The 72,089-nt window shown below is 47.6% G+C and overlaps 2 protein-coding genes across 2 annotated transcripts; both read left to right on the forward strand.

Moving 5' to 3' along the window:
* Positions 1-4,691: 4,691 nt before the first annotated feature.
* Positions 4,692-10,595, forward strand: fastkd5 (FAST kinase domains 5). The gene is made up of 2 exons (XM_072497606.1): positions 4,692-4,849; positions 7,936-10,595. The coding sequence occupies exon 2, from the start codon at positions 7,967-7,969 to the stop codon at positions 10,481-10,483; it is 2,517 nt and encodes an 838-aa protein (XP_072353707.1). The 5' UTR covers positions 4,692-4,849; positions 7,936-7,966; the 3' UTR covers positions 10,484-10,595.
* On the forward strand, positions 4,692-54,186 carry ubox5 (U-box domain containing 5). The gene is made up of 5 exons (XM_072497607.1): positions 4,692-4,849; positions 28,389-28,482; positions 41,708-42,860; positions 50,386-50,526; positions 53,119-54,186. Exons 2-5 carry the CDS (start codon positions 28,429-28,431, stop codon positions 53,325-53,327), a joined length of 1,557 nt encoding a protein of 518 aa, XP_072353708.1. The 5' UTR covers positions 4,692-4,849; positions 28,389-28,428; the 3' UTR covers positions 53,328-54,186.
* The last annotated feature ends 17,903 nt before the right edge of the window (positions 54,187-72,089 follow it).

The raw sequence follows: 72,089 nt of genomic DNA on the forward strand, positions 1-72,089 counted from the left end.
GGTGAGTACGTGCCTGGCGAAGAGCGTGTTCGCCTTCTGCGCGTAGTGTTCCTTAAGGAGTTCCATTGCTTTTGTATAGTTTGTGGCGTCTTGGATCAACGGGAACACGCTGGAGCTTAGTCTGGAACACAGGACGTTTATCTTCTGAGCCTCCGTTGGCGCGGGGTCCGCAGCGTTGATGTAGGCCTCAAAACATGCTAGCCAGCGAGCAAAGTCTTTCCTGGCGTCGGGCGAGTGCGGATCCAGCTGCAGGCGATCGGGCTTAATTCTGATATCCATTCTGTGGAAAACCTGACTGTAATAAATTGATGCACGATCAATTGCACAAAGACTAAAGTTGGGTACAACTGTGGCTTTATTACAGTCAGATGCGTGGCCTCCTGCTGCAGCTGGCGAAATGGCAGGGCACTGGAGGTCATGCATATTTATACAGTTCTCTGTGGGCGGAGCCAGCCGGCAGGAGCTACCGGTGAACCTGTAGTGCGGGTCCTACCTTACATCTCCTAATACAGTGGTTCACCACAAACGATGTGGTGGCATTGAAGGCAGTTCAGAGGAGGTTCACCAGATTGATTCCGCGGATGAACGGTTTGACGTATGAGGAGAGATTAAACAGTTTGGCCTTATATTCACTGGAGTTTAGAATGATGAGAGGGGATCTGATCGAGGTATGTAAAATACTAAAAGGGATTGATAAAGTAAACGTAGACCAAATGTTTCCCTTGTGGGGTAATCTAGAACAGGAGGTCACAAATATAGGTTGAGAGGCGGTAGATTTAGAACTGAGATGAGGAGGAACTACTTCTCGCAGGTGGTGGTAAATTTGTGGAACTCGCTGCCCTATAGTGCGTGGAGTCTGAATCATTAAATAGTTATCAGATATATTTCTGATGAAAAGCAGGTTAAAGGGATATGGGCAGCTGGGGGGGGGGGGGTGGTGGGTGGATTTGAGACCAGAAAGAGATCAGCTCGAAGAGCTTTTATACTTAACTACTTTACAAAAGCTGGTGCCATAAAAAAGGGGATTGGCTCCTTGTCCCGTGGTGCTGCTTCACTTGACTCAAGGTCCCTGGAACCCGCTGCACTATTCTCAGTCAGGTTGTGATTACCACTGTTCGGAGGTTCTGGCCCATTCCAATGTAGTTATCTGTGCCTGCAGCTCACCTGCCTTATTTACCGTGCTTTGTGAGTTCACACACTTGCAATATTAAGCTAATTTAGGCCTTATTGTATTCCCTTTCTCTGACTCCCACTTAATACTTCAACATTTCTCACTCTAGTGCTCTTTGCCTCTCCCAATAATTTGTGCACTTTTGTTTCTGCTTTCAAATGTTAAACTCTGTTTCCCATCTGAATTTGATCTGTTGACTAAGATAAATATTGTGCAGGACACTCTGGGGAGGAAACTCCCTTACTGTTCTTCAATGTAGAGTAATGTGACTTTTTTACGTCCACTCAAGCAGTGCCCTCTGAGGTGTTGGGTGCTCTGAGGTACAGACGAACCAACACGGTTGCGATTGGTACAACGCAGTTTTATTCCACCTACCTATTTACACATCTGACTTGGTACTCAGCACGTTGTGACTGTGTGAGTGTCTTGCTAATGAGGTCCTGGCCCTGTGCTGTCTCCAGATCGACTGGCCAGGAAGTATCGTGTTTCTTGTCTTATACTGTGTCTGCTCTTGTCTGTGATTGGCTGTCGTGTTATGTGTGCTAATTGGTCTGTCTATCATTATGTATGTGTTATGATGTATGTTTGAATATCATGACATCCCCCCTTTTTTTACAAGATTATGTGCCTACGTGGTTATAAATATAAATGTGTCCTGAGTGCAGCTAAAGGTGTGTGTGCGTAATATTTACATCATGTACATGGGGCTTAACTATATACAAGGGGCGATGTCAGGTGTGACATGCTAACGAGGTTGTACCATAACAAAAGAAGAACGTTGAAATTTGGACCGATCAAACGAGGCCTGGAACGATAAAACAGTGACATGTTACAAAACAGTAGTTGCTAAAGTTTGACGTGTGAACAGTTTTATAAGTCCAGTCTAGTAGGTGGGCGACGAATTCGGGTTGACCGTTAGGGTGGCACTCCATTCATCGCCCGGATTGATGGTGTTGACCCAGTTCGCATCAATGACCGCAACCCGGAGGGCGTCTTGGTCATCTGTGTCGTCGGTTTGGATGTTGTGATGTGGCGGCTGAATGGTCCGCACGTTCCTGTGAGGTTGTCGGAGATGTGGAAGATCAACAGATTGAGCCGCTCGACAGTAGGCAGCGTAGTGGCCCATCTTGCCACAGCGTAGGCATTGTCGGGTTTTTGCAGGACATTGCCCTTTTAACTGTGCAGCTCCACAGTTGCCGCACGTCATGATGTCATGGCGTTCGTTACGCCACTGCGCATGCGCAGTTCGGTCTTGCGTCGGGTGCGCCTGCGCAGCACGTCCCTCAGTGTTGCCGTAGGATTTGGCGCGCACAAATGCGGGAGGCCTCAAAAAGCGCGCGAAACGGCCACCCTCGTCCGGGCCGCGGGCTGGGAGAAACTCGATTGCCTGGATGCGTTCGGCCTCGTGGGTGGCCTGGCTTGCCGATTCGATCGCGTGGGACCCCCTCCGTGCCGATTCGGTCGCCTGAAATTGGGCATAGCGGCTGGTCGCATTTTCATGCAGGACACAGGCTTCAACTGCAGATGCTAAGGTCAGGCCTTTGATTTTTAGAAGCTACTGGCGTAGGCCACTGGAGGCAACGCCAAAAACGATCTGGTCCCGGATCATGGACTCTTGAGGTGGTGTCGTAACCGCAGGACTGCGCGAGTATGCGGAGGTGCGTCAGGAAGGACTGAAAGAGCTCATCCTTACCTTGCAGGTGCTGCTGAAAGACATACCTCTCAAAGCTTTCATTGACCTCAACGTTGAAGTGCTTGTCGAGCTTGAGGAGGACCGTGTCATACTTAGATTTGTTCTCGCCTTCCGCGAACACCAAGGAGTTGTATACATCGATGGTGTGCTGACCTGCGGTAGTGAGGAGCATGGCAATCTTTGTTTCGTCCGAGGTGCCCTGTTTTTCATTGGCTTGCATGAACAGTTCGAATCGCTGCTTGAAGAGCTTCCAATTTGTGCCCAGGTTCCCAGCGACTTGCAACGGCTGCGGTTTGTTGCGGGTGTCCATGGCTCAGGATGGCAGATTTGCCGGTAGGTATCGATTCACTCACTGGTACCATGTGGTGTTGGGTGCTCTGAGGTACAGACGAACCAACACGGTTGAGATTGGTACAACGCAGTTTTATTCCAACTAACTATTTACACATCTGACTTGGTACTCAGCATGTTGTGACTTTGTGAGTGTCTTGCCAATGAGGTCCTGGCCCTGTGCTGTCTCCAGATGGACTGGCCAGGAAGTGTTGTGTTTCTTGTCTTATACTGTGTCTGCTCTTGTCTGTGATTGGCTGTCGTGTTATGTGTGCTAATTGGTCTGTTGGTCTGTCTATCATTATGTATGTGTTATGATGTATGTTTGAATATCATGACACCCTCATTTGTCATCGCAGCATCTTGGACAGTGTCGCACTCCATCCATACTGGATTGTCAGCCCTGATTTCTGAAGTGGGGCAAAACAGTGACTCAACCTCAAAAGATATTTCTCGACAATTTTGAAAAAAAATTCATTTACAGGACATGGGCATCGCTGGTTGCCCTAGCTGCCCTTCACTTCAACCACTTGGTGTAAAGCAGGAGTCACATTCAGGCCAGCCAGGGTAAGGATGGCAGATTTCCAGATGGGTTTTTACGACAATGAACAATGGTCATCATTAGACTTTTAATTCCAGATTTTTATTGAATTCTGCTGTGGTGGGATTTGAACCCAGGACCCCAGATCTTGCCCCAGGTCTCTGGATTACTAGCCCACTTACAATACACACTGTCTCAGAGTGAAACGTGTATTATATTCACACGTCCATGTCCTCTCCTCCCTCAATTGACTGTTTTGAATTCCCATTGCGCTTTTATATTAGCGCTGTTTTGTCCTTCCGGCAGTTCCGTACTGTTCGCTCCCTTCTTCTTTGCCCTGGGGGGTATGGCGGCGGCGGCTGCCGAGGGTAAGTGAAGCTGGAGAGGAGGAGACGAGAGAACAGCGTCGAGAAAGCCGCAGCCTGCGGATGGGCCGAGGACCATTCCGGTCTCCCCAGTAACCGCAGCTGGATGAACGGGTGTGCGCATGTGCGGGATGGCTGGGGTCGTGGGGTAGATGGGTAACTGCGCAGGTGCGGGCTGGCTGGGCAGCTGTGCGCATGTGCGGGATGGCTGGGCAGCGTGATAGCTGGGCAACTGCGCATATGCGGGCTGGTTTGGTCGCTGTGCGCATGTGCGGGATAGCGGCAGCGTGATAGCTAGGCAGCTGTGCGCATGTGCGGGATAGCTGAGTCGTTGTACGCATGTGCGAGTGGCGCTTACTGGGGTCAGACCAAATGTCCACAGAATGTGAGGAGTGACAAGGAGGATCATTCTAACTGTACTGACTTTGTACAGCTTTCCAATTCAGCCAACACCCCATCGCCAAGCAAAATTTTGTCCTTTAAATATTTATCCAATTCACTTTTGAAAGTGAACTATATTTTCTTTTCCCCTGCTCCTGCATCAGGCCTTCTATTCTCTCGATTACAGCAAAAACATTCTCATCTCGCCTCTTTTTTTGTTTGCTAATTAACTTGGTTCATCATTGAAACTTCCTAGTCTGGGACATTTGTCGTGCTGCCTCCTGAAATCAACAGGCTTTGGAATGCCACGAGAAAGGTGGAGCCAGAACTCCTGCTCCTGATCACCAAACTGGATATTAAGGGAAAAGGTAAGGGAGGCATGTATGATGCACATCATAGTTGAATAGCGTGCTGGTTTGGGTTTTACTGGAGGGTTACTCGTTTATTTTCTGAGTATGCATGTCCTTGTCTTTGAGTGATGTTGAGAAGGCCAGAATTTATTAACCATTCCCTGTTTCCTTTAAGAAGACAATAATAAACTTTCTTGAATAGTTACAGTCCTTGTGATGATGCTGCAGAGTGCTGATCAGCATGCGTTTCCAAGATATTAACCCAAAATTATGAAGAAATAGTGAATAATGTCCCGAATAGAATGCTGACGAGGTTTCCTTGATCTTGATGCCCTTCTCATTCTCAGCGGTATATGTCGCAGGAATGGGAGATGCTGTTGATGTAGTGGTTTGCTGCAGTACATCTTGTAGATTGGAATTATTTTTTGCCACTGTGTGCCGGTATTGGGTTCAGTGAGAGCTGTGCAAACGAAGTGCATGGCTCCTTGTACCACACTTCTTGTCACCGTACTCATCTAGGCAAGTATTCCATCATACTTTTAGACAGGCTTTGCAGGTCAGCGGATGTAGCAGAGTACCGAACTCAGCTGACATGATTCGGCTGCTCCCATGAAGCTTCCGGTCAGTAATGGCCTAAGTCAGTTTGATGAACAGGTCATCAATTTAAAATGGTTACTGAATGGAGATGGTAAGATAGATTAATTATTCAGATAATTGTTGAAGCATACGGTGCTTTGTCAAGCTAGTAGAAATAGTGAATTAAAATGTAGAGCAGGGGCAGCACGGTGGCGCAGTGGGTTAGCCCTGCTGCCTCACAGCGCCGAGGTCTCAGGTTCGATCCCAGCTCTGGGTCACTGTCCATGTGGGGTTTGCACATTCTCCCCGTGTTTGCGTGGGTTTCGCCCCCACAACCCAAAGATGTGCAGGGTAGGTGGATTGGCCACACTAAATTGCCCCATAATTGGAAAAAAATGAATTGGGTACTCTACATTTAGTGAGACAAAATTGATTAATTCAGAGACAAATTAAATAGATTTTTAAAAAAAATTAGAGTAACCAATTCATTTTTTCCCATTAAGGGGCAGTTTAGCATGTTCAATCCACCTACCTTGCACATCTTTGTGTTGTAGGGTGAAATCCATGCAAACACAGGGCGAATGTGCAAACTCCACATGGATGTGACCCAGAGCCTGGATCGAACCTCGGCGCCGTGAGACTGCAGTGCTACACATTGCGCCACAGTGCTGCCCCAAATTAAATAGATTTCTTTTCAAAAATCATATTTTGCAATACAGTACATGAGCAATTTTAGTCAACACGCAATAAGTGTAGCATTTTGAGAGGAACAGATGACTTTGGATCTATGGTTCCCAAAGCTATCCACCACTGGGAATGTTTTCATCTCGTGCCTGGGTCAGTTGCGGATTCATTGATGGTACGGATTGCTATAATTAGCCAATATCCTCATCGTATCCCCCAGCTCCCAGGATGGGAGTGTCATATTTAGTCTGTAGCAAATGTCTGCAGCACCATACGATTACTCCATTACGTTTGTAATTTTCCTGGTTATATTTTTGGAACGGATTTTGGGACATAGGAGGAGTTAGCCATTCAGCCCATCGAGCCTGCTCTGCCATTCAGCTGGATCATGGCCAATCATCTACCCCAATGCCGTGCTCCCCATATCCCTTGATGTCATTAGTATCTTTATATTATATTTTTAGGGATTTGCGTAAAAGACTAAAGGATCTCATGCAGCATTTAAAGTCATGTCTTATCTAGTTGTTGGCCTCTGTAGAATTTTATAATTTTAAAAAATAAATTGAGTGCCCAGTTATATTTTTCCATGGCCAATCCACCTACCCTGCACATCTTTGGATTGTGGGGGTGAGACTCACGCCAACACGGGGGCCAGGATCGAACCTGGCTCCTCAGCTCCGTGAGGCAGCAGTGCTTAAAATTTTATAATAAACTGGATTAGTTTGTAACCAGTGTAATATAATGTATTTTTCTGTGATTCTGAACTCGGGAATGGATGATGACATCCTGTGCTACTTTGTTACAGAAAATACTTATAAATATCTTGAAAAAGTAGTCCAAAGTATAACTTGTTCTTCCTCTAGTGTGGGGAAGTTTGAAATGTTAAGTGTAAGCGTCAATCCCAGTGTATAACGTTTGCATGCTAACCTCTACTTGAGACTGGAATATTGATATTTTATCAAAGCTGATTCTTTGATAATATTGAGTGGCATAACAGTGGCACATCACAGGACTATTAATCCAGAGACCCAGGCTGAGGCCCTGGCATGAGTTCAAATCCTCACATGGCAGCCGGTAAAATGGAGATGACAGCAGCTAAATGCTCTGCATCAGCAACTCAGCAGCAGTGTTTCTGTTCCCTCAGAATGGCAACAGGGAATGAGGCAGCCCAGCTACATGGGGTTTTTGTTTTTTGTACAATTTAACGTGTAGTGTTGTGTGAATGGTTTGTTATAGTGGCCCTGTAGGCTAGCTTCTTGAAGATTCTATGTCTTTCGTAGCGAATTACCACAGCATACCATTACTACTGCTCCTGTGGCTGGTGTTTTACTGTAAGTACAAATTGTCTGGTCGAGTTCAGTGAGTTTGTGGTGCTCTGCTTGGATTGATTGTATGTCAGTTTAAATCAATGCTCTTGGACATTGCTTGATAGAGCTGCAGTTAATTTGTTTATTGTGATGCTTCCAGAGTGCCACAGTAATAGACTGCTGCATATTAGGGTAGGCCAAATGGAGAAGGATTAAACTTCTGTAACATTATCTTGGCAATGGACATTTTTGTGCACTGTCAACCGTTCAGTTGTTCTCATCTTACTTAAGATAAACAGGCCATTCGACCTAACCAGTCCCTGCTGCTGTTTATGCTCCACTCCAGCCTCCTCCCATCTTTTAGACTTGGTGAGTGGGTTTTGTCTGATTCTTTTTTCCCCTACGGAAACAACTTCTTTGTGTGTGTTAGTAATACGGGGTTGGATGCTAAAAGGAGGTTGCCAATTAAATTATAAATTGAGGTGATCTTGGAAATTCTCAAAGCATCAAAGTCATTTGCCTTCTACCTTTTTTCAGTACTGGAGACAAGCTGGGTACCGCACTCTTTATGAACATGGCTGCTGTCATCTGGCGGAAGCTTCCCAGAAGAATCTGCAACCAGCGAGCATATTCGAAAACAAGGCCGTGTACTGAAGCAACAAAACCAGAACGAAAGGCACAGGACGTTAATGACAAGCAAGGTAAAAGATATGGCCGGACCATCCTCTGCTTGCGAAAGGAAGCCTCGGTATTGCAGGACTATAAGATTAATTCCAAACCGGCAGCGTACAGCAGCACTAACAGAAGGCCAGGCCCAAATATTTCCAATGAGACAGATGATTACAATGACAGTTTCTCGCTATTATTGGAAAACGTTCCATCCACTTTGGGAATCAAGCAAGTGCATAACACCTACACAGTGACCTGCTCTCGCCGATTGTCCAGTGTCAGAAACACTCTGCTGGATCTGGTCTATAATAAATCCGGTGAGGAGCAATGTAGTGCTGCCCGGTGGCCTGCAGCCACAAAGCAAAAGCTAGACTCAGATACTGTAGAGATCTACGATACTAAAGAGGACCCGCGGGGCTTTCAGAAACTTGACGATGCCTACAGGGTTCTTTGTTTCAACAGCTCAGAACAGAGAGACCCAGTGTCAGCAGAAGAGGGGCAGAGGATTTTGTCCAACGTCTCCTTCTTGAAAGGGAGCATGACCCCGGAAAATATCTCCGACTATTTTTGCCGGCTCAGCTGGTTGCCAGCCGAGCAGCATGCAGTGGTGATGGCGGATTCCCATTTCGCAATGCTCTGTCGGTACAGCGCCGACAGTCGGGGCACGTTCACTTTGCCGCAGCTCCTCCAGCTTTTTGAGGCCATCGTCCGCCTTCGGGTTTCCTCACATGCGTTCCTAAAGCTCTACGAGGCAGAGTTCTGCCGGCGTGTCTGGGACATGGAGTTGAGCCAGCTCTTGTTCGTTGCTGACTTGTGGCGTTGCCTTGGCCGCAGCGTGCCACAGTACATGGAGATCGTTCTGAGCTACGTTGCCCTGCGCTGGAAAGGGCTGACCATGCCCCAGCTGGTTCAACTCCTCTACGTGATCGGGGAAAACCGCCGGGCGTCTCCAGAGCTGATGCAGAAACTGGAATTGCTGCTGTCTACGCACTTGGAGCAGATGAACATGGAGGAAGTCGGAGCTGCCTGCCTGGGTTTCTTTAAGTCAAAAAATGGGTTTTCTGCACATCTGATGAAGAGAATTGGCGACAAGGTTGCTGCCAGAATAGAAGACATCAGCAATTATAGCTTGGTGAACGTGATGAAAATGTTCCGTTATACCCATGTGGATCACTTGCCTTTCCTAAAGCGACTGGGGGAGGTGGCGCCTGAAAGGATTCCTAATATGGGCACTCAGGGGGTCATGCATGTTGTGTTGGCATACGCTTCGTTGCGCTACCGTGATAAGAGTCTGTTGGATGCCGTCGCATCCAAGGTCCCTTCAAAGGTGCACTACTGTCGGAGCAAAGATGTTGCCAAATACCTTTGGTCTTTTTCAACTTTGAACTACGAGCCTGAGAACGCTGAGGAATTTTTCTGCAGCTTGACAGAGCAGCTGCACCATAAAATGCACGAGTTTGAGCGCTTCCCGGAGCACTTGCTCACCGCCCTGCTGGCGCTGGCATTTATGGGGCGTTTCCCCCACGACCTCATCGACGTCGCTTTAAGCCCACAGTTTGTGAAGCTAGCAACCGAAGGAAGTCCATTCGAACTGAAGAAAGATCTCTTCACACTTGACGGAACAGTGGCAATCGAATGTCCCGATTACCAAGGCCATCGCCTCCCAGTGCACTTGCAGCAGGAAGTCACAGAAATGCTCTGGAATTTTGCCAAACAGGACATTTGTGTGAAGCCGGAGGTGGTCGAAGCCACCATACTGCTCCAGGTCATGCTTGGCAGCCCTCAGTTTGTCAAGAACCACATGATTTTGCCTCACACCAGGTCAGCTGACCTTGAGGTGCATTTTGACCCCACTGGCAAGCCACTGCCACTAAACATGGAAGCGTCGAATGAAAAGGTGCAAAAACTCGAGTTCAAGTTCAGCGGGATCCCGGTCACAGACCAATTAATTTCCCAACTCGCGAAACGCAGAGCTGGCGGGCCCGTTTTCAAAAGTGAGTCTGACAATGTGGCTGGAAGCGACAGTGTCGATAGTGTTAAAAAGATGCTCCGAACAGAGGTTGAAGATAGAGGTCATACAGGGTTGAATCTGAAAGTATTTCGAAATGGAGTACCCCTAACAGACAGCCTTTTAAGCACGATAACGAATTCAAAAACCCCAGTAACAATGGCTGCTATCCAGCCCGAGGGCCCATCCGAGATCCGAAAACTCGCCATTCAGGTATCCAACCGCAATCACTACTGCTACAATTCCCGCACCCTCCTTGGATTGCACAGTATGAAGAGGAGGCAGCTAGTTCAAGCTGGCTACGTGGTCGTAGAGCTGCCCCACTGGGAGTGGTTCCCTTTGCTCAAACGGACTCGCTCCGAGAAACTGTCCTATTTGCACCAGAAACTCTACAGCTCACTGGATTGAACTGAGAGGGCACCTCCCGCAAAGTGGGAAACGTGTTTTTTTTAGACTTTACATTCTGGAGCTGAGTATGGCTGCCAGGTTTAATGCAATAAAAAATAACGCTTGCACCACTTGTTCTATGTCAAACTCATTTTACTGTTTCAGAATGAAATGATCCGTTTTGTGGGAATTGCTGCCAGGAGCTGTGTATTAATTGGACGATTGGATTTAGCTGGTCTGCTAATTGTGTTACGGAAGCAAATATTTAGTTGTTTGGTTTTCAATGGACAACAAGGTTTTGAGACTTTTTTTTTTGAAAGTTTTCTTTCCCTCCTTTACAATTTTTTGTTTATTTTCTCCCTTCCTATTCCCAAAGGTCTGGCACTTGCTGGGATATCCTACATGAAGAGTGTCGAGTGTTCATTCTTGTAGGAAACATGAATTTGCAGTGTTACTCTATGGGCAAGATTTGTTAAAAATGAAAGCAATAGTAGCTCCAGTAGATCTTACAGCCCCTTGAGCCTGCTTTGGCTTCATTTTCCTGCCAGCTTCCTTGATTCCCTGAGAGACCAAAAATCTGTCTATCTCAACCATAAATATATACAACGATGGGGTAACTAAAGCACTCTAGGGCAGAGAATTCCAAAGATTCTCAACCCTTTGCGGATACTTATTCATCTCCGTTCTTGTGTAATGTCCCACACTCACATGCATATACACATGATCCCGTGAGACATCGGACAGAAATCAGGGGCTGGTTTAACACAGGGCTAAATCGCTGGCTTTTAAAGCAGACCAAGGCAGGCCAGCAGTGCGGGTTCAATTCCCGTACCAGCCTCCCCGAACAGGTGCCGAAATGTGGCGACTAGGGACTTTTCACAGTGACTTCAGTTGACAATAAGCGATTTTCTTTTCATTTCAAATCCAGAGCTTCTTTTGTTTCTCCCCTTACCCCCAGCTAAGGAGCGGAGCGATGAGGTGAATCACACACTCCTGTTGTCTCCTGACTGCACATTAAGCCACCATTTTAAAACCAATTTCAGCAAAAGTCGTTTGCTCCTGAATCAAGTCAGAAGATGATGGCATTGTGCACAGATGACAATCGATAGATTGATTTTGATACCATCGATCTTTGACCAATAAAATCCAAACATAGGTATCGTAAATGCCCTTTAGAATTAGACGCCTGAATTGATGTGTTTTTTCTAAGGCTGTGTAGCGAGCATCGAAAAAAAAAAAAGCAATGTATGTGGCTCAGCCCATGGTAACCTCTTAACTTGACCAATGAACCAATATTTATCTCTCAAACAAGATCATTGAAACAATATCAGGTCATCTGGGATGAAGCCTGCAGCAGGCATTGAAGATGATTGTTTTGGTCTTCCCGTTGTTTAATTGGAAAGTTCTGCTGATTCATTTTTTTTCTGTTTCAAGATGGCGCCAGAACGTGGCGACTCTGCGAGCTCTATAGGCAGAACAATACTTTTTTATTGTACCACAGTACACTCACCTGATGCAGGAGCCACTCCGAAAGCCATGACTCCAAACAAACCTTTTGCACTTTAACCTGCTGTTGTAAGACTTCTTGCTGTGCCCACCCCAGTCCAATGCCGACATCTCCACATAATGGAAAAGTCGAGAGAGATAGCAGTGGGATAAGTGCCGAATGTCATCACTGTACATGTGGGATGCTATGTGTCGCCATGGACACCATGTAGATAAGAAAGAGGGCAAGGGTTAAGGATTGAACTTTGGGGGACTTGAGCAGTATCATTGTGACAGTGGAAAGAGAAGCCATTGCAGGTCATTCTGTGGCTACAGCTGGATACCTAAGATTGAAACTGGGTAAAGACAGCTTCAACCTACTGGACAATGGATGGAGGAGAGGCAATGGAGGTGGGTGATGTGGTCAGCACTGTCCAAAAGTGCTGGCAGGTTGAGATGGATGTGGTGGGATAGTATGTGCTGGTCACAAACACCCCACATGTCATTTGTGATTGATAAAAGCTGATTGGACAGATACAACCATGAAGTGGAAAAGAATGCATGGATTTGAGAGGGCTAGTAGAGGCACATTAACCTCTGTCTTGTGGATGAGGCTGTCACCTATGCGTGCGAGGTTGTTCACAGCTGCCTGTGTCTTCTCCCGCTTGCTACAGTCACTGGAACGTGCAGGCCTCGTGTATCTTTCTTTAACAAGGCCTGATCTTGTTGGTCTGATCTACGGGCAGCATGTTGACATAGTGTTTAGCACTGCTGCCTCACATTGCCAGGGTCCCAGGTTCAATTTCGGCCTTGGGTGACTGTGTTGAGTTTGCACTTTCTCCCCGTGACTGCCTGGGTTTCCTCCGGGTGCTCCGGTTTCCTCCCACTGTACAAAGATGTGCAGGTTAGGTGGATTGACCATGCTAAATTGCCCCCTAGTGTCCAGAGGTTACGTGGGGTTACAGGTGAGTGGGGCTGGGTGGGGTGCTCTTTCAGAGGGTCAGTGCAGACTTGATGGGCCAAATGGCCTCCTTCTGCACTGTAGGGATTCTATGATCTTCCTCCACATCCCAACCAACTGCTGCAGAAACAACTTCTGCTGGAACCCTTTTCTTTATGATCCTGCCTTGAGTAATTCTGATTTTACCATTTTTGTGCTGTTTTAAATGTTCATGCTTCAGCTTATTTCTATAAGCAAGAGCTAGTTATAGTATTGAGCTTCGTAAAGTTTATGTTTAAAAATACCTGATGGAAACAGCAGTTTTATACAGTGTAAAAGGGGCTGGTTTAGCACATTGGGCTAAGGAGCTGGCTTTAATGCAGAACAAGGCAGCAACCCGGGTTCAATTCCCGTACCGGCCTCCCCGAACAGGCGCCGGAATGTGGCGACTAGGGGCTTTTCACAGTAACTTCACTGAAGCCTACATGTGACAAGCTATTTTTTTTTTTTAAAGTCACTGGAAGAGCTCCATCTTATTACTGTGCTTTCCTCTCTATGGCTGAATGTTGTTGAGATCAGCCACCCACTGCATTTCCCCATGTCTGACACCTCAAAGAATCATGCATTTTTTTCCAATATTTCATTAGAGTTTTATAATTTTTACAAATAATGCAACAAACTTTCGAAAACAAACCGTCCAGAACAGTTACTTCTGCATCCATGAAAACAGGGCAGAGGCGCTGGCGATAATTTTCAATTCCTCCCTGGCCAGAGGACCGGAGGATAGTTAATGTGCCATTATTCAAGAAGGGATAAACCAGGAAACTACAGGCCAGTCAGTCTAACCTCAGTGGTGGGGAAACCATTGGAAGAAATTCTGAGACAGAATTAATCTGCATTTGGTGAGCTAGGGATTAATCAGCATAGTTTTTTTGAATTTTTCGAAGAGGTGACTAGGTGTGTTTCATAGAATTTACAGTGCAGAAGGAGGCTATTCGGCCCATCGAGTCTGCACCGGCTCTTTGAAAGAGCACCCTACCCAAGCCCACACCTCCACCCTATCCCCATAACCCAGTAACCCCACCCGACACTGAGGGAGGAAACCGGAGCACCCGGAGGAAACCCACGCACACACTGGGAGAACGTGCAGACTCCGCACAGACAGTGACTCAAGCCGGGAATCGAACCTGGGACCCTGGAGCTGTGAAGCAATTGTGCTATCCACAATGCTACCATGCTGCCCTAATAGTAGCTTATTGTCACAAGTGGGCTTCAAATAAATTACTGTGAAAAGCCACTAGTCACCACATTCCGGCGCCTGTTCATGGAGGCCGGTCCAGGAATTGAACCTGCGCTACTGGCATTATTCTGCATTGCAAGCCAGCTATTTAGCCCTCTGTGCTAAACCAGCCCAATAGTTTAATGTCATTGTTAGACTCTTATTTTTATTGAATTCAAATTTCACAATCTGCCATGGTAGGATTCGAACCTGGGTCCTCTGCGGATTATCCTGGGCCTCTGGATTACTAGTCCAGTGACAATACCACTGCGCCACTGTCTCCCTGTTATTTATAATAATCGCTTATTGTCACGAGTAGGCTTCAATGAAGTTACTGTGAAAAGCCCCTAGTCGCCACATTCCGTCGCCTGTTCGGGGAGGCCGGTACGGGAATTGAACCCGCGCTGCTGTCATTTTTCTGCATTACAAGCCAGCTGTTTAGCCCACTGGGCTAAACCAGCCGCTCGATGGTGGATGTGTAGATGTGGGCAATGCATTTGACATTGTCCACTTGGACTTCAGCAAGGCATTGGAGTTTGATAGCGAAGGTAAGAGCCCATGGGATCCCAGGAAATTTGGTAAATTGGATCCAGAATTGGCCACAGGAAGCAGAGGGTGATGGTCGAGGGATGTTTTTCTGATTGAGCAGGGATCAGTGTTGAGGTCCTTGCTGTTTTTGGTTTATATAAATGATTTCGACTTGAATATAGGGGGGTTGATCAGTAAATTTGAGGATGATACGAAAATTGGTAGAGTAGTAAATAGTGAAGAGGATCGCCTTAGATTACAGGAAGATATAGACGGTCTGGTCAGATGGGTTGAGCAGTGGAAAATGGAATTCAATCCACTTAAGTGTGAGGTGATGCACTTGGGCAGGGCAAACAAGGCAAGGGAATGCATGATAAACGGCAGGACCCTGGGAAACACCGAGGATCTGAGAGACATTGGTGCGCATATACACTGGTCCTTCAATGTAACGGGGCAGACAGGTATAGTGGTTAAGAAAGTACATGGCCTACTTGCCTTTATTAGCTGCAGCATAGAGTTTAAGAACATGGTGATTATGCTGGAACTGAAAACGTTGGTTCGGCCACAGCTAGAGTGCCATTCTGGAATCCAATTTAGAGGAGGGATGTGATAGCACTGGAAAGGTTGCAGAGGAGATTTATCAGGATGTTGCCTGGGCTGAAGAGTTTAGCAATGAAGAGAGATTGGATAGATTGGGGTAGTTTCCCTTGGAAAAGAGAAGACTGAGGGGGGACATGATTGAGATGTATAAAATTATGAGGGGCACAAATATGAGTAGACCGGAAGAAACTTTTTCCCTTGCTGGAGGGATCAATGACCATGATTTAAGGTAAGGGGCAGGAGGTTTAGAGGGGATTTGAGGAGGGTGACAGGAATTTGAAATTCACTGCCTGAAAGGATGGTGGCCCACCCGGCTTGCTCACTCTTCCAACTTCTTCCATCGCACAGGAGATACAGAGGTCTGAGAACACGCACAAACAGACTCTAAAACAGCTTCTTCCCCACTGTTACCAGTCTCCTAAATGACCCTCTTATGGACTGACCTCATTAACACTACACCCTGTATGCTTCATCTGATGCCGGTGCTTATGTAGTTACATTGTATATGTTGTGTTGCCCTATTATGTATTTTCTTTTATTCGCTTTTCTTCCCATGTACTTAACGATCTGTTGAGCTGCTGGAAGAAAAGGATTTTTCACTGTACCTCGGTACACGTGACAATAAACAAATCCAATCCAAACATTTAAGAAGTATTTAGATGTGCACTTGCGATGCCCAGGCATTCAAGGCAATGGGCCAAGTGCTGGGAAATGGGATCAGAATAGTTGAGTTTTTGACCAGCGCAGGTGCAATGGTCCGAAGGGCCTTTTCTCCTTTTCTGACCGCTTTGACTTCACTACCATGAAAACATTATAACAATGATTCTTAAAATTTACTGCCTCTTACTTTACAACGGATCAACGGGTAGTTATTATGGGAGACTTTAACTTTCCAAATATTGACTGGAAAAGATATAGTTCGAGTACAATAGATGGGTCGTTTTTTGTACAGTGTGTGCAGGAGGGTTTCCTGAAACAATATGTTGACAGGCCAACAAGAGGCGAGGCCACGTTGGATTTGGTTTTGGGTAATGAACCAGGCCAGGTGTTGGATTTGGAGGTAGGAGAGCACTTTGGGGACAGTGACCACAATTCGGTGACGTTTGCGTTAATGATGGAAAGGGATAAGTATACACCGCAGGGCAAGAGTTATAGCTGGGGGAAGGGCAATTATGATGCCATTAGACGTGACTTGGGGGGGATAAGGTGGAGAAGTAGGCTGCAAGTGTTGGGCACACTGGATAAGTGGGGCTTGTTCAAGGATCAGCTACTGTGTGTTCTTGATAAGTATGTACCGGTCAGGCAGGGAGGAAGGCGTCGAGTGAGGGAACCGTGGTTTACCAAGGAAGTGGAATCTCTTGTTAAGAGGAAGAAGGAGGCCTATGTGAAGATGAGGTGTGAAGTTTCGGTTGGGGCGATGGAGAGTTACAAGGTAGCGAGGAAGGATCTAAAGAGAGAGCTAAGACGAGCAAGGAGGGGACATGAGAAGTATTTGGCAGGAAGGATCAAGGAAAACCCAAAAGCTTTCTATAGGTATGTCAGGAATAAGCGAATGACTAGGGAAAGAGTAGGACCAGTCAAGGACAGGGATGGGAAATTGTGTGTGGAGTCTGAAGAGATAGGCGAGATACTAAATGAATATTTTTCGTCAGTATTCACTCAGGAAAAAGATAATGTTGTGGAGGAGAATGCTGAGCCCCAGGCTAATAGAATAGATGGCATTGAGGTACGTAGGGAAGAGGTGTTGGCAATTCTGGACAGGCTGAAAATAGATAAGTCCCCGGGACCTGATGGGATTTATCCTAGGAGTCTCTGGGAGGCCAGGGAAGAGATTGCTGGACCTTTGGCTTTGATTTTTATGTCATCATTGGCTACAGGAATAGTGCCAGAGGACTGGAGGACAGCAAATGTGGTCCCTTTGTTCAAAAAGGGGAGCAGAGACAACCCCGGCAACTATAGACCGGTGAGCCTCACGTCTGTAGTGGGTAAAGTCTTGGAGGGGATTATAAGAGACAAGATTTATAATCATCTAGATAGGAATAATATGATCAGGGATAGTCAGCATGGCTTTGTGAAGGGTAGGTCATGCCTCAAAAACCTTATTGAGTTCTTTGAGAAGGTGACTGAACAGGTAGATGAGGGTAGAGCAGTTGATGTGGTGTATATGGATTTCAGCAAAGCGTTTGATAAGGTTCCCCACGGTAGGCTACTGCAGAAAATACGGAGGATGGGGATTGAGGGTGATTTAGAGATGTGGATCAGAAATTGGCTAGCTGAAAGAAGACAGAGGGTGGTGGTTGATGGGAAATGTTCAGAATGGAGTACAGTCACAAGTGGAGTACCACAAGGATCTGTTCTGGGGCCGTTGCTGTTTGTCATTTTTATCAATGACCTAGAGGAAGGCGCAGAAGGGTGGGTGAGTAAATTTGCAGACGATACTAAAGTCGGTGGTGTTGTGGAAGGATGTAGCAGGTTACAGAGGGATATAGATAAGCTGCAGAGCTGGGCTGAGAGGTGGCAAATGGAGTTTAATGTAGAGAAGTGTGAGGTGATTCACTTTGGAAGGAATAACAGGAATGCGGAATATTTGGCTAATGGTAAAGTTCTTGAAAGTGTGGATGAGCAGAGGGATCTAGTTGACAATGTACATAGATCCCTGAAAGTTGCCACCCAGGTTGATAGGGTTGTGAAGAAGGCCTATGGAGTGTTGGCCTTTATTGGTAGAGGGATTGAGTTCCGGAGTCGGGAGGTCATGTTGCAGCTGTACAGAACTCTGGTACGGCCGCATTTGGAGTATTGCGTACAGTTCTGGTCACCGCATTATAGGAAGGACGTGGAGGCTTTGGAGCGGGTGCAGAGGAGATTTACCAGGATGTTGCCTGGTATGGAGGGAAAATCTTATGAGGAAAGGCTGATGGACTTGAGGTTGTTTTCGTTGGAGAGAAGAAGGTTAAGAGGAGACTTAATAGAGGCATACAAAATGATCAGGGGGTTGGATAGGGTGGACAGTGAGAGCCTTCTCCCGCGGATGGAAATGGCTGGCACGAGGGGACATAACTTTAAACTGAGGGGTAATAGATATAGGACAGAGGTCAGAGGTAGGTTCTTTACGCAAAGAGTAGTGAGGCCGTGGAATGCCCTACCTGCTACAGTAGTGAACTCGCCAACATTGAGGGCATTTAAAAGTTTATTGGATAAACATATGGATGATAATGGCATAGTGTAGGTTAGATGGCTTTTGTTTCGGTGCAACATCGTGGGCCGAAGGGCCTGTACTGCGCTGTATTGTTCTATGTTCTATGTAATTAGAAAATCGGCTGGGTTGGGGGTTTAGGTTTTGGGGAGGGGACGGCAGGATGTGGATAAAGCTATATAAACATGGGAAAATTACATAAGATGCAAACCTTTATGTATAGTGAATTCAAAATGGTGCTGCATAGCTTATGGAAAACGTAGGAGCAGGTCAGACACAGCGGAGCCAATAAAGCTGAGGTAGGGGTCCCACACCTTTTGGAATATATTTGATTTAGAACAGAGTGCAGAAGTCGGAAATTCCATAGGGATACATTCCGTAAGTATTTTAGGCCAATTTTGAATCAAACGATACTTGTCGCTAATCCAGAGTAGAGGATATTTTTCCGTGCTGCAAAAGTTAGGATGTTACACAGCCCTTTCTCAAAAACGTCAATAATTCCCCTGTCTGGGAACCTCAGATTTGGGAATAAAGGATCCAATTCTATAGCTGTGCTACTCTTTAACCACGTCAGACCAATAGGATTGAATTTTGCTCACACACGGTGTATGTAGTCACCCTTGAACCTGGCACTTTAATCACATCTAGGATTTAGCAGGATCAAACCTTTTTCTCAAACCCGGTGTGAAAATAGTGCAATATTTTGAACTGAATCTCCATTCTATTACATACTTGGATTGGATTTGTTTATTGTCACGTGTACCGAGGTACAGTGAAAAGTATTTTTCTGCGAGCAGCTCAACAGATCATTAAGTCCATGAGAAGAAAAGGGAATAAAAGAAAATACATAATAGGGCAACACAACATATACAATGTAACTACATAAGCACTGGCACGGATGAAATGTTAATGAGATCAGTCCATAAGAGGGTCACTTAGGAGTCTGGTGACAGTGGGGAAGAAGCTGTTTTTGAGTCTGTTCGTGCGTGTTCTCAGACTTCTGTATCTCCTGCCCGATGGAAGAAGTTGGAAGAGTGAGTAAGCCGGGTGGGAGGGATCTTTGATTATGCTGCCCGCTTTCCCCAGGCAGCGGGAAGTGTAGATGGAGTCAATGGATGGGAGGCAGGTTTGTGTGATGGACTGGGCGGTATTCACGACTCTCTGAAGTTTCTTGCGGTCCTGGGCCGAGCAGTTGCCATACCAGGCTGTGATGCAGCCCGATAGGATGCTTTCTATGGTGCATCTGTAAAAGTTGGTAAGGGTTAATGTGGACGTGCCGAATTTCCTTAGTTTCCTGAGGAAGTAGAGGCGCTGTTGTGCTTTCTTGGTGGTAGCGTCGTCGTGGATGGACCAGGACAGATTTTTGGAGATGTGCACCCCTAGGAATTTGAAACTGCTAATCATCTCCACCTCGGCCCCGTTGATGCTGACAGGGGTGTGTACAGTACTTTGCTTCCTGAAGTCAATTACTTGAAATTTTATTGACATATTCCCATATACTAGCCCAGGTCTCATTAATGTTGACCACCAAGTCATTTTCCCAAGACCACAGGGTTCCCAATATACTCACCCAGGATCTAGAACAAAGTGTTAAGAAACTTGCTGATTAACTGTTTAGAAGTCAGGATTTGTTCCACTGAGGAGATTGAAGTGTCAAGTTGCATAGTTGCCTTATTAAGGATAAAGTTTCTTAAGTTACAGACGTAGTGTCTCGGGATGTTAAATTGCTGACATTGCAGCTCAAAAGGATGACCAAGAGGCACCACTGAACATATCTCCCACCCTACAGACATATCTCCCACCCTACATGTGCCTCTGTCTCTCCAAAAGTAGAATCCATGGTCTGCGGCCAAGGTAACATACGCAGTATGGCTGCAACTTAGTCAACTTCAAGCCAAGTTAATTTTTGTTCCAGATAAACAAACAAATCATCCCATCAATTTCCTTCAGGACTCCAGTAGACAACCAGATTGGCAGCATCTGCAAGGGATACAGTAACCTCGGTAACATATTTATCTCAATCATTGTGACCCTACCCAACCACGATATTGGCAGAAAGGAACAGTGATCAGGTCGCACCTAACAGATGCAATCAATCGGGGGAAATTAGCCCCATAAGTTGAATAAAGAAGGGGTAGTTACAACACCCAGGTATGTAAACCCAAAAGGGGACCACGTAAATGGGACGTCAGCAAAGATGCAGGAGGTCTTCCTCTCAGCCCACCCTGTGGCATAGCCTCAGACTTTATAAAATTGATTTTGTAACAGGAGAAGACACTAAATGGAGTTTAATGCAGAAAAGTGTGAGGTGATACATTTTGGAAGGAATAACAGGAAGACAGAGTACTGGGCTAATGGTAAGATTCTTGGCAGTGTGGATGAGCAGAGAGATCTCGGTGTCCATGTACATAGATCCCTGAAAGTTGCCACTCAGGTTGAGAGGGTTGTTAAGAAGGCGTACGGTGTGTTAGCTTTTATTGGTAGAGGGATAGAGTTTCGGAGCCCTGAGGTCATGTTGCAGCTGTACAAAACTCTGGTGCGGCAGCATTTGGAGTATTGCGTGCAATTCTGGTCGCCGCATTATCGGAAGGATGTGGAAGCATTGGAAAGGGTGCAGAGGAGATTTACCAGAATGTTGCCTGGTATGGAGGGAAGATCTTCTGAGGAAAGGCTGAGGGACTTGAGGCTGTTTTCGTTAGAGAGAAGAAGGTTAAGAGGTGACTTAATTGAGGCATACAAGATGATCAGAGGATTGGATAGGGTGGACAGTGAGAGCCTTTTTCCTCGGATGGTGATGTCTAGCACGAGGGGACATAGCTTTAAATTGAGGGGAGATAGATATAGGACAGATGTCAGAGGTAGGTTCTTTACTCCGAGAGTAGTAAGGGTGTGGAATGCCCTGCCTACAACAGTAGTGGACTCGCCAACACTAAGGGCATTCAAATGGTCATTGGATAGACATATGGACGATAAGGAAATAGTGTAGATGGGCTTTAGAGTGGTTTCACAGGTCGGCACAACATCGAGGGCCGAAGGGCCTGTACTGCGCTGTAATGTTCTATGTTCTAGTATCTGGTCAATGGTAACACAGTGGTTAGCACAGTTGCTTCACAGCTCCAGGGTCCCAGGTTCGATTCCCGACTTGGGGCACTGTCTGTGCAGAGTCTGCACGTTTTCCCCTTGTCTGTATGGGTTTCCTCCGGGTGCTCCGGTTTCCTCCCACAGCCCAAAGATGTGCAGGTTAGTGGATCGGCCAGGCTAAATTACCCTTAGTGTGCAAAACGTTTGGGTGGGGTTACTGGGTTAGGGTGGAGGTGTGGGCTTGGGTACGGTGCTCTTTCCAAGGGCGGTGCAGACTTGATGGGCCGAATGGCCTCCTTCTGCACTGTAAATTCTATGATTCTATGTAACACCATTCACCCCAACCTAGTGGGAGATTCAGCGATTGTAATGCCATCGAATGTCAAAGAGCAATTGTTAGATCTTCTCTTATTGGAGATGGTCATTGCCTGGCACTTGTGTGGTGTGAATATTACTTGCTATTTATCAGCCCAAGCCTGAATTTTTTCCAGATCATGATGCATATGGAGGAGTGAATGGTCCAGTATCTGAGGAGTTGCAAATAGAATTGAATGCGCTGCAGTTATCAGTGAACATCCCCATTTCTACACTTACGATAGAGGGAAAGTCATTGATGACACAGCTGAAGATGAAGAACTAAACACCATACTCTAGTTGGGGCCTAACCAGAGCTTTATAAAGTTTCAGCATAATTTAGCTACTTTTGTACTGAATGCCTCTATGAAGCCTTTGGTTTGCTAACCACTCTCTCAGTATGTCCTCCCGCCATGACGGATCAATGCACACCTACCCAGATGCTTCTGCATACTGAATAGAACTGTACCATAAAGTCTGTGTTGCCTCTCCCTCTCTTTTCTGCCAAAATCCAACATTCACTGCTTTCCTTTCATCAGCCCTCTTCTGGATAACTGGGGCTCTTTCTGGGGAAGGTGGGACCTCTACAGACAGGATGGTCTACATCTGAACTTGAGGGGCACAAATATCCTGGGGGGGAGATTTGTTAGTGCTCTTTGGGGGGGTTTAAACTAATGCAGCAGGGACATGGGAACCTGGATTGTAGTTTTAGGGTAAGGGAGAATGAGAGTATAGAGGTCAGGAGCACAGATTTGACGTCGCAGGAGGGGGCCAGTGTTCAGGTAGGTGGTTTGAAGTGTGTCTACTTCAATGCCAGGAGTATACGAAATAAGGTAGGGGAACTGGCAGCATGGGTTGGTACCTGGGACTTCGATGTTGTGGCCATTTCGGAGACATGGATAGAGCAGGGACAGGAATGGATGTTGCAGGTTCCGGGGTTTAGGTGTTTTAGTAAGCTCAGAGAAGGAGGCAAAAGAGGTGGACGTGTGGCGCTGCTAGTCAAGAGCAGTATTACGGTGGCGGAGAGGATGCTAGATGGGGACTCAGCTTCCGAGGTAGTATGGGCTGAGGTTAGAAACATGAAAGGAGAGGTCACACTGTTGGGAGTCTTCTATAGGCCTCCAAATAGTTCGAGGGATGTAGAGGAAAGGATGGCGAGGATGATCCTGGATAGGAGCGAAAGTAACAGGGTAGTTATTATGGGAGACTTTAACTTTCCAAATATTGGCTGGAAAAGATATAGTTCGAGTACATTAGATGGGTCGTTTTTTGTACAGTGTGTGCAGGAGGGTTTCCTGACACAATATGTTGACAGGCCAACAAGAGGCGAGGCCACGTTGGATTTGGTTTTGGGTAATGAACCAGGCCAGGTGTTGGATTTGGAGGTAGGAGAGCACTTTGGGGACAGTGACCACAATTCGGTGACGTTTACGTTAATGATGGAAAGGGATAAGTATACACCGCAGGGCAAGAGTTATAGCTGGGGGAAGGGCAATTATGATGCCATTAGACGTGACTTGGGGGGGATAAGGTGGAGAAGTAGGCTGCACGTGTTGGGCACATTGGATAAGTGGAGCTTGTTCAAGGATCAGCTACTGCGTGTTCTTGATAAGTATGTACCGGTCAGGCAGGGAGGAAGGCGTTGAGCGAGGGAACCGTGGTTTACCAAAGAAGTGGAATCTCTTGTTAAGAGGAAGAAGGAGGCCTATGTGAAGATGAGGTGTGAAGTTTCAGTTGGGGCGATGGATAGTTACAAGGTAGCGAGGAAGGATCTAAAGAGAGAGCTAAGACGAGCGAGGAGGGGACATGAGAAGTATTTGGCAGGTAGGATCAAGGAAAACCCAAAAGCTTTCTATAGGTATGTCAGGAATAAGCGAATGACTAGGGAAAGAGTAGGACCAATCAAGGACAGGGATGGGAAGTTGTGTGTGGAGTCTGAAGAGATAGGCGAGATACTAAATGAATATTTTTCGTCAGTATTCATTCAGGAAAAAGATAATGTTGTGGAGGAGAATGCTGAGCCGCAGGCTAATAGAATAGATGGCATTGAGGTATGTAGGGAAGAGGTGTTGGCAATTCTGGACAGGCTGAAAATAGATAAGTCCCTGGGTCCTGATGGGATTTATCCTAGGATTCTCTGGGAGGCCAGGGAAGAGATTGCTGGACCTTTGGCTTTGATTTTTATGTCATCATTGGCTACAGGAATAGTGCCAGAGGACTGGAGGTTAGCAAATGTGGTCCCTTTGTTCAAAAAGGGGAGCAGAGACAACCCCGGCAACTATCGACCGGTGAGCCTCACGTCTGTAGTGGGTAAAGTCTTGGAGGGGATTATAAGAGACAAGATTTATAATCATCTAGATAGGAATAATATGATCAGGGATAGTCAGCATGGCTTTGTGAAGGGTAGGTCATGCCTCACAGACCTTATCGAGTTCTTTGAGAAGGTGACTGAACAGGTAGACGAGGGTAGAGCAGTTGATGTGGTGTATATGGATTTCAGCAAAGCGTTTGATAAGGTTCCCCACGGTAGGCTATTGCAGAAAATACGGAGGATGGGGATTGAGGGTGATTTAGAGATGTGGATCAGAAATTGGCTAGCTGAAAGAAGAAAGAGGGTGGTGGTTGATGGGAAATGTTCAGAATGGAGTTCAGTCACAAGTGGAGTACCACAAGGATCTGTTCTGGGGCCGTTGCTGTTTGTCATTTTTATCAATGACCTAGAGGAAGGCGCAGGAGGGTGGGTGAGTAAATTTGCAGACGATACTAAAGTCGGTGGTGTTGTCGATAGTGTGGAAGGATGTAGCAGGTTACAGAGGGATATAGATAAGCTGCAGAGCTGGGCTGAGAGGTGGCAATGGAGTTTAATGTAGAGAAGTGTGAGGTGATTCACTTTGGAAGGAATAACAGGAATGCGGAATATTTGGCTAATGGTCAAGTTCTTGGAAGTGTGGATGAGCAGAGGGATCTAGGTGTCCATGTACATAGATCCCTGAAAGTTGCCACCCAGGTTGATAGGGTTGTGAAGAAGGCCTATGGAGTGTTGGCCTTTATTGGTAGAGGGATTGAGTTCCGGAGTCAGGAGGTCATGTTGCAGCTGTACAGAACTCTGGTACGGCCGCATTTGGAGTATTGCGTGCAGTTCTGGTCACCGCATTATAGGAAGGACGTGGAGGCTTTGGAGCGGGTGCAGAGGAGATTTACCAGGATGTTGCCCGGTATGGAGGGAAAATCTTATGAGGAAAGGCTGATGGACTTGAGGTTGTTTTCGTTGGAGAGAAGAAGGTTAAGAGGAGACTTAATAGAGGCATACAAAATGATCAGGGGGTTGGATAGGGTGGACAGTGAGAGCCTTCTCCCGCTGATGGAAATGGCTGGCACGAGGGGACATAGCTTTAAACTGAGGGGTAATAGATATAGGACAGAGGTCAGAGGTAGGTTCTTTACGCAAAGAGTAGTGAGGCCGTGGAATGCCCTACCTGCTACAGTAGTGAACTCGCCAACATTGAGGGCATTTAAAAGTTTATTGGATAAACATATGGATGATAATGGCATAGTGTAGGTTAGATGGCTTTTGTTTCGGTGCAACATCGTGGGCCGAAGGGCCTGTACTGCGCTGTATCGTTCTATGTTCTATGTTACTTTATCAGAAATTTCAATTAGATTCGTCTGACATGATCTGCCTTTTATAAATGTGCTGTCTCTCCTTAATTAACTCAAACCTTGCCAAGTACCTCATCACTTTTTTCTCTGATTGTTATTTCAAAAACCTTACCCACACCGCTGGTGTTAAACTGTCCTTGTACCCTTTCTGGCATAAAGATGTAAATTTGCTGCTCTCCAATCATTTGGAACCTCACTCATATCTCGGGAAGATTGGAAGATTATGGCAATCCTTTCTGCTATCTCCTCCTCACTTTCCTTTAGCAAGTCATCCGACCAGGTGACTTATCTACTCTAGGCAAAGCCAACCTTTCCAGTGCTACCTCCTCCTCAATCTTCACCCTATCCCTTGCCTCTGCTGTCTCCATTCATACTCATATTTTGTCAGATTCCTCTTCTTTAGTAAACACCGATACAAATAACTCCATATTCTAGCCATACCCTGCAACTTTAAGAACATGTCACCCCCTTTGCCCCAGCCTACCTCATACACCTGGTTACTGTACATTCTGGTTGCCTTTTATGGTGACTGCTATTCTGTTCTTTTTTTGCCAGCCTTACTTTCCTTCTCACCTCCCCTCACAACCTATTATGTTTGAGTTGGTTCCCACTTGAAGAAGCCGCCTGACATGGATCATACACTCATGTTTTTTTTCATCATGTTCTTTCCCTCATCTATCTCCCTTATCATGAAATGAAAAAAAAAATGAAAATCGCTTGTTGTCACAAGTCGGCTTCAAATGAAGTTACTGTGAAAAGCCCCTAGTCGCCACATTCCGGCGCTTGTTCGGGGAGGCTGGTACGGGAATTGAACCGTGCTGCTGGCCTGCCTTGGTCTGCTTTCAAAGCCAGCTCTTTAGCCCTGTGCTAAACCAGCCCCTTAACTGTGTCATCCACAGAGTCCTGCTTTTGGTTCCCCTCCTGTTGGCCCTTGTTGAAATCTACCTAGCTTGTTCCTGAAACATCTATTCCCTAAAGATCACCCATTGTCCCGTTACAGTTTCCCCTCAGTCTTTAGTTTTATTTTACGCTGCTGAGACCCCTTCTTGTCACTTTGAAATTAGCCCTCTTCCAATTTAGATGTCGCACTTTAGATTGTCTCTTGGTGTTCTGTACTGCTAGTCTAAACCTTAAGTTATAATCAATCCCGCTTGCCCAAGTGTTCCCCTAGAGACACTTGGACCAAGACATACAGTTCAGGAATTTCTCCCCCTCTTACCCCGTTACTCTCACATTCCAATCATGTGGGTAAATAGACTTGCCCAATATCACCACTTTGTAGTTCTTGCACATCTCTGTGATTTTCCCTGTAGATTTTCTTCTCTCTCTCTCAGCATCCATTTTAGCCAAGTTTCAGTGATATAAAGTCATCTATGACACAGGAGGAAGCCATTGGCCCATTGAGTCTTTGCCAGCCCCCACGGAGAAATCCAGCCAGTGCCAGTCCCTCTCTCCAGCTCTGTAAACCTGCAGGCTATTCCTTCAAGTGCCCATTCAGTTTCCTTTTGAAATTATTGATGGTTTATGCCTGTAGCACCCTTGTAGACAGCGGGTTCCAGATCATTAGATATAGGTTATTACAGGTCGCTGCAAAAACTCTCTTCCTCACATTCCCTCTGCATCACTTGCCCAGAACCTTAAATCTGTGCCCTAGTCCTTGTATGAACAACTAATGGGAACAGTTTTTCCTTGCCTATCTTATCGAAGCCTTTCATAATCTAGTACACCTCTACCAAATCTCTCCTCGATCTCCTCTGCTCCAAGTAGAATAGCCCCAGGTTCTCTGACCTAACCTTGTGGATCCTCAATCCCTGGAGTCATCTGTTAAATCGCTCTCTGTTCCCTCTCAAGGAGCTTCATGTCTTTCCTGAAGTGACCAGAACTGGACACAATACTCTAATTGTGTTCTTACAAGAGCTTCATATAGGTTCAGCATAACTTCCCTTGTTTTTGTACTCCGTGCCTGCATTTATGAAACCCAAGATACCATATGCTTTGCTAACAAGTCTCTTAATATGTCCGTTCACCTTCAAAGTTCAAAGTCATGTTGCAACTAAGTCCTCAGTGGTTTCACTAATTACTCCAAAGAAACATGACCGCTTTAGCCTGTCTTTTGTTGGGGCAAGTGACCAGGAACCACACCAATACCCCATGCAAACTTCTCAAATGTCTATACTTAAAAGTGCTGCAACGCTGTGTAATATGTCAAGGAAGCATCAAAATATGAATTTTTGAAAATCTGAGCAATGGTAGCAGATCTCTTGCCTTGTACAGATACCTGCTTTAAGTTTAACAGTGTGGAGAGGATAAGATGGCGACTTGATCGAAATCTTTAAGATACTGAGGGATATTGACAGAGTGAATGTGGAGAGGATGTTCTCTCTTGTCAGAGAATCTAGAACTGGGGGTCACTGTAAAAATAAGATGTCGCCCATTTAATATGGAGGTGACGAGAAATCTCTTCTCAGAGGATCGTGAGTCTCTGCAACTTTCTGCTCTGGGAGCAGAGTCTTTAAATATTTTTAAGGCAGAGATAGATAGATTCCTGATTACGAAAAATGTTTTCGAGGGAAGGCGGGAATGTGGGGTTGAAGTTACAAATCAGATCAGCCATGATATTGAATGGGGGAGCAGCCTCGTGGGGCCGCATGGCCAACTCCTGCTCCTGGTTCGTATGTTCAAACAATGGAAGTTTGCATGTGAAGAGTGAAATTGTGTTCTTTCCAACCTCTCAGCCCGTTCAATGCAGTTGTGCACAGGTTATATGATTGCAGTTAACTTATTGACTTAATTTCCCCTGTTACAGAAGAAACTTCTGCAAGAATTTGCTCTTGATTCAACACAGAATGGCGTTAAACTTCTGCCTCCCACACTTCAGCCCAAGGATTCAGTGCAATAAGGTAAAAGGCCATTTTGTTCTGTAATTTTACTAATTTTGCAAAGAAATCCAAAGTTCACATAACACCTCTGCTTATAGAAGGGTTTTTAAAGTTAATAGGATGGGGGAAATGGGTGTTGTTGAGGAACAGCCAGTTTCCCTGACTGCTTCCAGCTGTAGTTTGCAAAATAATTCTTCCTTCTCAGGGGCAACAAATTAAGAGACAGGTTGATAAAATTTAGCCGAAAAAGCAACTCGGTCGGTTTTTCAAACTCAATGGAACATACACCATGACATTACTCAAAATTGAGAGCACAATTATAAAGTTACCAGAGGAAGTTGGTAAGGCGAATAACATCAAGGTGAAGCTAGATAAGCCCTCCAGGGCGGAAATATGTCAAATAGTTGAGATTTGCACTTACTGACCTTATCACTCCGTTTCCACCAGCCCCAATCCATTGCAATCCCAGGTGGTAGCCTGCTCTTGAAAGACCCTTAAAAAGTACTTTGGCAGGTTTTCTTTGGCCAGCCCCCGTCGTCTTCCATCTGGTGGTGTCCATTCTGCTGTCAATCTTGCAGTGTATCCAGGAGACGAGTTTGTGTCCTGCCAGCCTCCGCCGTCTCTCTGTCACGGTGCCCCTTAAAGCTGCTATGAATTCTGCTTCGCCGTTTCTGGAAGGGCATCACATTGCGTTCCATTGCATATTAACAGCACGCTGCATTTTAAAATAATCAACTTCCCTTTTTATTTCTAATTTTTTTTTACTTAAATTTTTTTTCCAATTAAGTGCAATTTAGCATGGCAATCCACCTAAACTGCACATCTTTGGGTTGTGGGGGTTGTGGTAGTCTGTGTTAGGAGGTTTACGGTACCTGGTAATGCCAGAATACCATTGGTGGAGAATGTACTTGTTCCCATTGGTTAAACGTGTATGTTAGCTCCGCCCTGCAAGGTGGGGTATAAGAGCCCGTGCCGCCCCAGCAGCTTTCCTCTGTACCTGCGCTGCTGGGGAAACATCTAGCATATTAAAGCCTCAATTGTCTCCAATTTTACTTCTGGGAATATTGATCGTGCATCAATTTAATACGCTAGTTTTTAAAGAATGGAGCTCCGAATCAAGCCGGAGTGTCTGCAACTCAACCCCCATGCGGCAAACTCAGCGGCAACCTTCAAGCACTGGCTGGCGTGCTTCAACGGATATCTCTGAACGGCCGAAAACACATCCACGGGAGAACAGAAACTACAAGTTCTGCACTCGAGGGTGAGCCCAGAACATAGAACATAGAACAATACAGCGCAGTACAGGCCCTTCGGCCCACGATGTTGCACCGAAACAAAAGCCATCTAACCTACACTATACCATTATCATCCATATGTTTATCCAATAAACTTTTAAATGCCCTTAATGTTGGCGAGATCTACACCCTCATCGAGGAAGCGGACGATTTCGATGCAGCAATGGAGCTGCTGAAAGGACATTATATTCGCCAATAAACTTTTAAATGCCCTTAATGTTGGCGAAATCTACACCCTCATCGAGGAAGCGGACGATTTCGATGCAGCAATGGAGCTGCTGAAAGGACATTATATTCGCCCTGTAAACTAGGTCTATGCCCGACATCTACTAGCCACGAGGCGACAAATCCCTGGGGAATCACTGGAAGAATTCTACCGTGCGCTCCTGGTGTTGGGGAAAAACTGCAGCTACCCGCAAGTTTCGGCGAGCGACCACATAGAACGTTTGATCCGGGACGCTTTCGTTGTAGGTATGCTGTCCTCCCAAATCCGCCAGCGATTGCTGGAGAAAGAGAAAGAGACACTAGGCCTCAAGGAGGCTCCCTGGATGTGGCTTCCCGAAACGCCCACGCTTAGGTCCCCGACGCGCGGCAGCTCCCTGGGCAGCGTGGACGCCCCCCGTGGCCGACCCCGAGGCATCTCCCATCCCCCCTCAAGCTTGTGCTGCGAGACGGCCCTGCAACCCCGGGGGGCCCCGCTGCTATTTTTGCGGGCACGCCAAGCACCCCCGACAGCGCTGTCCGGCCCGTTCATCCCTCTGCAAGGGATGCGGCAAAAAGGGTTACTTCGTGGCGGTATGCCAGGCCCGGGCGGTCGCCGCGGTCTCCGGAGGCGAATATGGACCGCCACCACAACCCTCTCCACGGTCCCCGTGCAGCCAGCTGGCGCCGCCATCTTCCTCCAGGGCCACGTGCGGCCTCCGGGCGTCGCCATCTTGGCCCGCGGACGCCACATGCGAGGGATGGGTGCTGCCATTTTGTGCACCCCTAGCCATGTGTGACCAATGGGCGCCGCCATCTTGGATGGACTCCCAGGACCCCAGTTCGGCTGACCATACACCGCCCGAAGAGAACATTCAACTGCTGCCACGAGTAGCCTCGGTGACCCTAGACCAGTCTCAGCCCCGAACACTCTCGACTGCTACGACGACAGTGCTTATCAATGGGCATGAAACGTCCTGCCTAATCGACTTTGGGAGCACGGAGAGCTTCATACACCCTGACACGGTAAGACGCTGTTCTCTCCCCGTCCACCCCGTTAATCAAAAAATCTCCCTGGCCTCCGGATCTCACTCGGTAGAGATCAAGGAGTTTTGTGTAGCTAACCTCACGGTCCAGGGAAGGGAGATCAAAAACTACCGACTCTACGTCCTTCCCCACTTCTGCGCGGCCACACTCCTAGGGTTGGATTTTCTGTGCAACCTCCAAAGTCTAACTTTCAAATTTGGCGGCCCTATACCCCCCTTCACTGTCTGCAGCCTCGCAACCCTCAAGGTCGATCCGCCTTCCCTGTTGCGAACCTCACCCCGGATTGCAAACCAGTCGCCACCAGGAGCAGGCGGTATAGTGCCCAGGACCTGATCTTTATTAGGTCAGAGGTCCAACGGTTACTGAGGGAAGGTGTCATTGAGGCTAGCAACAGCCCCTTAAGAGCTCAAGTAGTGGTTGTAAAGACCGGGGAGAAGCATAGGATGGTCATCGACTACAGTCAGACCATCAACAGGTTTACGCAGCTTGACGCGTACCCTCTCCCCCGCATATCCGACCTGGTCAACAGGATCACGCAATACAAGGTCTTCTCCACGGTGGATCTTAAGTCCGCCTACCACCAGCTCCCCATCCGCACTAGTGACCACAAATACACTGCCTTCGAAGCAGATGGGCGGCTCTACCACTTCTTTTTTTTAATAAATATTTTATTGAAAATTTTTTGGTCAACCAACACAGTACGTTGTGCACCCTTTACACAATATTAGAACAACACAAATAACAATGACCTATTTTATAAACAAAAAATGAATAAATAATAAATAACAAAAATGAAAACTAACCCGAATTGGCAACTGCCTTATCACAAGTAACACTCTCCAAAAATATAATTTAACAGTCCAATATATAATTATCTGTCGCAACGACCTATACATATTATACAGTATATATTAACAACCCTGAGAGTCCTTCTGGTTCCTCCTCCCCCCCCCCCCCCCCTCCCCCCACACCGATCCTGGGCTGCTGCTGCTGCCTTCTTTTTTCCATTCCATCTATCTTTCTGCGAGGTATTCGACGAACGGTTGCCACCGCCTGGTGAACCCTTGAGCCGACCCCCTTAGAACGAACTTAATCCGCTCTAGCTTTATAAACCCTGCCATGTCATTTATCCAGGTCTCCACCCCCGGGGGCTTGGCTTCTTTCCACATTAACAATATCCTGCGCCGGGCTACTAGGGATGCAAAGGCCAAAACATCGGCCTCTCTCGCCTCCTGCACTCCCGGCTCTTGTGCAACCCCAAATATAGCCAACCCCCAGCTTGGTTCGACCCGGACCCCCACTACTTTTGAAAGCACCTTTGTCACCCCCATCCAAAACCCCTGTAGTGCCGGGCATGACCAAAACATATGGGTATGATTCGCTGGGCTTCTCGAGCACCTCGCACACCTATCCTCCACCCCCAAAAATTTACTGAGCCGTGCTCCAGTCATATGCGCCCTGTGTAATACCTTAAACTGAATCAGGCTTAGCCTGTCACACGAGGACGACGAGTTTACCCTGCTTAGGGCATCTGCCCACAGCCCCTCCTCGATCTCCTCCCCCAGCTCTTCTTCCCATTTCCCTTTTAGTTCATCTACCATAGTCTCCCCTTCGTCCCTCATTTCCCTATATATATCTGACACCTTATCATCCCCCACCCATGTCTTTGAGATCACTCTGTCCTGCACCTCTTGTGTCAGGAGCTGCGGGAATTCCCTCACCTGTTGCCTCGCAAAAGCCCTCAGTTGCATATACCTGAATGCATTCCCTTGGGGCAACCCATATTTCTCGGTCAGCGCTCCCAGACTCACGAACTTCCCATCCACAAACAGATCTTTCAGTTGCGTTATTCCTGCTCTTTGCCACATTCCATATCCCCCATCCATTCCCCCCGGGGCAAACCTATGGTTGTTTCTCATCGGGGACCCCCCCCACGGCTCCAGTCTTTCCCCTATGCCGTCTCCACTGTCCCCAAATCTTCAGTGTAGCCACCACCACCGGGCTTGTGGTGTAGTTCCTCGGTGAGAATGGCAATGGGGCTGTCACCATAGCCTGTAGGCTAGTCCCCCTACAGGACGCCCTCTCTAATCTCTTCCACGCCGCTCCCTCCTCCTCTCCCATCCACTTACTCACCATTGAAATATTAGCGGCCCAATAATACTCACTTAGGCTCGGTCGTGCCAGCACCCCCCTATCCCTGCTGCGCTGTAAGAATCCCTTCCTCACTTTCGGGGTCTTCCCGGCCCACACAAAACCCATGATGCTCTTTTCAATCCTTTTAAAAAAAGCCTTCGTGATCACCACCGGGAGGCACTGAAACACAAAGAGGAATCTCGGGAGGACCACCATCTTAACCGCCTGCACCCTCCCTGCCAGTGACAGGGATACCATATCCCATCTCTTGAAATCCTCCTCCATTTGTTCCACCAACCGCGTTAAATTTAACCTATGCAATGTGCCCCAATTCTTGGCTAACTGGATCCCCAGGTAACGAAAGTCCCTTGTTACCTTCCTCAACGGTAGGTCCTCTATTTCTCTACTCTGCTCCCCTGGATGCACCACAAACAACTCACTTTTCCCCATGTTCAATTTATACCCTGAAAAATCCCCAAACTCCCCAAGTATCCGCATTATTTCTGGCATCCCCTCCGCCGGGTCTGCCACGTATAGTAGCAAATCGTCCGCATACAAAGATACCCGGTGTTCTTCTCCTCCTCTAAGTACTCCCCTCCACTTCTTGGAACCCCTCAACGCTATCGCCAGGGGCTCAATCGCCAGTGCAAACAATAATGGGGACAGAGGGCATCCCTGCCTTGTCCCTCCATGGAGCCGAAAATATGCAGATCCCCGTCCGTTCGTGACCACGCTCGCCATCGGGGCCCTATACAACAGCTGCACCCATCTAACATACCCCTCTCCAAAACCAAATCTCCTCAACACCTCCCACAAATAATCCCACTCCACTCTATCAAATGCTTTCTCGGCATCCATCGCCACTACTATCTCCGTTTCCCCCTCTGGTGGGGCCATCATCATTAACCCTAACAGCCTCCGTATATTCGTGTTCAGCTGTCTCCCCTTCACAAACCCAGTTTGGTCCTCGTGGACCACCCCCGGGACACATTGCTCTATTCTCATTGCCATTACCTTGGCCAGGATCTTGGCATCTACATTTAGGAGGGAAATAGGTCTATAGGACCCGCATTGTAGCGGGTCCTTTTCCTTCTTTAAGAGAAGCGATATCGTTGCTTCAGACATAGTTGGGGGCAGTTGTCCCCTTTCCTTTGCCTCATTAAAGGTCCTCGTCAATACCGGGGCGAGCAAGTCCACATATTTTCTATAGAATTCGACTGGGAATCCATCCGGTCCCGGGGCCTTTCCCGCCTGCATGCTCCTAATTCCTTTCACCACTTCTTCTACCTCGATCTGTGCTCCCAGTCCCACCCTTTCCTGCTCTTCCACCTTGGGAAATTCCAGCCGATCCAAGAAGCCCATCATTCTCTCCCTCCCATCCGGGGGTTGAGCTTCATATAATTTTTTATAAAATGTCTTGAACACTCCATTCACTCTCTCCGCTCCCCGCTCCATCTCTCCTTCCTCATCCCTCACTCCCCCTATTTCCCTCGCTGCTCCCCTTTTCCTCAATTGGTGTGCCAGCAACCTGCTCGCCTTCTCCCCATATTCGTACTGTACACCCTGTGCCTTCCTCCATTGTGCCTCTGCAGTGCCCGTAGTCAGCAAGTCAAATTCTACATGTAGCCTTTGCCTTTCCCTGTACAGTCCCTCCTCCGGTGCCTCCGCATATTGTCTGTCCACCCTCAAAAGTTCTTGCAGCAACCGCTCCCGTTCCTTACTCTCCTGCTTCCCTTTATGTGCCCTTATTGATATCAGCTCCCCTCTAACCACCGCCTTCAACGCCTCCCAGACCACTCCCACCTGGACCTCCCCATTATCATTGAGTTCCAAGTACTTTTCAATGCACCCCCTCACCCTTAGACACACACCCTCATCTGCCATTAGTCCCATGTCCATTCTCCAGGGTGGGCGCCCTCCTGTTTCCTCCCCTATCTCCAAGTCTACCCAGTGTGGAGCGTGATCCGAAATGGCTATAGCCGTATACTCCGTTCCCCTCACCTTCGGGATCAACGCCCTTCCCAGCACAAAAAAGTCTATTCACGAGTAGACTTTATGGACATAGGAGAAAAACGAGAACTCCTTACTCCTAGGTCTGCTAAATCTCCACGGGTCTACACCTCCCATCTGCTCCATAAAATCTTTAAGTACCTTGGCTGCTGCCGGCCTCCTTCCAGTCCTGGACTTCGACCTATCCAGCCCTGGTTCCAACACCGTATTAAAATCTCCCCCCATTATCAGCTTTCCCATCTCTAGGTCCGGAATGCGTCCTAGCATCCGCCTCATAAAATTGGCATCATCCCAGTTCGGGGCATATACGTTTACCAAAACCACCGTCTCCCCCTGTAGTTTGCCACTCACCATCCCGTATCTGCCCCCGTTATCCGCCACTATAGTCTTTGCCTCGAACATTACCCGCTTCCCCACTAATATAGCCACCCCCCTGTTTTTCGCATCTAGCCCCGAATGGAACACCTGCCCCACCCATCCTTTGCGTAGCCTAACCTGGTCTATCAGTTTCAGGTGCGTTTCCTGTAACATAACCACATCTGCCTTAAGTTTCTTAAGGTGTGCGAGTACCCGTGCCCTCTTTATCGGCCCGTTCAGCCCTCTCACGTTCCACGTGATCAGCCGAGTTGGGGGGCTTCCTACCCCCCCCCCCCCCTTGTTGATTAGCCATCCCCTTTTTCCAGCTCCTCACCCGGTTCCCACGCAGCTGTATCTCCCCCAGGCGGTGCCCCCCCCGCCCATCCCCTCCCATACCATCTCCCCCCTCTCCCCAGCAGCAGCAACCCAGTAATTCCCCCCTCCCCCCCCCCCCCCCCGCTAGATCCCCCGCTAGCGTAATTACTCCCCCCATGTTGCTCCCAGAAGTCAGCAAACTCTGGCTGACCTCGGCTTCCCCCCGTGACCTCGGCTCGCACCGTGCGACGCCCCCTCCTTCCTGCTTCTCTATTCCCGCCATGAGTATCATAGCGCGGGAACCAAGCCCGCGCTTCTCCCTTGGCCCCGCCCCCAATGGCCAATGCCCCATCTCCTCCACCTCCCCTCCTCCCCCCATCACCACCTGTGGAAGAGAGAAAAGTTACCACATCGCAGGATTAGTACATAAACTCCTCTTTCCCCCCTTTTTAACCCCCCTCTTCGCCCCCCACATTCGCCCCACCACTTTGTTCAAACGTTCTTTTTAATAACCCGCTCATTCCAGTTTTTCTTCCACAATAAAAGTCCACGTTTCATCCGCCGTCTCAAAGTAGTGGTGCCTCCCTCGATATGTGACCCACAGTCTTGCCGGTTGCAGCATTCCAAATTTTATCTTTTTATGAAGCACCGCCTTGGCCCGATTAAAGCTCGCCCTCCTTCTCGCCACCTCCGCACTCCAGTCTTGATAAACGCGGATCACCGTGTTCTCCCATTTTCTGCTCCGAGTTTTCTTTGCCCATCTAAGGACCATTTCTCTATCCTTAAAACGGAGGAATCTCACCACTATGGCTCTGGGAATTTCTCCTGCCCTCGGTCCTCGCGCCATCACTCGGTATGTTCCTTCCACCTCCAACGGACCCGCCGGGGCCTCCGCTCCCATTAACGAGTGCAGCATCGTGCTCACATATGCCCCGACGTCCGCTCCCTCCGCACCTTCAGGAAGACCAAGAATCCTCAGGTTGTTCCTCCTTGCGTTGTTCTCCAGTGCCTCCAACCTTTCCACACATCGTTTCTGATGTGCCTCATGCGTCTCCGTCTTCACCACCAGGCCCTGTATGTCGTCCTCATTCTCGGCTGCCTTTGCCTTCACGACCCGAAGCTCCCGCTCCGGGTCTTTTGTTCCTCCTTTAGCCCTTCGATCGCCTGTAGTATCGGGGCCAACAGCTCTTTCTTCATTTCCTTTTTGAGCTCTTCCACACAGCATTTCAAGAACTCTTGTTGTTCAGTGCCCCATGTTAAACTGCCACCTTCCGACGCCATCTTGGTTTTTGCTTGCCTTCCTTGCCGCTGTTCTAAAGGATCCACTGCAATCCGGCCACTTTCTCCTCCTTTTTTCATCCGTATCCAGGGGGGATTCCCTTCTGGTTTACCGCACAGTGTTTTTAGCCGTCAAAATTGCCGTTGGGGCTCCTATCAAGAGCCCAAAAGTCCGTTTCACCGGGAGCTGCCGAAACGTGCGATTCAGCTGGTCATCGCCGCACCCGGAAGTCTCTACCACTTCTTAAGGGTTCCCTTCGATGTCACTAATGGGGTCTCGGTCTTCCAACGAGAGATGGACTGAATGGTTGACCGGTACGGTTTACGGGCCACATTCCCGTACCTTGATAATGTCACCATCTGCGGCCACGACCAGCCGGACCACGACACCAACCTCCGAAAATTCCTCCAGACCGCAAAAATCCTTAACCTCACGTATAACAAGGATAAATGCGTGTTCAGCACCAACCGCCTAGCCATCCTCGGCTACGTAGTGCGTAACGGAGTTATAGGCCTCAACCCTGAACGCATGCGCCCCTTTATGGAGTTCCCCCTCACGCACTGCTCCAAGGCCCTGGAGCGCTGCCTCGGTTTTGTTTCCTACTATGCCCAGTGGGTCCCCAACTATGCGGACAAGGCCCGTCCACTGATCCAATCCACAGTTTTTCCCCTGTCAATAGAGGCCCGCCAGGCCTTCAGCCGCATCAAAGCAGACATTGCAAAGGCCAAGATGCGCGCCATCGATGAGTCCCTCCCCTTTCAGGTCGAGAGCGATGCGCCCGACGTAGCTCTGGCGGCCGCCCTCAACCAAGCGGGCAGACCCGTGGCCTTCTTCTCACGCACTCTCCACGCCTCCTAAATCCGCCATTCCTCAGTCGAAAAGGAGGCCCAGGCCATAGTAGAAGCTGTGCGACATTGGAGGCATTACCTGGCCGGCAGGAGATTCACTCTCCTCACTGACCAACGGTCGGTTGCTTTCATGTTTGATAATGCACAGCGGGGCAAGATTAAAAAATGACAAGATCTTGCGCTGGAGGATCGAACTCTCCACCTATAACTACGAGACCTTGTATCGTCCCGGGAAGCTAAACGTGCCTCCTGATGCCAACGCACAAGTGGACCGCCTCCGAATCCTCCACGAGGACCTCTGCCACCCGGGGGTCACTTGATTTTTCCATTTCATCAAGACCCGCAACCTGCCCTACTCCATCGAGGAGGTCAGGACAGCCACCAGGAATTGCTAAATCTGTGCGGAGTGCAAGCCGCACTTCTACAGGCCAGAGAAAGCGCACCTGATAAAGGCGTCCCGTCCCTTTGAAGTCCTCAGTATGGATTTCAAAGGCCCCCTCCCCTCCACCTACCGCAACATGTACTTCCTGAACATGATTGACGAGTACTCCCGGATCCCATTCGCCATCCCCTGCCCTGACATGACCACAGCCACCGTCATAAAAGCCCTCCATAGTATCTTTACGCTGTTCGGTTTCCCCGCCGACATACACAGTGATAGGGGGTCCTCCTTTATGAGCGACGAACTGCATAAATTCCTGCTCAGTAAGGGCATTGCCTCGAGCAGGACGACCAGTTACAACCCCCGGGGAAACGGACAGGTAGAGAGGGAGAACGGAACGGTCTGGAAGACCGTCGTACTGGCCCTGCGGTCCAGGGATCTCCCAGTCTCCCGCTGGCAGGAAGTCCTCCCGGATGCCCTCCACTCCATCTGGTCACTGCTCTGTACCACGACCAACCAAACACCTCACGAACGTCTTTTTGTCTTCTCCAGGAAGTCCTCCTCTGGGACCTCGCTCCCGACCTGGCTGGCCGCTCCCGGACCCGTCCTGCTCCGAAAACACGTGCGGGCGCACAAATCAGACCCATTGGTCGAGAGGGTCCATCTCCTCCACACTAACCCTCAGTATGCCTACATGGAGTACCCCGAGGGCCGACAGGATATGGTCTCCCTACGGGACCTGGCGCCCGCTGGATCCCCACACACACCCCCGCCACCAGTCCCACCCTCCCTCCCACCGGCACACCCCACAGCCTCCCCCTTCCCAGGTAGATCGGTTCTTCAACCGGCCCCGTCTAGACCCTCCCGCCCACCAGCGCACCCCACAGCCGCCCCCTTCCCAGGTCAGTCGGTCCTTCCACCGGCCCCATCTAGGGGTGATGAAGCTGCCACAGAAGCCGAAACCACACTCCCGGAGTCACAGACTCCCAAACCTCCACCGACATCACCACCAAAGCTACGACGATCGCTGAGGACGACCAGGGCCCTCAATCGATTAATTGCTTCATTTTGAAATGTACATTACTGATGTAAATAGTTAAGATGCAATGAGGCAAAACGCTGTACGGAGGTATTACGGTACCTTCATAACTGTAACTTCTACCACTTTTACCACGTTGTAATACGAAGCCACCACCCACGCCGGACTCTTTTTTTTTAACAGTGGGTGAATGTGGTAGTCTGTGTTAGGAGGATTACGGTACCTGGTAATGCCGGAATACCATTGGTGGAGAGTGGACTTGTTCCCATTGGTTAAGCTTGTATGTTAGCTCCGCCCTGCAAGGCCGGGTATAAGAGCCCGTGCTGCCCCAGCAGCTTTCTTCTGTACCTGCGCTGCTGGGGGAAACATCTAGCGTATTAAAGCCTTCAATTGTCTCCAATCTCACTTCTGGGGTTATTGATTGTGCATCAGGGGTGAAACCCACGCAGACACTGGGTGAATGTGCAAACTCCACACGGCCAGTGACCCAGGGCCAGGATCGAACCAGGTCCTCAGCGCTGTAGGCAGCAGTGCTAACTACTGCGCCACCTTGCCGCCCCTTTCTTTCTAATGTTATACTCTCCAGTCACCGATTCACCCGCCAATTGGGAATTGTTTTTCCAGCTTTTCTGTACGAAAGCTCCTTGTCATTTTGAACATTTGGATCAGATTTCCCCTTCACCCTCTTTGTTCACCACCAGGTGGGGCACTCAGAGCGGTGAAGCTTTCTTTTTCAAAGTGGAGCTCACCCAGTGTGAGCTGAGCGAGGCACAGCACCAAAAGGCTGTGGCGATTCGGGTCTCTCTTTCAGAAAGAAGCAGGGTACCAAAAACAGAGAAGGAAAATTGTGGGATAAAAATGGAAGCTCATTAAATCCTTAATTTTGCCGTGTCATAAGAGATGACGAACGGATTTTACATCACATAATGAATTAACACCGAATGTACAGGAAACAGGATAGCTACTGTGAGGAATTCCTCATGGGGGGATTTAGAACGAGGGAGCATAGGTTATAAAGAAGGGTTCTAGAATTGAGGAGGAATTTTTTCTCGCAGAGGGTCATCCGCAGTGAGCAGTGAAGGTTGGGTAATTGGATATATTCGAGGCTGAATTAAATGGATTTTTAATCTATAAAGTAGTCAACAGTTATAGGGACAGCCAAAATGGCTTTAGGGCCACAATTGGATTGGCCGTGACCTTACTGAATGGCGGAGCAGGCTCGAGGGGTCGAATGGCCTCATCCTTTTATTTGAATGTTCAAAGGCCATTCGGCCCAGCTGGTCTTTACTAATGTTTCAGCTCCATTCAAACCCCCTCCAACACTCCTTCATATAATACTATCACTTTTCATTCTATTTCTTTCTCCCTCATATACTTTTTTAGTTTCTATATACTATGTAATTTTCCTTAAAAACGTTTATGCTGTTTCCCTCTACTGCATGTTGCAGTGTGTTCCATATTCTAACCATTCTTTAGTTAAAAATGTTTCTCCTGAATTTATCATTGGAACAATTGATGACCATCTTATTATAGTGGCCCCTAGCTTTGGACTCTCAACAATAACTTCTCCTAATCTACGCAACCAATCTCCTCCATCATTTTAAAGACCTATATTATCAATGTTCTTCCTAACTTTAATTTTTTTTAAATAATCTGTATTGTCACAGGTAGGCTTCCATTAACACTGAAATTAAGTTACTGTGAAAAGCCCCTAGTAGCCACATTTGGCGCCTGTTCGGGTACACAGAGAGAGAATTCAGAATGTCCAATTCACCTAACAGCACATCTTTCGGGACTTGTGGGAGGAAACCGGAGCACCCGGAGGAAACCCACGCAGACACGGGGAGAACGTACAGACTCTGCACTCCACACAGACAGTGGCCCAAGACGGGAATCGAACCTGGGACCCTGGAGCTGTGAAGCAACAGTACTAACCACTGTGCTACCGTGCCGCCCATACTGAGGGTTTTCCTCCATTGAAGGCCATCTGCCCATCAATATACAGGATCTCACTGGCTCCTATGTCTCTGCTGATAAGAGGGAGCTGGGCAATCTCCTTCAATAGCTCCACAAGCTGTTTCTTTGAATGGCAACTGGGAGGCAAGAATGCAAACTCGATGATAAACCTCCCTTTCACTCCTTTCCCTTTTCAGAGAGAGGTCACCAATTCTGTCCTTGTCCGAGTTGGGAACTGACTGGAGTGGGAGATCGGGCCTGTGTATTGCTGCTCCCTGGTCCAGTAGCTCTGTGCTGATGAATTAACGGAAGAATGTTTTTATCCAACAGGTGCGCAGGAATGAAACTGTTCTACCTTTTATCTTCTTATTACTTTTTGCCCAGGTCTGCGCTGACGGCTACGAAGTGAGCAACCTGATCTCTGCGGACCCTGTGAAAAGAAAATGCGGATTCCGTGCCGAATACTTCATTAAACCTCCTCTACACGTTACCATTTCGTTCCCTTTTAATGTGGAACTCTGTAGGGTTGACATAGATGTCTCAGCTAGGTTGCAAAACTCTATGGGATTGGATATTTACACATGCACCACATGTAGTAGGAATGTGATGTGGAATGAGGTTTCCACACAAAACTCTCAGCTGGCAGACCAGGCCTTTTCAGATAATGATGTTTTCATGTTGGTTGGGAAGACCACACTGAAAAACCAAAATAAAGTATCCTTCAGGCACAAAGCCTTTAAGGCCAGGGCTCCCTTTAATGATCAGTCTGCTGTTGCTGATGGTACTTTTGTGCAAGATTTGTGGAATAAGGGACAGTTTTCATTGACAAATATAAATCACCTCAGGATCTGCATTACTTATGTGTCAGGTGGCAGTTTGCCTTGCATAAGGAGGGTTGACGTCTGGGGCCAGCCATCTAGGTCATCCCCTCGTAAAGTTATAGAAAGCATCTACAGAGTTTATCAGAAACACCAGGCTGGACAATCTGTTCCAATTGTCACAAAGGAAAATGTTTCTGTTGCACAGTCTAGCGATATACCGAGCCTGCAGCCGGATGTTAGCGGATCTCCGATGACTAATGGGAATATTCCGGAAGAATTTCTAGATCCCATCACTTCCGAGATCATGGTCCTTCCTATGTTACTTCCCTGTGGCAAAGTGATTGATCAGAGTACTCTGGACAAATACAGTAGATGTGAAGCCACGTGGGGCAGAGTGCCGAATGATCCCTTCACAAACGTTCCCTTCAGCCGGCATTCCAAACCAGTCCCTCACTCGACACTTAAAGCAAGGCTGGACTGTTTCCTGCTGCATAACACAATACCAGATCGTGCTGTCGTGGGGAGAACTCGCGTTGGATTTGTTGCCTCCTCTGCAGTGAAGAGAAAATCAGACTACGCACAGGAAGACATCACCAGTCCTACCTCTGAAGGAATGAGTGCTGGCGCTGGTGGGAATTCCGCTGCTATGTCGGATTGTGATGAAAAGAGATTCAAAACAGAAGTGAAAGAACTGCAAGAGCCTGGGCAAGATTTGGGTATAACCATTTTTAATTTCCTCCCTTATGTCAGTTATTATCTTCTGGAGGTATTGATCATAATTAGCCTTCAGTTCCACCAGTGTCAATTATCCACGTAAAAGTGATCATCCCTCATGTGAGTGTTAAGAAATTATAGAAACAGGAATTTCTAAATGAGATAATCCAGGATCCATCAGCAATAATATTTGATGTGGCACCTTATCAAATGCCTTCTCGAAATCTAAGTCTAGTACATCCACTGGCTTTCCTTTATCCACAGCATTTGTGACTTCTTCAAAGAACCCCAATAAACAGGCCAGCACGGTGGCGCAGTGGTAGCACTGCAGCCTCACGGTGCTGAGGTCCCAGGTTCGATCCCGGCTCTGGGTCACTGTCCGTGTGGAGTTTGCACATTCTCCCCGTGTTCGCGTGGGTTTCGCCCCCACAACCCAAAAAGATGTGCAGGCTAGGTGGATTGGCCATGCTAAACTGCCCCTTAATTTAAAAAGTGAATTGGGTACTCTAAATTTTTTTTTTTTAAAAGAACCCCAATAAATTGGTTAAACATTATTTCCCTTTCACAAAAAAAACATGTTGATGCTCCCTGATTGCCTTGAATTTTTCCAAGTGCCCCGCAATAACATCTTCAGTAACAGCTTCTAACATTTTCCCAATTACAGATGGTAGGCTAACTAGACTGCAGTTGCCTGCTTTCTGTCTTCCTCCCATTTTGAATAAAGAAGTTCCATTTCGTATCTTCCAATCTAATGGAAACGTCCCTGACACTATAGAATTTTGGAAAAGTAAAACCAATGTACCAACTATCTCACTAGACACTACTTTCTAGACCTTAGAGTGAAGTTCACTCGGACCCAGAGATTTGTCAGCCCACAGACCCAACAATTAGATGTGGTGTTCCACAAGGATCTGTGCAGGGGCCTCAACTCTTTATGATTTCTATAAATTACTTAGTTAAAGGGTCTGACAGTATGGTTGCTAAGTTTGCTGATGTCAAGCAGATAAGTACAAAAGTAATAAAAACGGGCTTCCAGGTGCGGCGATGACCAGCTAAGTCGCACGTTTCGGCACCTCCGGTTGAAACGGACTTTTGGGCTCTTATTAAGAGCCCCAACGGCAATTTTTAGCGGCCAAAATCATTGTGCGGTGAAATAGGAGGGAATCCCCCCGTATAAATATGGATAAAGGAGAGGATAGCGGCCGGATTACAGTGGATCCACTGGAGCAGCAGCAAGGAAGGGAAGCTCGAAGCAAGATGGCATTGGAAGGTGGCTGTTCAGTATGGGGCCCGGAGCAACAAGAGTTCCTGCGGCGCTGTGTGGAAGAGCTGAAGGAGGTGTTGGCCCCGATGCTACAGGCGATTGAAGGGCTAAAGGAGGCGCAGAGGACCCAGGAGTTGGAGCTTCGGGAAGCCCTGGAGAATAACTCGAGGAGGAAGAATTTAAGAGTCTTGGGTCTTCCCGAAGGCATAGAGGGGGCGGACGTCGGGGCATATGTGAGCACGATGCTTCACTCGCTAATGGGATCGGAGGCCCCGACGGGCCCTTTGGAGGTGGAGGGAGCTTACCGAGTTCTGGCGCGAAGACCAAAGGCAGGAGAAATACCTCGAGCCATGGTGGTGAGGTTTCACCGCTACAATGACAGAGAGATGGTTCTAAGATGGGCGAAGAAAACTCGGAGCTGCAGGTGGGAGAACGCGGTGATCCGCGTGTACCAGGATTGGAGTGCGGAGGTGGCGAGAAGGAGGGCAAGTTTCAACCGGGCCAAGGCGGTGCTCCACAAAAAGAAGGTTAAATTTGGAATGTTGCAGCCGGCGAGACTGTGGGTCACACACCAAGGGAAGCACCACTACTTTGAGACGGCAGAAGAGGCGTGGACATTCATTGTGGACGAGAAGCTGGAATAGTCTGGCGAGAGAAAAAGCTTCTGTAATAAAGTGGTGGGGTGATTATGTGGGGCGGGGGGGAATTTTTTCAATTTTTCTCTTTTCCCCTCGTGGGGGGGGGGGGCTATGGGGAACTGTGGGCGCCGGTGGGGAGGAAAGGGGAAGGAGAAGGGAACTGCGGCATCAGGGGCTTGGCCGAGTGGGAAACGCGGGCTTTGCTCCCGCGCTATGGTAATTGTGGCGGGAACGGGGACGCAGGAAGGAGGGGGCCTCGCACAATGAGGGGCCGAGGACAAACGGGGGAAGCCGAGGTCAGCCAGAGTTTGCTGACTTCTGGGAGCAACATGGGGGGTGCAACTACGCTAGAAAGGGATCTAGTGGAGGGGGGGGGGTTAACTGGGTTGCTGCTGCTAAGGGGAAGGGGAAGCTGTTATGGGGCGGGGTAGTCGGGACGGGAGAGCACCGTCGGTGGGATATACGGGTACGTGGGAACCGGGTGAGGATCTGGGTTAGAAAAGGGGATGGCTAGTCGACATTGTGGGGGGGGGGGGGGGGGGGTAAAGAGCCCCCCAACCCGGCTGATCACGTGGAACGTGAGAGGGCTGAATGGGCCGATTAAAAGGGCACGGGTACTCGCACACCTAAAGAACTTAAAGGCAGATGTGGTCATGTTGCAGGAGACGCACTTGAAACTGGCAGATCAGGTCAGACTACGTAAAGGATGGATGGGATGGCTTAGATGCGAAGAATAGGGGGGTGGCTATCTTAGTGGGGAAACGGGTACAGTTTGAGGCAAAGACCATAGTGGCGGACAGTGGGGGTAGATATGTGATGGTGAGTGGCAGATTGCAAGAGGAGGCGGTGGTTCTGGTGAACGTATACGCCCCGAATTGGGATGATGCAAACTTCATGAAGCGCATGCTGGGGCGTATCCCGGACCTAGAGGCGGGAAAGCTGGTAATGGGGGGAGACTCCAATACGGTGCTTGATCCAGGGCTGGACCGGAGTGAGGAGGGGGTTTTTGCAGCGTAGCAGGGATAGGGGGGGACTGGCATTGCGGAGCTTAAGTGATTATTATTGGGCCGCAAATATCTTAATGGTGTGTAAGTGGATGGGAGAAGGGGAGGGAGCGGCGTGGAAGAGACTGGAAATGGCGTCCTGTAAAGGAACCAGCCTACAAGCATTGGCGACGGCGCCGTTGCCGTTCTCCCCGACGAAATACACCACAAGTCCAGTGGTGGTGGCAACGCTGAAAATTTTGGGACAGTGGAAACGGCATAAGGGAATGGCGGGTGCCTCGGTGCGGTCCCCGATAAGAAATAATCATAGGTTTGTCCCGGGGAGAATAGATGGGGGATTTAGAACATGGCAGAGAGCAGGGATTGTGCAACTGAGAGATCTGTTCCTAGACGGGACGTTTGCGAGTCTGGGAGCGCTGACGGAAAAATACGGGTTGCCCCAGGGGAATGCATTTCGGTACATGCAATTGAGGGCTTTTGCGAGGCAACAGGTGAGGGAATTTCCGCAGCTCCCGACGCAGGAGATTCAGGATAGAGTGATTTCGGGGACATGGGTGGGGGATGGTAGGGTGTCAGATATATACAGGGAAATGAGAGACGAGGGGGAGATCATGGTGGATGAGCTGAAGGGAAAATGGGAAGAAGAGCTGGGGGAAGAGATCGAAGAGGGGCTGTGGGCAGAAGCCCTACGCAGGTTAAACTCTTCGTCCTCGTGTGCCAGGCTTAGCCTGATACAATTCAAGGTCTTGCACAGGGCGCACATGACCGGAGCAAGGCTCAGTAAATTTTTCGGGGTAGAGGATAGGTGCGGGAGATGCGCGAGAAGCCCAGCGAACCACACCCACATGTTTTGGTCATGCTCGGCACTGCATGGGTTCTGGGTGGGGGTGGCAAATGTGCTTTCGAAGGTGGTGGGGGTCCGGGTCGAGCCAAGCTGGGGGTTGGCTATATTCGGGGTTGCAGAAGAGCCGGGAGTGCAGGAGGCAAGAGAGGCTGATGTTTTGGCTTTTGCGTCCCTAGTAGCCCGGCGAAGGATATTGTTAATGTGGAAGGAAGCTAAACCCCCGGGCGTGGAGGCCTGGATAAACGACATGGCAGGGTTTATAAAACTGGAACGGATAAAGTTCGCACTAAGAGGTTCGGCTCAAGGGTTCACCAGGAGGTGGCAACCGTTCATTGACTATCTCGCAGAACGATAAAGGAACTGGGAAAGTAGCAGCAGCAACCCAGGGGGAGGGGGGAGAGGGGGGGTCCTCAGGGGTGCTTTTGTATGGATATTTTTACTTGGATATGTATATTGGCTTGTTTGACTTTACTATTTGGGAAAATTAATATTTTGTTATGGCAGTTGCCATTTAGTTTATATATTATTTATTTATTTGTTAAAAAACGGTCACTATTATTTATATTGTTTGATTGTTGTAAAAAGGGGAAACATTTTTGTACTGTTTTGTTTGGCTGAAAAAAATTTGAATAAAATATATTTTTAAAACAAAACAAAACATTGAGATAGGACTGGGTAGGGCAGGTTCTTTTCGCCTCGTTCTCAACCAGTAGTCGGGGCGTAGCAGTATTAGTCAATAAAAATGTGCCTTTGAAAATAGAGAACTGTGTGAAAGCCAAGGAGGGTAGATGTGTGATTATCAATATGAAATTTGTCTTGATAATAAATGTGTATGGTTCTCCAAATAATTCCCCTGATTTTGGTAGTAAAACCTTCATGGACTTTGAAAAAAAAAAAGTAATAAAAACAGAAAATGCTGGATAAACTCAGCAGATCTGGTAGCATCTGTGGAGCGAGAAATAGTTAACATTTTGAGTCCGTCTGTCTCTTCTTCAGAACTTAAAAAGAGTAATATGAACTCAAAATGTTTACTCTGTGCAAGTGCAGCAAGTAATAAGTGAAACTAATAGAATGTTATCGTTTATTGCAATGGGAATTGAATGTAAGAGTAGGGAAATTATGCATCAGTTATACAGGACATTGCTGAGACCACATCTGGAGTACTCTGTACAGTATTGGTCTCCTTATTTAAGGAAAGATGTAAGTGCATTAAGAGCAGTTCAGAGAAGATTTACAAGATTAATACCTGGAATGGATGTGTTTTATAAGGAAAGGCTAGACAAGCCTTGTGTCTGCTGGAGTTTAGAATAGTAAGAGGCGACTTGATTGAAACATACAGGAACGTGACGGGTCTTGACGTTGGCTGTGGAGTGGATGTTTCCTCTTGAGGGAGAATCTAGAACCAGGGGTCATTTGAAAATAAGAGGTCACCTATTTAGGACCGAGATGAAAAGAAACCCTTTACACTCTGAGGTATGTGAGACTTTGGAATTCCCTTTCTTAAAAGGTTCACCCGAGGAAGGAGCAGCGCTCCGAAAGCTAGTGATTTGAAACAAACCTGTTGGATTTTAACCTGGTGTTGTAAGACTTCTTACTGTCCTTAAACGGTGGTTCAGGCAGAGTCCTTGACTATCTTTAATGCAGAGGTAGATAGATTATTGATTACCAAGGGGGTAAAAGATTATCGCTGGTAGGCTGGAATGTGAAATTGAGGTTAAACTAAGATTAGCCAAGATTGAATTGGATGTAGGAACAGTTTCTAAGGGCTGAGTGGCCTATGCCTACTCCTTGTTTGCATGTTGTCGCCTCCACTCCCGTGCCCTTCCCAGCAGGGTCGCTGGCCTGTAATCGGGAGCAGTAATCCTGGCTGAGCCAGCATTAAAGTGCATCAGTTTTTGGTAACATTGAAGTGTGACATGTACAGGTACTGAAGGCAAAGTGTCACATTTGTTATACATGTAAAGCTATAGTTTTTTTTAAATAGCTGATCGTTCTTCTGACTGATGGCCATAATTTAAAACCAAGTATATTTAATGATGTGGAGATGCCGGCGTTGAACTGGGGTGAGCACAGTAAGAAGTCTTACAACACCAGGTTAAAGTCCAACAGGTTTGTTTCAAATCACTAGCTTTCGGAGTACTGCTCTTTCCTCGGGTGAATGAAGAGGTATGTTCCAGAAACATATATATAGACAAAGTCAAAGATGCAAGACAATGCTTTGAATGCGAGCATTTGCAGGTAATTAAGTCTTTACAGATCCCGAGATCGGGGTAACCCCAGGTTAGAGGTGTGAATTGTCGCAAGCCAGGATTTTGCAAACCCAGGCCAGATGGTGGGGGATAAATGTAATGCGACATGAATCCAAGGCCTCAACCGGGGGTAAACCCCAATTTATAACCTCTGATTGTTAACCCACTCGCCAGAGGATATAAGTTTTCTGTATCTGCTCTGGCAAACCTTCTCATAATCTTGAAAACCTCAATTAAGTCACCACTTGACTGTCTCTGTTCCTATTCCTAATAGGCTGGCAATTTTTTCTGCTCGTTCATGGGTGTTGCTGGAGTGTCAGCATTTATTACTCTCATCCTTAATTGCCCTTGAGTAGGCTTTATTAATGTGAGGTTTTACAAGATGGTTGTTTTGGGACTGTCTCTTTAATTCCAGGTAAATGAAGTGGGTCATGTGATCTTCAAATTCTGCCTCAATTACATTGAGGGCTGGTTTAGTTCAGTGGGCTAGACAGCTGGTTTGTTATGCAGAACAAGGCCAGCAGCGCGGGTTCAATTCCCGTACCAGCTTACCTGAACAGGCGCCGGAATGTGGCGACTAGGGGCTTTTCACAATAACTTCACACTTGTGACAATAAAAGGTTATTATTATTATTGTTACCTGATGGTTTGGTTACAATGGTACGGAGAAGCCAGGGTGAGACTTCTGGGAGCATAATGTAAACCTGAGACAAAGACAAGAGCAACTGTGCTAACTTGCCTTTCAGTCTTGGAGATTTCAGGCAGATAGAAAGGGAGAAATTACGGATAGACAAAGGACTGCAGTAAATGTAGTCAGTAGAAAGGAGCCAATGTCGTTACTGATATCTAGGTGGAAAGCCGGTCTCTGGACAAAGAGACATATCCCCAGGCTATCTAAGGTATCCTGAAGGTTCGTCTTGATGTGGCTGGATTGGTAAGAATTGTTGGAGTGGGCCTCACTGCTGGTATTCAGTTTGGGACTCCCAAACCTGCTACGACCTCTGTAGAAACTGATAACTTTAAAAAGGAATTCAAACTTCCAGTTAATAGCTGAAAGGATGACACCAGATTTCACAACTTAAGACTTTTTTTTACTGTAACAAAAGATTAGAAGCACTATTGACTAAACAGCACATACTTGTTTAACTCCATTCAGCCCATTCTGTCTGCATTGGCTCTTTGAATGAACCAAAAACCTAGTGTCATTCCCCTGTCTTCTCATAACCTTGAAAATTATTCCCTTTTAGTTAACAGTTTAATATCCTCGTGAAGGCCTCAATTGAACCTGGCTCCACCACACTCTCAGGCAGTACGTTCCAAACTTTAACCACATTCTGCATGAAAATGTTTTTCCTCATGTTGCTATTACTTCTTTTGCCAATTACTTGAAATCTGCGCCCTTTTGTTTCTAATCAATGGTGGTAGGATGGTCGAACTTCAGCTCTCTTTGGAAATGGTCATTGCTTGGCGCTAGTAGTGTGAATGTTCCATGTTTCGAAGTGATTTGCTTTTTGGTTGTATCTAACAGGTATGGTTTCTCATGAGCAGCGGTTATCACAAAGTCTGGACAGTGCCTTGGCTTCTGCCTTAAGTACTCTCCCGTCGTTCACTGCCAGGCAAAGACCAGACAAACAGCTAGAGGCTGGAAGCATCCCTGACTATACACAAGGTACTATATGTAGATAGTGGCTCGGAGCTAATTTGTAATGCTGTAACAATAACATTGCAACCCTGCAGCACCTTTAATGTAGCAAGAGAGAGGATGTTGCAAAATCTGAGTTGTCCCCTTTTGGATGAAGCATCAAACCAAGGCTCCATCTTCCTGTTTAAGGTGGTGGCAGAATTCGAGGAGGAGCTGAAATGTCCTGCCCAAAATTTCCCCCTCAAATAACACCAACATAAACTGTTCACCTTGCCATCTATCTGTGGAGGCCTATCTGTAAATTAATTTCTGCATTTTCCAGCAGAACAATAGTGACTACACTTCAAAAGTACTTCATTATTTGGAGTGCTTTGCTTGTCCTGGGATTTAGTAAAAACACTGAGTAGAAGTTCAGCATAGGCACGTAGCTGTTAGATATAGCACTCAGGGCGAAGGGGATCAAAGGCTATGGGGAGGTAAGCGGGATTAGGCTATATAGTTGGATGATCAGCCACGATAATGATTGAGGGAGTGGGCTTGAAGGACCAAATGGCCTCCTCCTGCTCCTATTTTCCACGTTCACTGGATAAACGGGCAGGACTGTATCGGAATATTTTTCAGTGATTTTCAAAGTGGCAAGAAAGTGAAAGCAATAGGCCCCCCCAGCAAGGAATAACACCTTGAGAACAAGACCGGAAGGCAGCAAAGAGACCAAAGAGTACTGGGCAAATCACCATGACTGCAATGTCTCCATTGAGAAACAATTGGCCCAATTCCGTTGGATAAAATGGTATGTTGCCAACAATTAGAATTTGAAGCGCAATTTTTAAAGGGGAAATTTATCATGACTCTGACCCATAGACCCGTTTAAGGAAGAAATGTTTGACCTAAATTCTGAACTATGTTCTGACAATTTGAGCAAATAACTGAGCCGAGGTTGTGTTCTGTGGCATTAAATTGGGCATCAGTTTCCTTTCAGTAGAATGGCCTGCAGTAAGTATTTCTGATGGAACTTACTGTTGAGCTCCCAAACTTGGTGAAATGTCCCCCTATTGAACTAACCCCACTGTAGTCCTAAATCATCTAGTTTATGGTCCATATTAATATTTTAGCTTTAGGAAGGTTAAATTTGCACAGGTAAGGTAATTAAAATGCTGAATTCAGAAATTGACAGAATAGCTCATATAATGGCCTATACGTTGTGTTCCGCATATACTTATGATGTCAGAGTTAGGAGAGTAAAAACCATAAACATTGCAGATGGCCTTCATTTAGCTGGGGGACTGCAGGCAGAAAGTCTGAGGAGAATTGTCCTTATTTACTCATGCAAATCGCAAGGTCAAAAGGTTTGATTTTGAAGCTAGAAGTTAATTATTCTAAATATCAATCAGACATCTCAACTAACCTCTGTTACCATGGAAATGGCAGGGTGGAGCCTTGACTTGAATTCTGGGAAATTGTCTGGCATTTTTCTAGAATGTCTTCTGGGTTTGGAACTAAAAGCACCCAAGTTAGTGGGTGTAAGCCCAGAGTTCAGCAGGAAGGGAAAGACAGGACCGAAAAGCCGCTGTAGGCCAGGAGCAAAAGGGTTTTCAGAAAGTGGGGGAATTTCTGAGGTGGGGGCACTAAGAAGTTACCCGAGAGAGTGCAGTGTAACCCTAAGGGTAGAATCTTACCAGAATTTGGCAAAGAGTCAGGCTCAGACTGAAAACTGGCTGTGTAACTCTCCAGTTGCACAGACCAGTTTTCTCTCCAGATCTTGAGCCTCTTTAAAGAAAGAAAACGAGTGCACGGGGTTTATGCTATCATTGTGACAGCACGGAACCTGATAGAGCAGACATCCGGCGGCAGAGACGTCGGGGTGCCATCTTTAAAGGATTTTGTGGACTTGCTTGGGTCATGGAAACAATCAGCAATGAAACTGAAAGGCCCCCAGCCCCGGATTCTTTGGGCCTCCTTCCCCGCCCGGATACTCATCAGAGGCACCATCCCCACAAACCCTCCCCTTACCACTGCAGGTGTATCGCTGGTGTCTACCCCCCTCCTCCCCCAATGCCTGCCAGTTTCTCCCTCACAGCCTGCTCCCACCACACTTTAATGGAAACACTCCATGGAGCTCCCGCAAAGGCCCATCTTTGGCATGGTCTCTGCTGTAGGATGGCAGTGCCAACCTGTGCCAGGGTTACCCTCTTCTCTCTCTTTCCACACCCGCCACCTCCCCAGGAGAGGGGGGGGGAATCACGTGGGGCGATTCAGTTGAGAATTTTAATCTAAAGTACACATGTTTGTGTTTCGTAATGGTTTTTGATGTATTCACCAAAGACACTTTATTTAGCAGTGTTTGCTTTTCTTGTTTCTGGTATAGCAAAATTCATTTGTTTTAAACCATGGAACCTCTAGCATCATTTCTTTCAACTGATCACTGGGTGTTTGACTTTCACTTTAAATGTCAGAAGTGCCTACCGGGATCGTAGCACTTCAGAGTTATCACTGCTAATTCCAATTGGCTTTGCCAGAGAGAGACCAGACTTAATCAGGAAAGGAAAAGATGGTGTTTGATGCAAGATAATCTCCATTCAAAGTGCTTTGAAAATGATGTTGTTGCCTCTTTCTCCGCAGAGCGGAATCCATCCAGTTCTGATGAAGCATGTAGCTCCTGCAACAAAACCTTCTCCGCATACTCTGAGAACGTGGTTGTGTACAGAATGCTGTGTGGACACCTGATATGCAGGCCCTGCCTATCAGAGAGGCGGAAATCTTCATCATTCTCCTGTTTGAAATGCAACAGGACACTCTCGACCAGTGATGTGGTGCGGGTTCACCGTTAGCCTCCTGGCACGTTTAAGCTGCTCCGAGTGTATTGAGCAAAAATCTTAAACACTATTGGTCTAACAGAGAACTTAATCTGCATTTCGCCGGAGCTGGAAAAATCAAGGAGCAGGAAAGAGCATTTAAATATAAATCTTTCTGATTTTGGAAATGGATTATTTACGATGTTGATATGTTGCAGCAAATTTCAATTGCTATGTTGACTTGAGAATTTATCAATGTTGCACCACAGTGGTTAAGGTGCTGGCTTCACAATGCAGGTTGGAATTTGGTTCCTGGGAGGGTTAAATGATGCAAAAACACCTTTCCTCAGAAGAGCAAAAACTCCACAAACAGTAAGAAGGAATTAAAAGGCTGTGAAATGTTCTGAACACAATTAAAACCCAACTATTGTTTTAGTGCTTTTATATTCCAGCAGCCTATCAGTGTTCAGAGCTGCCTCAGGCCTGCCTGTCCATCTGATTGGTCAGTTGACTGAATTAATAACAGGCCTCATCCAAAACCTGCGTTCTCCAACCAGGAGACATTTCAGCCATGACGTCCCATAGTTTCTCTGGGTACTGTGAGCTAAAGAGCATTTGATATTTCTAGGTTTGATTCCTCCTTTTCTTCAATGGAACTTAAAAACAAAAGACATTTATTTATAAGTTCCAATTAGATAAATAAAAATCCGCACATCTACAGTGTTTTCCTGAACCGGTGTCAGTAATTCAAGGGCGATTCCTGCAAATAATTATGAGCTTTCTCAATGCAATCTTTATTTCTGCACAAAACCTGTCCTGAGGCAGAAACATACGTTTTTTGTTTAATGTTGCAAATTGTCCTGAAAAGCCACAGAATAAAACTTTCTGCATCAAATCCATGTTTGGAAATTACTGTGCCATGTATAATATTGTTAACATCTGTGGAACATTGATTTTATTAATATGAGACTTGGATGTAGAGCCAAGACCCATAATGCAATACAGCACCAAGATTGAGAAGATGGGATATCAGAGGTTCTAGTTGTTAGAGGACCTCTATAAGATCACCCCTATGTCTTCAACGGAAAAAGGTCCCAGCCTCTCCTTATATCTCAGACCATCAAGTCCTGGTAGCATCATCGTAAATTTCTTCTGCACTCTTTCTAGTTTAACAATATCCTTCCTATATTAGGGTGACCAGAACTGGACACAGTATTCCATGTGTGGTCTTACCAATGTCTTGTACAACTTCAACAAGACGTCCCAACTCCGATATTCAATATTCTGACCAATAAATCCTAGCAAGCTGAATGCCTTCTTCACCACCCTGTCCACCTGCGCCTCCACCTTCAATGAGCTACGAACATGTACTCCTAGATCTCTTTGTTCTGTAACTCTCCCCAACTCCCTACCATTAACTTAGTAGGTCCTGCCCTGATAGGAGAAGTACTGTAGAGCTGTTGAAATTGTGCCCCCACAGAGTTTTCAATTCCTTCATGAGATATGGATGTCACTGGCTAAGCCAGCATTTGTTCTGCATTGATTCTCCATTGGCAGATGATTTGCTGCCTGTCCCTATGTTCCATGGGTGAGGATGTGGCCACGTTTTAAATCTCACGGCGAGTCCCTTTTTCCAGCATATTCTCCGTAATTCAAATGTTTCCATGATCCAAGCATGTCAATAAAATTATATTACAGCAAAAAGAAATCCACATTTGTAAGCATTGCAATGAAGGTTCCCCATTGGCAGATGATCAGGCCAGCTCCCTGGAAGGGCTGAATGGCTAAATCTGTGCTATTGTGACTTTACCAAGAATACCATGTGAAGATTTCATAAAAGCAAAATACTACAGCAGCTTGGCAGCAATCTGTAGAGAGAGAAACAGAGTAATGTTTCGATCCATATGACGATTCTTCAGAACACTATACATATGTGTGTATATATATATATAATATATGTGAAGATTTCAACAGCACTTAAAAGTTTACTTTCAGTATATGAAGTAAAACCCGAACTTTGTAATTATTTTCATTTTCAGAGAGATGTGCTTCTAATTCCACTGCCGCCTGGTGTCTCGTCTGCCTCCAATTTGCACTGAGCAGTCGCAACTAATTGGAGCAGTGGAACTGGGGATTGATTGTTATTGATTTATAGGATGGAGCTTGGTCTATAGTAACCCACCGCAGTTTCAAATAGTCAGTGAAGCTGTCTCCATCGTCATCTTGTCGCAAATTCTGCCCGCTATGAATACAAAATGGGATTTTTCAGAGCCCTTGCGCAAAGCACAAAATCGTGATTCTGAAAAGAAAGAACTTACACTATCCTGCCTTTCACCATCTCTGGATGTCTCAAAACGCTAGGAAAGGCAGCAGCCGATGTGTGCACAGCAAGATCCCACAAACAATGCTGTCATAATAACCAGATACGGAACAGTAGCACAGTGGTTAGCACTGTTGCTTCACAGCGCCAGGTGCCCAGGTTTGGTTCCCGGCTTGGGTCACTGTCTGTGCGGAGTCTGCACATTCTCCCTGTGTCTGCATGGGTTTCCTCCGGATACTCCGGTTTCCTCCCACAAGTCCCGAAAGACGGGCTATTAGGTCATTTGGACATTCTGAATTCTCCCTCTGTACCCAAACAGGCACCGGCGTGTGGCGACTAAAGACTTTTCACAGTAACTTAATTGCAGTGTTAATGTAAGCCTACTTGTGACAATAATAAAGATTATTATTATAGTAATTAGTGTAGAGGGAAAGGTGCTGCTCTTCTTCAAAAGCGACCTTTTCTATTCAATGTTGGACAACTTGATTCATAGACACCCCGTGGCAGCTTGGCAGCTCGTTTAATAATGAGGCTTAAGACCCATAATCATGGGCAGTTTGGGCTGATCCATTTAGTAACGCTCAGAGTTTGGGGCCTGCACTTTGTAGCCATCTGGGATGGCCACGTACCGATTACAAAATGGACACCCGCAAGGAATGCAGGGAAAATTGGACAATGCTAAGAAACAAGCAGGTGCAAGCTCTGTCTGTTGATTAGAACCTTAAACGCTCAGGACAGAAACTACCAAACGATTTACATACTAATGAGCCATCTCCGGGGACAAAAGGGAAACATTTAGATACACAATGTTAGGACAGACTCCCCGGTGCCAGAAGAAGCTAAGACAAAGCAGACTGACAGTCACCAGGACACACCCAACGATCAGGGAACCACCCCTCTATTGGAGGAAAATCAATACCGATGATTGGGAAAGACCCAATTAGTTGAGGCCAAGTTCAAGGCCCGACCAAAAGAGTGCAAAGTCCTTTGAAGTATAAGAGGTAACACCCAAGGGAGAATCTTTCTCCTTTGACTTTGGCTCTCACCGAAGAGAGAGACCAGCCTAGCAGCTGCATCAGACCAAGTAAGTTCCAAGTCAATGCACGCTACGAGATAGACGCTCCTAGTTGCTACCCTGTAAACAGCTCAACCCAGCAGCCTCAGAACTGAGCAACGGCCATTGTTCCTCTGACTGAGTGGGCACCCAAAGCTAAATATAGGCTTTAGTAATAGTGGTAGTTTAGTTCGTAGAGATTATGCATGAGTAGATTTGACTGTAAATAAATGAGCATTGCTTTTGAACTTACTAACTGGTGTATCGAGTCATTGATCAGTATTCGGTTCTGAACCTTGTGGCGGTGTCGAAAGATACCTGGCGACTCTTAAGCAAATGTGATTAAATAGAGTCAAATTAAGGACCAACCAAAAGTTAGCAACAACTTAAAACAATTTATTAGAAAGCTTTATGGACTACAACAGAATTCATGTGCTAACATCATAACTTACAATGCTAAGCCTAAACAAAGAATGCTGTGCCCTCCAAAAATAAGTAACTCTAAATCAGAAATAGAAAGTCAAAGCTTTGACTTTACATCCGATACTAGTACCTGGATCTTACCTATATGTGGAATGTATATTCTGTCAGACGTGTAACATTTAGAAAGCACTGAAGTGTCAGTTTCAGCAGTGTGCTGAAGTCTTCGAGTGAACCAAAATACATATGCTGATTTTACAGAGGATTCACTGGTCTCTGGCACAGAAACAAGCCATGTGGCCAGACCATGCCCAGGTGTATGCTGCACTCAAGTCTCCTATCTTTCTCACCTAAATCTACCATTGTAACCGTCCATTCACTTCTTCCTTAAATACATGTCTCACTTCCTCTTAAATGCATCTAACCTATTTGTTTCAACCACTTCCTGTGGTAGATGGTACCACAGTCACACCACTCTTTGAAAAATAAGTTCCTTCTGAATTCTTTTGGTTATATTGATGGCCTCTATTCGTGCTCTTCGCCACAAGAAGAAACATCGGGCGAGATTCTCTGAAAATGGGGCTATGTCCCCACGCCAGCGGGAAAAGTGGCGTCAACGACACCGGCGTAAATGGCCCCCCAGGGGGAGGAATTCTCAACCTTTCTAGGGGGCTAGGTTGCCACCAGAGTCGTCTCCGCTGCTCCAGCCGGCACCAAAGGGCTGGTGCGGGTTCGCGCATGCGCGGAACAGCCGACGTGATCTCGCGCATGCGCGGACCGGCCGGCGTATTTCCACGCATATGTGGAGGGTCTCTTCTCTGCGCTGGCCCCTGGGCAATATGGCGGAACCCGGCGCGGAGGAAAGAAGGCCTCCAAGGAAACAGCCCGCCTGCAGGATCGGTAGGCCCCGATCGCGGACCAGGCCACCGTCACGGATCTCCCCCCCCCTCCTCCCCCCGCAGGACTGCCCCCGCACACTCACCTGCCAGGTCCCGCCGTCCATGAGGTGAGTAATTCATGCTGGTGGGACTGGCCAAAACTGGACGGCCGCTCGGCCCATCGGGGCCCGGAAAATCGCCAGAGGAGCTGCTGTCAATGGCCCCCCACCCGCGTGGCGGGAATCCCGCCGCCGCCCGAAAAACAACACCGGAGAATAGGGCAGCCGGTGGCGGGGCGGGAATCGCGCATCCCCCCAGGGATTCTCCAAACCGATGTGGGGCCGGAACATCCTGGCCATTATCTTTGCATCCACTCTAACCTTTCATTGTTTTAATTTCTCTTCAGTGATAACTCGCTAATGAGTATGATTTTCCACATAAGAAACACCATGTTACTGCCCGTAGATTCTGTGGGTTATTGCATGGCTGATGAACTCGATCCTAGAGCTGCATGTTTGACCAGACATTTGGCAGGTGTTTCAAGGAGGTGGGATCGGTCCTTGGACTCTTCTTTCTCAGACTCCTTCTCCGTGCCTCCTCTGGCCATCGGGTGTCCTCGAAGAATTGTGTTCTTTTAATCAGGAGGTTCCTCCAAGTTGGTCTCTCCTGAGCAAGGGTCTCCCAAGTTTATGTTGCGTTTCTTGAGGTAAGCCTTCAGAGTGTCTTTGAAGCGCTTCCTTTGTCCTCTTGTTCGGAAGTCTTCCTTGAGCTGGGCAAAGAAGATTTGCTTTGGCAGTCGGGACTGTGACATCCTCAGCACATGTCCGGCCCAGCGGAGTTGGTTTTGGATGATCATGGCCTTGCTGCTGGTGTTCCTTGTTCATTCAAGGATATTGATGTTCGTATTTTTATAAATGTTTTTTATTGGGTTTTTGTCATTGATGTTAGTATGCCTGTCTTCAACCATGGCTTGGAGATTCTCTTCTGAGAGAGTGGAGATGGCGATTTCATCTGCATACGGAAGTTGAAGTTTTAATTATTAGATCATTGGAGTATAAGAATTGGCAAGTCATGTTGCAGATGTATAGAACCTTAGTTAGGCCACACTTGGAGTATAGTGTTCAATTCTGGTCGCCACACTACCAGAAGCATGTGGAGGCTTTAGAGAGGGTGCAGAAGAGATTTACCAGAATGTTGCCTGGTATGGAGGGCATAAGCTATGAGGAGCGATTGAATAAACTCGGTTTGTTTTCACTGGAACGAAGGAGGTTGAGGGGCGACCTGATAGAGGTATACAAAATTATGAGGGGCATAGACAGAGTGGATAGTCAGAGGCTTTTCCCCAGGGTAGAGGGGTCAATTACTAGGGGGCATAGGTTTAAGGTGAGAGGGGCAAGGTTTAGAGTAGATGTACGAGGCAAGTTTTTTACGCAGAGGGTAGTGGGTGCCTGGAACTCACTACCGGAGGAGGTAGTGGAGGCAGGGACGATAGGGACATTTAAGGGGCATCTTGACAAATATATGAATAGGATGGGAATAGAAGGATACGGACCCAGGAAGTGTAGAAGATTGTAGTTTAGTCGGGCAGTATGGTCGGCACGGGCTTGGAGGGCCGAAGGGCCTGTTCCTGTGCTGTACATTTCTTTGTTCTTTGTTCTTTATCACCCTTCAGCCTTATTTTCAAGGGAAAGGAGGGCCGGCCTGTCACTCCTTTCGCATTTCTGGTAGATTAAATTGTCTTTGCATCCTCTCCAGTGCCTCTGGCAACCAGAACTGCATGCAGTACTCTTGGTCTAAATGAGGTTTAGCATGACTTCCCAAGTTTTCAATTTATCCCGCTGGAAGTAAAGCCTTCGTTCTTCGGTCTAATTTCTTCTTCTGTTTCTATTTCTTCTGTCTAATAGCTGTCATAATATACATCTATGTATACAATGAAGTGCAGACAGGCAGTGATTGGCACACAGGATGACCAGTAAGCACACAGAACAGAGCAGCCAATCGCCAGACAGGACACGACCACTATAAAGCCAGAGGGCACCAGTTTTCCCGCTCTCTCGGGACCCAGCTTCTGAGACAGTCAGAGTTAGTGAGCTGGCCAGTGCAAACACCATGTGGTATCTAGTAAGTCTGGTTAAGCTAGTATCAGGTCTCCAGTCAAGTCAGCATAGTGTCAACCCACAGTTGAACATGTTTAATAGTTTAAATAAAATCGTGTTGCATCTTATCAAGTGTTGGAGGTCTGTCTCTCGCTACACTGCATCAAGTGAAGTCCACATCAACCCAGCCTACCCAACACATCATGGTACCAGTGAGTGGTGCTGAAAATTGACGGACCTACCTTGAGTGAATCAGCGTTGACCAGCAAACAGCCATCCGGTGACATGGAAAGCGTCCACCTTCCTCCGCGGCGCCGACAACCTCGGTGCAAATTGGAAGATCTTCAAACAAAAGTTCCAACTCTATCTGGAAGCCACCGACCTTGAGGCCGCATCGGACGGCAGGAAGATCGCACTATTCCTCTCCACAGCCGGGGACCACGCCACCCACATCTACAACTCCCTTACATTCGCTGAAGACGAAGACAAGACAAAATTTAAAACAGTCGTGCTGAAGTTCGACAGCCACTGCGACATTGAGGTGAATGAGAGCTTTGAACGGTACGTTTTCCAGCAGAGGCTTCAGGGTAAGGATGAACCTTTTCAATCCTTTCTGACCCATCTCCGCATCCTCGCGCAGTCATGTAACTATGACTCGACCACTGATTCCGTGATCTGGGAACAGATCGTTTTCGGGGTCCACTCCGATTCCCTTCGCCAGCAGCTCCTGAAAGTCAAGCAGCTCACCCTCACCATCGCCATCATCATCGAAACGTGCGTTCTCCACGAACATGCTAACAATCGGAAGTCCCACATCAGGGCGGCAGAAACAGCAAAGCTAACCTCCCACGAGGCGGAATGGGTGCAGGCCATCGCACAAATGCAGGCCTGAAGTATCGACCAGAGTGGCCATTCGGCGCGCTTTTCCCGGGCCCCTGCGCATGCGCGCCATGACTGAGCGGACGGCGAGACCAACGACCAGACTGCGCAGGTGCGTACGTCGTTCAACCGCACTGCGAATGCGCGATGGCGCACGGAACACACTGACGTTGGCATCATGACGTGTCCGAATTGTGGCTCCGCCCATTTAAAGCGGCAATGTCCGGCAAAATCACAACGGTGTCTACAGTGTGGCAAGCTTGGCCACTGCGCAGCCCTTAGAACATAGAACATAGAACATAGAAAATACAGCACAGAACAGGCCCTTCGGCCCACGATGTTGTGCCGAACCTTTGTCCTAGATTAATCATAGATTATCATTGAATTTACAGTGCAGAAGGAGGCCATTCGGCCCCCTGAGTCTGCACCGGCTCTTGGAAAGAGCACCCCACCCAAACTCAACACCTCCACCCAACACCAAGAGCAATTTTGGACACTAAGGGCAATTTATCATGGCCAATCCACCTACCCTGCACATCTTTGGACTGTGGGAGGAAACCGGAGCACCCGGAGGAAACCCACGCAGACACGGGGAAGATGTGCAGACTCCGCACAGACAGTGACCCAAGCCGGAATCGAACCTGGGACCCTGGAGCTGTGAAGCAATTGTGCTATCCACAATGCTACCGTGCTGCCCTTAAGAACAAATAAATCTACACTATATCATTTTACTGTAATCCATGTACCTATCCAATAGCTGCTTGAAGGTCCCTAATGTTTCCGACTCAACTACTTCCACAGGCAGTGCATTCCATGCCCCCACTACTCTCTGGGTAAAGAACCTACCTCTGATATCCCTCCTATATCTTCCACCTTTCACCTTAAATTTATGTCCCCTTGTAATGGTTTGTTCCACCCGGGGAAAAAGTCTCTGACTGTCTACTCTATCTATTCCCCTGATCATCTTATAAACCTCTATCAAGTCGCCCCTCATCCTTCTCCGTTCTAATGAGAAAAGGCCTAGCACCCTCAACCTTTCCTCGTAAGACCTACTCTCCATTCCAGGTAACATCCTGGTAAATCTTCTTTGCACCTTTTCCAAAGCTTCCACATCCTTCCTAAAATGAGGTGACCAGAACTGTACACAGTACTCCAAATGTGGCCTTACCAAAGTTTTGTACAGCTGCATCATCACCTCACGGCTCTTAAATTCAATCCCTCTGTTAATGAACGCGAGCACACCATAGGCCTTCTTCACAGCTCTATCCACTTGAGTGGCAACTTTCAAAGATGTATGAACATAGACCCCAAGATCTCTCTGCTCCTCCACATTGCCAAGAACTCTACCGTTAACCCTGTATTCCACATTCATATTTGTCCTTCCAAAATGGACAACCTCACACTTTTCAGGGTTAAACTCCATCTGCCACTTCTCAGCCCAGCTCTGCATCCTATCTATGTCTCTTTGCAGCCGACAACAGCCCTCCTTACTATCCACAACTCCACCAATCTTCGTATCGTCTACAAATTTACTGACCCACCCTTCAACTCCCTCATCCAAGTCATTAATGAAAATCACAAACAGCAGAGGACCCAGAACTGATCCCTGCGGTACGCCTCTGGTAACTGGGATCCAGGCTGAATATTTGCCATCCACTACCACTCTCTGACTTCTATCGGTTAGCCAGTTCGTTATCCAACTGGCCAAATTTCCCACTATCCCATGCCTCCTTACTTTCTGCAGAAGCCTACCATGGGGAACCTTATCAAATGCCTTACTAAAATCCATGTACACTACATCCACTGCTTTACCTTCATCCACATGCTTGGTCACCTCCTCAAAGAATTCAATAAGATTTGTAAGGCAAGACCTACCCCTCACAAATCCGTGCTGACTATCCCTAATCAAGCAGTGTCTTTCCAGATGCTCAGAAATCCTATCCTTCAGTACCCTTTCCATTACTTTGCCTACCACCGAAGTAAGACTAACTGGCCTGTAATTCCCAGGGTTATCCCTAGTCCCTTTTTTGAACAGGGGCACAACATTCGCCACTCTCCAATCCCCTGGTACCACCCCTGTTGACAGTGAGGACGAAAAGATCATTGCCAACGGCTCTGCAATTTCATCTCTTGCTTCCCATAGAATCCTTGGATATATCCCGTCAGGCCCGGGGGACTTGTCTATCCTCAAGTTTTTCAAAATGCCCAACACATCTTCCTTCCTAACAAGTATTTCCTCGAGCTTACCAGTCTGTTTCACTGTCCTCTCCAACAATATCGCCCCGCTCATTTGTAAATACAGAAGAAAAGTACTCGTTCAAGACCTCTCCTATCTCTTCAGACTCAATACACAATCTCCCGCTACTGTCCTTGATCGGACCTACCCTCGCTCTAGTCATTCTCATATTTCTCACATGTGTAAAAGGCCTTGGGGTTTTCCTTGATCCTACCCGCCAAAGATTGTTCATGCCTTCTCTTAGCTCTCCTAATCCCTTTCTTCAGTTCCCTCCTGGCTATCTTGTATCCCTCCAATGCCCTGTCTGAACCTTGTTTCCTCAGCCTTACATAAGTCTCCTTTTTCCTCTTAACAAGACATTCAACCTCTCTTGTCAACCACGGTTCCCTCACTCGACCATCTCTTCCCTGCCTGACAGGGACATACATATCAAGGACACGTAGTACCTGTTCCTTGAACAAGTTCCACATTTCACTTGTGTCCTTCCCTGACAGCCTATGTTCCCAACTTATGCACTTCAATTCTTGTCTGACAACATCGTATTTACCCTTCCCCCAATTGTAAACCTTGCCCTGTTGCACGCACCTATCCCTCTCCATTACTAAAGTGAAAGTCACAGAATTGTGGTCACTATCTCCAAAATGCTCCCCCACTAACAAATCTATCACTTGCCCTGGTTCATTACCAAGTACTAAATCCAATATTGCCCCTCCTCTGGTCGGACAATCTACATACTGTGTTCGAAAAGCTTCCTGGACACACTGCACAAACACCACCCCATCCAAACTATTTGATCTAAAGAGTTTCCACTCAATATTTGGGAAGTTAAAGTCACCCATGACTACTACCCTGTGACTTCTGCACCTTTCCAAAATCTGTTTCCCAATCTGTTCCTCCACATCTCTGCTCCTATTGGGGGGCCTATAGAAAACTCCTAACAAGGTGACTGCTCCTTTCCTATTTCTGACTTCAACCCATACTACCTCATTAGGGTGATACTCCTCGAACTGCCTTTCTGCAGCTGTTATACTATCTCTAATTAACAATGCCACGCCCCCACCTCTTTTACCACCCTCCCTAATCTTATTGAAACATCTATAACCAGGGACCTCCAACAACCATTTCTGCCCCTCTTCTATCCAAGTTTCCGTGATGGCCACCACATCGTAGTCCCAAGTACCGATCCATGCCTTAAGTTCACCCACCTTATTCCTGATGCTTCTTGCGTTGAAGTATACACACTTCAACCCATCTCCGTGCCTGCAAGTACTCTCCTTTGTCAGTGTTCCCTTCCCCACTGCCTCATTACACACTTTGGCGTCCTGAATATCGGCTACCTTAGTTGCTGGACTACAAATCCGATTCCCATTCCCCTGCCAAATTAGTTTAAACCCTCCCGAGGAGTACTAGAAAACCTCCCTCCCAGGATATTGGTGCCCCGCTGGTTCAGATGCAACCCGTCCTGCTTGTACAGGTCCCACCTTCCCCAGAATGCGCTCCAATTATCCAAATACCTGAAGCCCTCCCTCCTACACCATTCCTGCAGCCACGTGTTCAACTGCACTGTCTCCCTATTCCTAGCCTCGCTATCACGTGGCACCGGCAACAAACCAGAGCTGACAACTCTGTCTGTCCTGGCTTTTAACGTCCAGCCTAACTCCCTAAACTTGTTTATTCCCTCCACACCCCTTTTCCTACCTATGTCGTTGGTACCAATGTGCACCACGACTTCTGGCTGCTCGCCCTCCCCCTTAAGGATCCTGAAGACACGATCCGAGATATCCCTGACCCTGGCACCCGGGAGGCAACATACCTTCCGGGAGTCTCGCTCGCGACCACAGAATCTCCTATCTATTCCCCTAACCATTGAATCTCCTACAACTATTGCTTTTCTATTCTGCCCCCTTCCCTTCTGAGCCCCAGAGCCAGATTCAGTGCCAGAGACCTGGCCGCTAGGGCCTTCCCCCGGTAGGTCATCCCCCCCAACAGCATCCAAAACGGTATACTTGTTTTGAAGGGGAATGGCCACGAGGGATCCCTGCACTGTCTGCCTGTTTGTTTTTTTCCCCCTGACGGTCACCCAGCTATTCTTGTCCTGTACCTTGGGTGTGGTTACCTCCCTGTAACTCTTCTCAATCACCCCCTCTGCCACCCGGATGATCCGAAGTTCATCCATCTTCAGCTCCAGTTCTCTAACACGGTCTTTGAGGAGCTGAAGTTGGGTGCACTTCCCGCAGGTATAGTCAGCGGGGACACCGGTGGTATCCCTCACCACCCACATCCTATAGGAGGAGCATGAAACTGGCCTAGCCTCCATCCCCTCTTACCTGACAGAATATAGCTGCCCTGTGGACTAACTAGATCTCCGCCCTCAGACTCTGCTCCCAGTCAGCTACACTTTCTGTAAACTCCTGGCTCTCTTCTCACTCTTTGCGGAAATGTAGGAAACAAAATGAAAGCAGCACCTTACTCCCTCCTCACCTAACTCCCTCGGTCACTAAACTCTTACTATAGCACTCAAAAAGCACCAAATTCAGCACTCCCTCGATCACCAAACTCTTACTATAGCACTCAAAAAGCACCAAATTCACCACTCCCTCGATCACCAAACTCTTACTATAGCACTCAAAAAGCACCAAATTCAGCACTCCCTTGGTCACCAAACTCTTACTATAGCACTCAAAAAGCACCAAATTCAGCACTCCCTCGGTCACCAAACTCTTACTATAGCACTCAAAAAGCACCAAATTCAGCACTCCCTCGGTCACCAAACTCTTACTATAGCACTCAAAAAGCACCAAATTCAGCACTCCCTTGGTCACCAAACTCTTACTATAGCACTCAAAAAGCACCAAATTCAGCACTCAGTGCAAACAAAGTCCGCACTGTCGGGGATCACTTTTATACTGTGAATCTAGCCTCTGAAAACTGGCCTAATCCAATTAACTAATTAACAAGCTCCAGCTGAAAGTGCCTACAAGTAGAAGCTTGTTTAAAGCTGATTGAAAATTCACCTTCTTCTAAACCAAACAGCAACTTTTAAGTTAATTAACTAAATAAAAGAAAGACTAAACTTTAGATAAAAATGAAGCCTTATACTCCCTCGGTCACCAAACTCTTACTATAGCACTCAAAAAGTACCAAATTCAGCACTCAGTGCAAACCTTTGCAGATCTGCTCCACTGCCCAGCATCCAGTGATCCTAGCCACGGCGCAGAAGCGTCCGTTCAATACAGCAGGCCATGCCAGACTCCGACAGCCCAACAGATCCTGATGCTGCGTGCTTCAAGTCTCCATACCGGGTGGGCATCATTACGAAGCATGCACTGCCTTTCTCCAAGACAGTGAAGCACCTCCCGATCCTCAGCGTGGATCCCGACTACGAGTGGTGTGCTGTCCTCACAGTCAACAAGGCTCGCATCCGGTTCAAACTGGACACCAGCGCATCAGCAAACCTCATCTCAAAATCCGATCTCGACACCATCCGCGTCAGACCAAGCATTCTACCACCGGCCTGCCAGCTCCTTGACTACAATGGCAATGCCATAGCTGCCAGTGGCTCATGCCAACTCGGAGTTTCCAATAATCATTTAAAGCGACACTGCGACTTGAGATCGTGGGACCTGACAGAGCATCCCTGCTCGGTTCTCGGGCCTGCAAACTCCTGAACTTGGTTCAGCGAGTCCACACCATGTCATCGCACAGGCGACGGCCTCACCTGATGAGAACTTCCAGGCTGAAATTGATGACATCATCACACAGTACCACAGCATGTTCGACGGAATGGGCACTCCCGTACCGATCCTGCCCAAACCAAACACTATCCCTGTGATCCACGCACCACGTCGGATGCCGGCACCCCTCAAGGACTGCCTCAAGCAGCAGTTACAGGACCTCCAGGACCAGGGCATCATATCAAAGGTCACAGAACCCACGGACTGGGTCAGCTCCATGGTCTGCGTCAAGAAGCCGTCAGGGGAGCTTCGAATCTGCATCGACCCCAAGGATTTAAACCGCGACATCATGGGGGAACATTACCCGATAACAAAACGAGAGGAGTTGACCAGCGAGATGGCTCATGCCAAACTCTTTACGAAGCTGGACGCCTCCAAGGGGTTCTGGCAAATGCAGCTGGATGCGTCCAGTCACAAGCTGTGCACATTCAATACCCCGTTTGGTCGCTACTGCTACAACCGGATGCCTTTTGGCATCATCTGAGATATTTCACCACATCATGGAACAGATGATAGAGGGTATTGAGGGATGCGCGTGTATGTTGACGATGTCATAATCTGGTCCACAACTCCTCAAGAACACATCGATCGCCTCAAGCAAGTATTCCACAGAATCCATGAGCATGGCCTCCGACTCAACAGAGCCAAGTGCTCGTTCGGTCAATCAGAAATCAAATTCCTTGGTGACCACATCTCGCAGCAAGGCGTGTGGCCAGATGCTGACAAGGTCTCGGCAATCAACGCCATGGAGACCCCAGAGGACAAGAAGGCAGTCCTCCGCTTTCTAGGGATGGTCAACTTCCTTGGGAAGTTCATTCCCAACTTGGCAGCACACACCACAGCCCTCACGAATGGCGTGAGCTGAGGGCAAAACTCACCACAGCCCCAGTTCTGGCGTTCTTCGACCCTACCAAAGAGACCAAAATATCCACTGACGCAAGCCAGGACGGTATTGGGGCGGTACTCCTTCAACGGGATGACTCCTCCTCATGGGCCCCAGTTGCGTATGCCTCCGGAGCCATGACGCCCACTGAGAGGCATAAATATCCTGGCCGCGAGGTTTGCTAGTGTCACACGGGAGGGTTTAAACTAGTGTGGCAGGGGGGTGGGCACGGGAACAATAGGTCAGAAGGTAAGTGTATTGAGGGAGAACTAGGGAATCGGGCCAGTATGGCTCTGAGGCAGAGCAGACAGGGAGAAGTTGCTGAACACAGCGGGTCTGGTGGCCTGAAGTGCATATGCTTTAATGCAAGAAGTATTACGGGTAAGGCAGATGAACTTCGAGCTTGGATTAGTACTTGGAACTATGATGTTGTTGCCATTACAGAGACCTGGTTGAGGGAAGGACAGGATTGGCAGCTAAACGTTCCAGGATTTAGATGTTTCAGGTGGGATAGAGGGGGTTGTAAAAGGGGTGGCGGAGTTGCTCTTCTGGTTAGGGAGAATATCACAGCTGTACTACGGGAGGACACCTCAGAGGGCAGTGAGGCTATATGGGTAGAGATCAGGAATAAGAAGGGTGCAGTCACAATGTTGGGGGTTTACTACAGGCCTCCCAACAGCCAGCGGGAGATAGAGGAGCAGATAGGTAGACAGATTTTGGAAAAGAGTAAAAACAACAGGGTTGTTGTGATGGGAGACTTCAACTTCCCCAATATTGACTGGGACTCACTTAGTGCCAGGGGCTTAGACGGGGCAGATTTGTAAGGAGCATCCAGGAGGGCTTCTTAAAACAATCTGTGGACAATCCAACTAGGGAAGGGGCGGTACTGGACCTGGTATTGGGGAATGAGCCCGGCCAGGTGGTAGAAGTTTCAGTAGGGGAGAATTTCGGGAACAGTGACCACGATTCAGTAAGTTTTAAAGTGCTGGTGGACAAGGATAAGAGTGGTCCTAGGGTGAATGTGCGAAATTGGAGAAAGGCTAATTATAACAATATTAGGCGGGAACTGAAGAACCTAGATTGGGGGTGGATGTTTGAGGGTAAATCAACATCTGACATGTGGGAGGCTTTCAAGTGTCAGTTGAAAGGAATTCAGGACCGGCATGTTCCTGTGAGGAAGAAGGATAAATACGGCAATTTCCGGGAACCTTGGATAACGAGAGATATTGTAGGCCTCGTCAAAAAGAAAAAGGAGGCATTTGTCAGGGCTAGAAGGCTGGGAACAGATGAAGCCTGTGTGGAATCTAAGGAAAGTAGGAAAGAACTTAAGCAAGGAGTCAGGAGGGCTAGAAGGGGTCACGAAAAGTCATTAGCAAATAGGGTTAAGGAAAATCCCAAGGCTTTTTACACGTATATAAAAAGCAAGAGGGTAGCCAGGGAAAGGGTTGGCCCACTGAAGGATAGGCAAGGGAATCTATGTGTGGAGCCAGAGGAAATGGGCGAGGTACTAAATGAATACTTTGCATCAGTATTCACCAAAAAGAAGTAATTGGTGGATGTTGAGTCTGGAGAAGCGTGTGTAGATAGTCTGGGTCAGATTGAGATCCAAAAAGACGAGGTGTTGGGCGTCTTAAAAAATAGTAAGGTAGATAAGTCCCCAGGGCCTGATGGGATCTCCCCCAGAATACTGAAGGAGGCTAGAGAGGTCATTGCTGAGGCCTTGACAGAAATCTTTGGATCCTCACTGTCTTCAGGTGACGTCCCGGAGGACTGTAGAATAGCCAATGTTGTTCCTCTGTTTAAGAAGGGTAGCAAGGATAATCCAGGCAACTACAGGCCGGTGAGCCTTACGTCAGTGGTAGGGAAATTACTGGAGAGAATTCTTCGAGACAGGATCTACTCCCATTTGGAAGCAAATGGACGTATTAGTGAGAGGCAGCATGGTTTTGTGAAGGGGAGGTCGTGTCTCACTAACTTGATAGAGTTTTCGAGGAGGTCACTCAGATGATTGATGCAGGTAGGGCAGTGGATGTTGTCTATATGGACTTCAGTAAGGCCTTTGACAAGGTCCCTCATGGTAGACTAGTACAAAAGGTACACAGTCACACAGGATCATGGGTGAGCTGGTAAGGTGGATACAGAACTGGCTAGGTCATAGAAGGCAGAGAGTAGCAATGGACGGATGCTTTTCTAATTGGAAGGCTGTGACTAGTGGTGTTCCACAGGGATCAGTGCTGGGACCTTTGCTGTTTGTAGTATATATAAATGATTTGGAGGAAAATGTAACTGGTCTGATTAGTAAGTTTGCAGACGACACAAAGGTTGGTGGAATTGCGGATAGCGATGACGACTGTCAAAGGATACAGCAGGATTAAGATTGTTTGGTGACTTGGGCGGAGAGATGGCAGATGGAGTTTAATCTGGACAAATGTGAGGTAATGCATTTTGGAAGATCTAATGCAGGTAGGGAATATACAGTGAATGGTAGAACCCTCAAGAGTATTGAAAGTCAGAGAGATCTAGGTGTACAGGTCCACAGGTCACTGAAAGGGGCAACACAGGTGGAGAAGGTAGTCAAGAAGGCATACGGCATGCTTGCCTTCATTGGCCAGGGCATTGAGTATAAGAATTGGCAAGTCATGTTGCAGCTGTATAGAAACTTAGTTAGGCCACACTTGGAGTACAGTGTTCAATTCTGGTCACCACACTACCAGAAGGATGTGGAGGCTTTAGAGAGAGGGTGCAGAAGAGATTTACCAGAATGTTGCCTGGTATGGAGGGCATTAGCTATGAGGCGCGGTTGAATAAAAAATTTTTTTTTTTATTAAATATTTTATTGAAAATTTTTGGTCAACCAACACAGTACTTTGTGCATCCTTTACACAATATTATAACAACACAAATAACAATGACCTATTTTATAAACAAAAAATGAATAAATAATAAATAACAAAAATGAAAACTAGCCCTAATTGGCAACTGCCTTGTCACAAGTAACACTCTCCAAAATATAATTTAACAGTCCAATATATAATTATCTGCAGCAACGACCTATACATACTATACAGTATATATTAACAACCCTGAGAGTCCTTCTGGTTCCTCCTCCCCCCCCCCCCCCACCCCTCCGCCCCCCCCCCCCCCCCCCCCCACCCGATCCTGGGCTGCTGCTGCTGCATTCTTTTTCCCATTCCGTCTATCTTTCTGCGAGGTATTCGACGAACGGTTGCCACCACCTGGTGAACCCTTGAGCCGACCCCCTTAGGACGAACTTAATCCGCTCTAGCTTTATAAACCCCGCCATGTCATTTATCCAGGTCTCCACCCCCGGGGGCTTGGCTTCTTTCCACATTAGCAATATCCTGCGCCGGGCTACTAGGGACGCAAAGGCCAAAACATCGGCCTCTCTCGCCTCCTGCACTCCCGGCTCTTGTGCAACCCCAAATATAGCCAACCCCCAGCTTGGTTCGACCCGGACTCCTACTACTTTTGAACGCACCTTTGTCACCCCCATCCAAAACCCCTGTAGTGCCGGGCATGACCAAAACATATGGGTATGATTCGCTGGGCTTCTCGAGCACCTCGCACACCTATCCTCCACCCCCAAAAATTTACTGAGCCGTGCTCCAGTCATATGTGCCCTGTGTAATACCTTAAACTGAATCAGGCTTAGCCTGGCACACGAGGACGACGAGTTTACCCTGCTTAGGGCATCTGCCCACAGCCCCTCCTCGATCTCCTCCCCCAGCTCTTCTTCCCATTTCCCTTTTAGTTCATCTACCATAGTCTCCCCTTCGTCCCTCATTTCCCTATATATATCTGACACCTTACCATCCCCCACCCATGTCTTTGAGATCACTCTGTCCTGCACCTCTTGTGTCGGGAGCTGCGGGAATTCCCTCACCTGTTGCCTCGCAAAAGCCCTCAGTTGCATATACCTGAATGCATTCCCTTGGGGCAACCCATATTTCTCGGTCAGCGCTCCCAGACTCGCGAACTTCCCATCCACAAACAGATCTTTCAGTTGCGTTATTCCTGCTCTTTGCCACATTCCATATCCCCCATCCATTCCCCCCGGGGCAAACCTATGGTTGTTTCTTATCGGGGACCCCCCCCAAGGCTCCAGTCTTTCCCCTATGCCGTCTCCACTGTCCCCAAATCTTCAGTGTAGCCACCACCACCGGGCTTGTGGTGTATTTCCTCGGTGAGAACGGCAATGGGGCTGTCACCATAGCCTGTAGGCTAGTCCCCCTACAGGACGCCCTCTCTAATCTCTTCCACGCCGCTCCCTCCTCCTC

Source organism: Scyliorhinus torazame, chromosome 3 (assembly GCF_047496885.1).
Source record: "Scyliorhinus torazame isolate Kashiwa2021f chromosome 3, sScyTor2.1, whole genome shotgun sequence".
Lineage (NCBI taxonomy): Eukaryota > Metazoa > Chordata > Chondrichthyes > Carcharhiniformes > Scyliorhinidae > Scyliorhinus > Scyliorhinus torazame.

Excerpts from the sequence above, each read along its gene's own strand:
- ubox5 (XM_072497607.1), top strand. The coding sequence starts at position 28,429 with ATGGCGTTAAACTTCTGCCTCCCACACTTCAGCCCAAGGATTCAGTGC. Across the intron at positions 42,861-50,385 it reads AGAGCCTGGGCAAGATTTGG|GTATGGTTTCTCATGAGCAG; the intron begins GTATAACCATTT and ends TGTATCTAACAG. Across the intron at positions 50,527-53,118 it reads CATCCCTGACTATACACAAG|AGCGGAATCCATCCAGTTCT; the intron begins GTACTATATGTA and ends CTTTCTCCGCAG.
- fastkd5 (XM_072497606.1), top strand. The coding sequence starts at position 7,967 with ATGAACATGGCTGCTGTCATCTGGCGGAAGCTTCCCAGAAGAATCTGC.